The sequence below is a fragment of the Toxotes jaculatrix genome, chromosome 5 (assembly GCF_017976425.1).
Source record: "Toxotes jaculatrix isolate fToxJac2 chromosome 5, fToxJac2.pri, whole genome shotgun sequence".
Lineage (NCBI taxonomy): Eukaryota > Metazoa > Chordata > Actinopteri > Toxotidae > Toxotes > Toxotes jaculatrix.
This window is the reverse complement of record NC_054398.1, coordinates 10,170,180-10,241,563: the sequence shown is the minus strand read 5'-3', so window position 1 is coordinate 10,241,563 and position 71,384 is coordinate 10,170,180. Positions and strand designations below refer to the sequence as shown.

Below are 71,384 nucleotides of genomic sequence, written 5' to 3'. Positions count from 1 at the left end.
ACTTTTAGAATCACACACGTGATTCAGTCCGTTTCTTCTTGGTTAGAGGTGAAAGTTACGCAGTTTTCATAGTTTTTGTGGCTTAATGTTGGCGGACGTGTCTTTCAATTTTCTGAATGTATTATGAAACATTAGCAATAGACAGACCAGCATCAATCGGCCTCACTTCGTCCTAATTTTCCCCTCCCACTGAGAGCACCAGGTGAAATTAAACTCGTTATTTCTCGTTCTGCCTCGCTGAATTTGGCAACAGTTTTTTTTTTTTTTTTTTTTTACAATAGAAGATCTTCCATAATTCGCATAATGAGGCGCAAAGGCGCACACAATAGTGCTCACAATGGGGTGTTGTGCTCCCCATTTCGCTGGAGATAGGCTTTTTGATTGGGCTGTGTGCGCCATGAAAAACACAGTTGGGGATACAACTAGTCTACAACCCCAGGTTTTATTTAGATTGATCTCAATCGGGCAATAAGAATTTTGACCCGACTCATTGTCTTGTCTGACTTTCCCCGGGCCGTATTTCAAAGTGTCTATACCCTTTGAGTGGAGTGAATTGCCCCCCCTCCCTCCCTCCGCTCCAGGCCCTCTGGGCTATTGGGTAAAAGCAGAGTATGCAAAAGAAACAATGCAATGCATGAAACGTAATATTAATCTCCCCGTCCTGAATGCAGACAAAGCGCTGTAGAAGGTGCACGTCTATAATGGTTATTGAGTGCTCACCCAGCTGCGCAATTTTCCCCCGTGTGCCCAACCAAGTCGGGAAAAGGTCACGCGGGGGCTTTGAAAAGAAGAGAGGCTCCCTAGTTTGCTCAATTACCGCCGCCACTGACACACATCCCTCTCTCTCACACACACATACATACAAACACAAACACACATATCTGAGTATAATGCATGCTACATCAGCTGAAGAACCAAACCACTGCAAATGCATGTAATATAAATAGATTCATCTTTATTTATAAAACTTGTTTTACACAAAATATATCTGTTAAAATCAAGTATTTACACTTTAGGCTACTGGAAATGGAGAACAAGTGCATACATTAATAAAGGTCTCCTTACCACCTATTTCAAAAACAAAAACAACTACAATCTGTCACAGGTAGTAGCCTTGATATTGCTGTCCAGTCACACAACTCATACATGCCGACTCACTGCCTTTCTGACTGCTGGTTCTCAAAACACTGTCGATGGGGTGGGGGGGGGGGCGGGGAGGGGGTGGCAGTGAACGTTGTTCAAGAACATTGTTTGTTTGACTCAATGTACAAAAATATGTCTTCATGTTAAAACAATTCGTTGTATGATACAGTGTTGTTATGGGGGGGTGTACATCACAAAAAAAAAAGTCTGTTGATGCATCATCTTTGCCGTGTCTTCCAATAGACGTGGCAGCAGAGGAAGGCAGCCCTGCTCTGATGAAACTCTCATCAAACAAGTCCTCTGGAGCTCCGGCACTGTCTCTACGGAGCCTGCTGTTGTGTCGCGTATTAATTGCACTTATTCAAACATAACATCAACAGTTCTTTACTTCCAGTGAGTCCAACTCCCTCCTTCTAGTGGTGGGACTTCAGGGCGACTATTTATGCTCTATGCAACAAGAGGCTCCCTCTCTCTCTCTCTCTCTCTCTCTCTCTCTCTCTCTCTCTCTCTCTCTCTCTCTCTTTCTCACTATTGCTTTGCTCCAGCAGAAGCAGCCCGGGTGAGGGAGGGAGGCAACTGATCACTTCCAAGCACGGAGGGCAAGACTGATCTGATGCCTTCATCAAGTCTTTGTCAGCATCTCTGAAAGAAGTCAGCTGCTTTTACGCACAGACGCCGCTCTGTGAGTTTGACGCTGTCAGTCTCAGTACCTGTCGAACCAGGTTGTAAAGTCCAACAGCTCCTGTTCCTCGGAGCTCAGAGGCTCGTAGCCACCTTCATCCGATGAGTAAGTGGAGTGAGGCGACTCCGGGTCGGCTGAGTAGCTGTTGGAAAGTGTTGGAGATGGCAGCCCGCACTGGAAAGCAGCCGACACAGCGTCATGTTCGTCCAGGAGTTGCTGTAAAGCCCTGATGTACTCCACCGCAGACCTAAGGGTCTCGACTTTGCTCATCTTCTTGTTGGCGGCGCCATTGGGCACATGCTGACGCAGCGTCTGGAAGCCCATGTTGACCTGTTTGACCCGGTTCCTCTCCCGTTCGTTCCGCCGGGCTACGGCCACGGGCTGCTGCTGTGGGATGGAGTAGCCGAGACCGTTGAAGCTCAGGCGCCGCTTGCAGCGCAGGAGCTCCGGCGAGCTGGAGCGCTGTCTCTTCAGCACCTTGGTTTTGCTTTGGTAGCCAGCGGCGCTGGTGTTGGGGTGCACGGCGGGAGCGGCGCAGTCCTGGGCCGGGGCGTGCAGGCTGATGCTGGCGCGTCTTTCAGTAAGTCCAAAGGTGAATGCAGTCTGCGTAGTGGTGATGGTTGTAGTTTCCATCTCGCTCGACACTTGTTGTGAAAGTGATGGATGCGGGGGGGAGGGGGGCGAGTGCAAGGCCCAAACAGTGGGGACAAGAAGAGGAGGAAGAGCAGAAAGGGTTGGCAGTGTACAGCTCTCGTGTCCTTCGCGTGGGGGACCGTGTGGCTAACTCTAGTCCAAGTCTCTCTTCACCGCTTACTCCACGAGCCGATCTGACCCAAACTTTGGCAGCACTCCCCTTTTTCAACACGCGCCCCCAACACACACCCCACCCACCCCTTTTTGGAGACGCACGCTTCGTGGCGAGGCCCCGCCCCCGCTGTGTGATTCTTCTGCACGCCGACTCCCCCGGGCCAGGCGCGTGGCTCCGGGAGCTCAATAAACAATCCCGAGCTTTCACTGCGCCGGGAGCACGCGCTGGGCTCATTTACATTCCAATGTCTCTAACTTGAAGGCCTATTGGTCGATTCAAACGGCCTGCAACCATGCGAAAAGAAAGAAAGGAGAAAAAAAAGACGGAGAAAGAAGAAAAAAAAGAAGAGAGAATGAAAAAGCGAATGGTTTGGTTCTTTGAAATGCCTTTTGAATTTGACAATGTACCCCTGGCAAGTCTTCAAATTATCAGTCTTCCCCCCTCGGCCATCTTTCTCCTCTGGCTCTTTACAATCACAAATACCAAGGACGCTCTCTCCTGTATCCGGGCTACAGCTTTACAGAACTAAATAAATTGCAAGCGTGTCTCCGAACACAATAATTGGCAATTATAAAGCTCGCGTAGCGACGCGAGTCATTTAAAAGTAAACATCGTGTTTATGACGTGTAGGCGTCCGAAAGAGAGTGTTTCAGTTAAGCCTTCCTCTCACCAGCTCCGCGGGGCCACTTCGTTGGCCCTTGCTTGACGGTTTATCTCTGCAAAGTGTTATTCAATCCTAAAGGCTTTTAAATTCATATACAAGTTCTCTCTCTCGCTCTCTCTCTTTTTTTTTTTACCACCTTCATAAGCGCTACAGCGTGAAAGCCAAACCCATCTGTGCAGATGCAAGGGTTCAGCATTTCAGCACCACATCTGACCGGACAGTTATAAAAACAACAACATCCTCCGATTTATTTGTTGTTTTGTTTTTGTTTTTTTACAGATTTAAATCAGTATTTTGTTATTTTAAAATGTCTTTTCTAAACGTTTAACTATGGAAAAGTCTCCTTACCAACAAACTCTGGAAGAGAAATAGTGTGTTGAAACGAAATAGACAGTCGCCCATGTAATCAAAAAATGGGACACTTGCGACCTCTGGCGGGGGTGAAAAATAAAGTCATTACTTCCTGCAGCTCACGTTTTGCACTTTGTGATGATGTGTCTCATTCAGAGAGAGGGGGATTCCCTGGCAACGAATGCTTAAACATCTCTCGTCATAACTGTGCCGATGTGTGTTTACTAGACACCACAAATTCATATGAACAACAGTCCAAAAATAAAAAGTTTCATGATCAGGTCTTTAGATCTTTAGTGTCAGTAACAAACTTTATAAATTACTGATTTAGAAAAACAACTTTTACCGTATAAATCAGACTAAATACTAATTTGATAATCCATCTGACCGTTAAGACAAAGTTAGGAAATGTGTACAATCGCTCCAATTTGTGATCATCCAGTATATTAAAATATATTAGAGTGGGACTCACTTTCTAAGTTTCCCCAAAACACACAGCTCACACACTGTTTTGCTTCTGAATAGTTTAAATCTGCCCATCACGATGGCAAGAGAAAGAATACCATTTCTCAGATGTTCACCTAAAGAGCTTTGGCTTCCAGATAAGCACAATCCAGCATCTACATTCTGTTTCATCTATATTTACTATTCCCCTAATGTTGGCTTTGATAAGATGCTTTTAAACCATATTTCTTCTAACTTGAATAAAGGTTATAAGTTAGAAGTGTTAACATGCACTTAATGCACTTTATTTGTGAGCAGTTCTTCCCTCAGGGAAGATCTCTGTTCATTCACTTCATGTTTTTCTTTCTTCATATTTGAGGTGTGAATCATACATATTTTCAGACTGCCTCCTGTGTGTATGTTTTATAATTTGCCTGTACAGCAACAGAGAATTACATTAGCCTGTGTGCTTTTCATGCCTCTCGGAACGACAGCGCTTTGAGTGGCAATCCCCTCTTTAATCCTATTACATTTCCCCTTTCTCTCCACCTCTGCTTGGCCTTCCCCCGTCAACAGCAGAGGGTGCTGAGTGAAAACACTCGGTTACAAATCAGTTCAGTGTGCTGCTGTGTACTGAAACGGAATCCACCCTGATGTTACACACGTTACATCTAAGCCAGAATCTGATAAAGCAGTTAGTGTTGTGATATGTTTGATGATAATCTGGGCTGACAAGGAAGTCTTACAATGCTGCATTGTTGCGCTTTTGTGTCACAGTTATCCTGGAAAATGTTGAACCATTTGACTGACTTGGTTTATCTTATCCATCTAGGAATTTGATGACTGTGTCAAAGAAACTGTTTTCATTTTCATCTGAATATTAGTTGGAACTTGCAGTACATTAAGCGAAAGATTTGCTTCCTGACATAGTACTGATTAGAAATACATTTTGAAGTATCTTAGCAGACAGACTAAGGCATCTTGGAGCAAAAGTTCCTCAAAACCACAGAGAGATGTCTTTGGTTGTTTAAACAAACACTGAAAAGCTTGGTCCTATAAAATCAAAAATCAAAATCAAATAGATAAAGGTGATTGAGGAGGGAGAAAGTAGAGTCCAAACAGCTGACTACTGCGTTGATGTTGGTCCGTGTTCTGCCACAAAATATTCTGTATTACTATTTGCCTTCGCAGATGAGCTGAATACTAATGTTGCCTTGCGCATTGTGAATAGAAGTGTCAAATAGGACATGAACCTTTTGTGTGGTTTTTCAATGGCCAAGCTACATCCTTCCCTCTACAAGGACTGTCTGCGAGGACTCTGCAGCTCTTCCAGTGTTCAGGAAAAGGGAAGTGTTCCATTAGAAGCTGTATCACTTCTCTATTCCTGACACATGTGCTGGGCTGTATTTTTGAACAGTGGAAAACTAAAGCATATTTATCATAGTGCCTTAGTGTTCATCACTAACGCAGTCTGTGGTCAGGACATGGTCAGACTATAGAAAACTATTCTCCCCTAAGAGAGTTTCTGAACTTTCAGACTGTTATTGTCCACAAGGTCCTGGGGGGGGGGGGGGGGGGTTAATATTTCACAGCTGTGTTTTTTTTCGTGATATGAAATTATGAAACACTAATGATGGAAAGAGGAAGTAAAGCCTTGTTTGGGACACGCTATGCAGTATTTTTTAATATCGACTAAAATCTCTGTCGCTGAGATGAGGGAACCCCCCCACCCCCTACGCACACACACACCTACACACGCACAAGCACACACACACGCACAAGCACACACACTCTCTCACCCACTGTCTGGTTATAAATATTCTTGCTCATTCAAACACGACATAAGCACACACCTGCAGGATTCTGACTCTGAAAGTCCCACAAAACACGTGAACACCCCGCACTTTTATGACAAATGACCGTACAATCACTGGTGGATTCATTTGTCTAAATTCACTGGAACTTGGTGATTTTGTGGGACTTTATGAGCCATTTTAGTGAGCGATACCTCTCTCTAAATTTAAACAAGAGCAGGTTTGAGCCACCTCTCTTCAGTCAAATGTCTGCTGTCATCTGAAATTTAACTCTGGGCCTTAAATCTTTTAATCCTGTCGTTAACACGTGGGGTTTTTCAATATGAAAAGGCAATTGCATGTTGTTGACAAACCATAACATTATAAACCAACTTCTGACATTTGAAATGTTGAAACAGTGTAAGAAATATAAACTTTTCCTCACTGTACCACGATATGTGTTTCTACAGTCAGTTCCCAGTTTGTCAGGTCCACGCGGTTAAAACTAAACAGAGCTGCCACAAGTCCTGTTCATGAAGATTATCATGTTAAGTGTTTTGTTTAAACTATTTTAGAGAAGTGTTTCTTCAGCTGTCTGATTTGTTTGGTGGCTGTAGTTTGTGGTGCTCTTGAATTGTATTGCACTACGTTATTACTTGATAAACTTCCCAAAGGTGGTGGTACTTACTGCAGGATTGTTGTAGTTTCAGCTGCATTAGTTTAGTCAGGTAGGTGTACCTAATAAACTGACAAATGAGTGCGTAGCTGCTTGTCTCTTGCATCACATCACATGATGTATAAACTCAAATATCTGCTTGTTCCAGTACATTAAAAGTATATGGTGCATGTAATGTATGAAATATTAAAGTCCCCCCAAAAAATCTATGGATGCAGTATATCATTCTAAATACCAGCTACATCATTTCATAATTTATGCAATTATACAATTATGATATGTCATGATTCTGCATCACATATATAGTGAGTATGTATGTATGTATGTATGTATGTGTAGAAATCTTTGGGCCCTTGCCATACTGAATTAAAAATAAAAAAGAAGGAAAGAAAAGGGGAAAATGTAATACGTGGCAGAACTGTTGCTGTTCAGCTGGTTCAACTGGTTTGAAAAGATACGAGCATATAAAGTGGGCTTGCCCTCGCTTTCCGGGAAAAAAACCACAAGGTTAAGTTTAGAGACATCCGAAACCAATAAATGCATTTATAGAATTATATTATATGATGACAAGGGAGATATAACACCATCGTACAATAGCCCACATAAACGTCCCCTCTGAATCCCAGTTACTGATTTACCGTGATCGTACCGACACAAACCGATTAAGTTATTTGGCTTGTTGCGCAACCAGTGTTTTGAAAAAATAGAATATTTCGCTTGGATGATGAAATGAGGTGATGCAATTGAAACAAATTAAACACATCCGGTAAACTAGAAAAAAAAAGACGCAACTTTCAGTTTCTCTCTTCACAACCTCCCGGACGGAGAAATTCCACTTTCCACGGAGACCAACCTACCGAAACGCCCTCCTCCATTCCTGTCTGCAGAGGGTTACTTTTAATTTATCGACCTCGGGCATCTCAATCGCCCACTGAATGCTCTGTGTGAGAAAGTGACGTCCTGCATGTGGAAGAATCAAACTCACCCATTGGTGCGTCGAGGGAGCCACAGGCAGTCTTTCCCGCCCCCACCTTCCTTGTCACAGGCGTTGATATAAGTGCTGAGAGTGCGCTCCGGGGGCACCGACGATCAACGACTCTGTAAGGAATAATACTCGTGCTGAGACATGCAAAGGTACGGAGAAACACGTCCTCATCTTTTTTTATTATTATCACTATCATAATCATAATCATTATTATTATTATTATTCATTCACCATGCTGTCATTGTGTTTCTTTGTTTTGATTTATCGGGAGCGACGTACATTTATTTTTTAGTACGTTCCTGTTAAACTTGCTGTGTTTGTAGATTTAGTCATCTCCTTTTGTAACATGTACTGAATGAGTCTGGCAAGCGCGGCGTGGGTAGCGCGGCTTTCAACAGGGCACCGTGTCTTGTGAGCGTGTGTGTGTGTGTGTGTGTGGGGGGGGGGGTAGTTGAGATTTTTTTTTCCTTTTGCCTCTCTCTCTTCTTGTGAGACGTTTCGTGAAAAGAGCATCAATGATCTGTCATGTTTCCTCTCAGCCCTCCAAAACCCCAGTTTGCCAGCTGGCTCATAAAGCAGGTGGAGACGGGTCAGTACACGGGCCTGTGTTATGTGGGCCAAAACAAGTTCAGAGTCCCCTGGAAGCACAACTCCAGAAAGGACTGCAAAGAAGAGGACAGCAAAATATTCCGGGTAGGTTTAATGGCCTCTGTTGAACTCCTCATAGGCTGTCTTTGGTAGAAAATGTCAGTAAGAGCTCATTAGGGCTTCATTTCCTTGCTGTCAGAGCCTTGATGTTTGGCAGGTGGCAGCTGATGTCAGATGCAATTATAGCACTAATGGTGGCACTTCCACTTCTCTGAAGTTAAAATAGAAGCAAAGTAGCAATACCACATTGTTCATGTTTAACAAAGTAATGGAAGAAGCTGCAAGAATATGTTATCTTCTGCTATTAAAGCACTTATGAAGAATGGCCTCAGTGATTCAGTTTGAATATGTATTCCAACTAAATACTTTGAAACTGGAGGTGCTTTCCCAAATGTAATCAAAACTTTAACGATGCAATATCATGATTTGTCTTTGTCACAAATACCAGTACAGTGTCCTTGTGTTACATAGAAGGCCTTTTGTTGACACGTGGACTGCAGATTATCCTTTAAATGATGAATGTAGGTATTCACTATGTCTAATGTCTTAACTTCACTATCAAAATCCTAATATGTGATGTAATTAATAACTGTCAGCTGTTAGATAAATGGAGTGGAGTAAAAAAAAAAAAAAAAGTACTGTATTTCTGTCTGAAACGTAGCAAAGTAGAAATTTAAAGTCTCACAAAAGTAAAGTACAGGTACATAAATGTATTTATTTTCTGCCTCTGGCTAACACAGTGTCATTATTTGTACGATTCACAGGCATGGGCAGAAGCAAGTGGTAAAATCAACGAGTTCCCCAATGACAAGGCCAGGTGGAAAACCAACTTCCGCTGCGCTCTGAACAACCTCTCTGTGCGCTTCAAATTGATAAAGGATAACTCCAAAAATCCTGATGATCCTCATAAAATCTACGAGATCATCAACACTGAGTGTAAGACGATTGGGTATTCAGTCCAACTTCTAATCCACCGTGCAACCGCTTTGAGTTTGAATGCAAATTCACGTGGGTGTGTTTTCTTATTTTCTACAGACAACTATGAAGCTCTGCCAACACAAGACTCCCAGGAGGATTGTGTCATGACTCCAGATATCTACAGCTCTCCCACAGAGTACTTCCCCACAGGAAATGAGGTGCAGTATTGCTTAGAGCACACTTTCACTTCTCCCTCTGTGAATTGGTTAACTGGTGGTCATATTACTGCTAATGTTCAGTCTGTATTGTTTTGTAGATTTACTTCATGCTGTTTGCTGTATTTCAATACTTATATTTAAACATTATGCCTTTTTCCACCAAACAGTACAATTTGGTTAACAACTTCACGGCCTTGGAGCTTGGCAACCACCCAACAGGTACAGTCTGACTTACACAAAGGGAAATTCTATCATATAAGTTAAAATCCACATCATCGGTTTATGATTTGACATGATTTATGATGATTAAATGTAGTTAAATCAGATTTTTATTGTCTTTGATAGAGGAGCAACCGTGGGTAGAGAACCACTACCAGCCCAATGCTGCTGTCCTTGGAAGCTGTCCTGCTGCAGCAGAGAACCACCCACAGGTTTTACCAGATCAGCCAACTTACTACGAGTGTATGTTCATCCAAAATTTAAAATTTAAATTCAAAATGTTTCCAAGTGACAGCCTGGGAAAAACTTGATTTTTTTTTTATATGTTGTGTGTGTGTGTTTGTTTTTTTTTAACAGTGTATCCTCAGCCAGTCCTCACCTCACCTCTGCAGCCAAGTATTTATGACATGGAGATCTCCATCCACTACAGGAAAAGAGAGATGCTAAAGGCCACGTTGAACACTGCCCGTCTCCAGCTCCACTACGAGCAGGAGGCCCCTGAGCTCAATGCCCATCATCTCTGCTTCCCCTCCACTGAAGGCCTGCTTGATCACAAACAGGTACATGATCACATAAGCTGGACATTTTGTGTGACTTCATTAGAAAAAAAAAAATCCACCATAGACTACAAAAAAAAAACAGTTTTAAATGAAGCACCTGCTTATCTCACTTTCCCTGGCACGTTTTTAAAGTGTATTTTCTGCAGTTAACCTGTTAAAAAGAAAAAAAGAGTGCCTCCCAGAGGACCCATGGTAAGGATGGGGATTTTTAGTCTGTTAAGTATCTTGGCCTTAATGATGACCTTCAAAGTTTGTTATGTGGCTGTAAAGAAAGCAAAATGTACTGTGGATTTTGAGCTGCCAACAGTTTCTGGCTTCTGGCACTTACACTTAATTGCATGCGTGTTACCCAGAAAAATACATCTCTATCTTCACCTGAGGGTTAAAGAAAGGTGTAAAACTATTGGCTGGTATGCACAACACATCACTAGCGTGCATCCAAGGGGTACCTAGTCTAGCTCTTACACACACAGGTTATCGTGTGTAAGAGTTTGCTTAGAGACTCATCAAGCTTGTAGTATGGGACATAAAAAAAAAAGAAAAAGACAAAGAAATTTCATCAATAAAGACTTTTTCTAATAAAAACTTCTTCATATACCAGGTTGAGTACACCAACCGCATCCTTAAGAACATCCAGAAAGGTCTACTCCTGGAGGTACAGGACGGTGGTATCTATGCCTGGAGGCAGGACAGGTGCCACGTGTTTGCCAGCACCAGTGACCCCAGTGTGGCTCACCCAGATCCAAGAAAGCTGCCTCAGAACACCATGGTGGAGCTCCTCAGTTTTCAGAAGTATGTGAATGGTAAGTACAGATCTCTTGTTGCTCATTAAGTACTTTTTTTTTTAAACTATTATTGTTACTAACACATTTTTATTTGAAGCCTGCATTAAGTTTACACTGTGAAATAAATGGCTCTGGCGGTACCTGTTTCAGACCTGAAAAAGTTTAGGGAGAACAATGGTGGCTCTCCAGAATACACCATCAACATGTGCTTTGGAGAGAAGTTTCCTGATGGAAAACCTTTGGAGAAAAAACTTATCATAGTCAAGGTAACATTCTCTCCTCTCCTCAAAGACACACAGTATTTGAGTTCAACTCCCTTCAGTTTGCAGTTTTCAAATGCTGTAAAATCTCTCTCTCTCCCCCTTTTACCCCTGTAGTTGGTTCCTCTGATCTGTCGACACTTTCATGAGATGGCCCAGATGGAGGGAGCTTCGTCTCTTCACAGCTCCAACGTCAGCCTACAGATCTCACACAACAGCCTCTACGATCTCATAAACTCTGTCTTTGGTCTGCCAACAGCTGAAGAGCCACCGCGGGCTGCTGTTCCTTTCCTAAATCAGATGTGAAATTGTGTTTCTAATTTGCCTTTGATGGGAATTACTTAAGGGACCACATTATGAATCATGTGCTGCTCTCACCAGAAGCTTTGCTTAAAAAAACAAAAAAAACAAAAAAAACAATCCACTGACCTGTTGAATGTGCAACAGGTAGCTGAAACAAGAATGAATGAGTTATATTTGGTATTTTAGAACTGACTGATCATCCTTTGCTTTGCATTACCTCCTTCACATTAGGCATAAACTGTTGGCAAAAACTGACATTTTCATCACTACAAAGTACAAATAAACTCTTCCATTACCGAGACTTACTCAACTCAAAGGTTAAAGGTTTTACGTTTATGCTAAATGTTTATACGATTACTGTAATTATCAAAGTAACTGTTAACGAAATGGATGCTTCAATAGATCTATGTAGTAAAATGATATAATGTAAAATCCATTGTAACATGTACAGTTTATGATTCCTGATCATATATTTATGAGCTTGTAAGCTTTTTATGTGTCATACAGCCACTGACTGCAATATGTAATATGTATACATGTCTGTGGTGAATTGCGTTTTGCACTCCAAAATTTGTGAACTATTTTATACTCTGCAGATAAACATTCACTTTTCATACTAAATAAACTTAACTTGAATTATGTTAACTTTGAATAAACAGTTTAACCTTAAATGACGTCTCAGTTCATTACCACTGAGCTGCAACGTGTGGCTATGAGAAGGAATACGTGGTGAACTTATAATAGATCTGTATAATCTACGGCTTCCTTAAAGTTAAATCAAGTAGTAGCAGCAGTAGCTTCGAATCTAGAGCCCTTATTCCTGTAGCTTCAGGTTTGTCCACAATGACCCGAAAAGAAAAACCAAAGATTTTTTTTTTTCTTATTAAAAGAAAAAGTAAATGCAAATCACTATGGAGAGGCTGAAAAACAGCGACAGCCATCACTATTGATTCTCATATGTTGTGATGTTACCACTTCAAGCCCCAAATCCTCAAAAATAGAAATATGACAACAGGAGCGAATATGAGAAACTCAGACAAAACCCTATTTATCATCAGTGATTTATTATTGTGTTCCCTCCTAGAAACACCTGGTGTGTTTGATCAAGTAAATGCAGAAAAGAAAATACATTCAGATAAACATGAGCACCTGCTTTTTTTTTGTTGTTTGGATTTGTCTAGTCCCTGGGTTTATAAAGCCGAATTAAAGTCCAACCACCCACCTGTATAGACAAGCAAACTGTTGAACAAGCAGAAAAAAGTTTTTTATGAACGTTTTGTTAAAGAAATTAATTCAGACTAGCAAAGGATATCTACCAGAATGGGATTCAGACTAAAAACACACTGACAAAGCAGTCATAATGAGCCTGTACTCAAACACTGAAGACACTTAAATTATTTTAATGTTGCCTAATAAAGGTATATATTTACTTTACTCTGTCTACATTGGAAAATGTGGTGGTTTATAAGATGTTCTGTTATTTTTCTAATATACAGACTATCTATAAACGGATCTCACAAAACCATAAAATTATGCCAGTAAAATTAGCTTACTATGTATTAATAAACATTAAATCCAAAAAGAAAAAAAAAATCTTTGCAGTGAAAATGTTTGTTGACATGAGAGCACCTGGTTGGACAGTGACAAAATCTCAACACTAACATTTTTTGCAAGATAAAGGGGGTTGGTCGGCCATCTAGACATTAAATCTGAAGTATTCTAATCCTTTTCACTCCACAGTAAAATCTATATTACCAACTGTGATATTGTAGTCCCCCATTGTTAAAAAAACAGAATGCCCAAAGACAAATTAAATCGCACTTATTCAGCGAAAAGGTGCATTTTTTTATTATTATTATTATTTTTACTGGTTTGGCACAAAAACAAAATACTCCCTGGTTCTCTAAAGCCTGGTTTTCTACATTTCAGTCATGGGTTGAAAAAAAAGAATAATGATGAAACTCAAAGAATTTCTCAGAACATAAGAAATCAAGTGTGCCTTAAGAGAAGAGATGGTTATTTGAGAAGAGTGAGACTTATGAGTGTTCATTTCATCGTTCATTTCAAACTACTGAGCCACTATTCACCTGTAGCACACTGGACAAGATTTAGCTCATTAAACATGAATATTAGAGATGTGGAAGACAGATAACAGAGGCTTTTAAATACAAAACCAAAAAACAATCAATTCTATAAACAAGAACCATTTATGTCAGTGCTCCGCAACAAGAAACAAAGATGAAAGGAAGAAATAAGTGGATATATCAAATCTATATTATTTACAATCAAATCTAAAACTGTTTAATTACTCTACTGATAAATTTTCTACAAAAATTGCATAACAGTGTTTTTTTCTTAATGTGACGTTTTAAATATGCATTTTTAGCATACTTTTATACCACTTGTTAAACAAAATGTGTTTTGCCACTGATAAATACCCCCGCTGTCCCACAAAACAAAAAAAGCCATAGAAAACTCTAAGCCCACGCTGAACCTTCCCCCGTGATATGCCTGTGGAGAAAGCTACCTGATTTATCACTCCATGGGACGGTCTTCAAGATTTGCTTCTTTAAGACACAACCTCAGAGTCTCCCATTAAGTTTCTGAGCTGTACTACATGAAAAAGACCAGTTCTTGGCAGTGACAGTCCAAGCACAAGACACCAACAGGTGCTTTTCAAGTGATCAAAGACAAAAAAAACTTTTGTCCTCAAAAGTTCCATTAAGATGGAAAGCTCAACAGTGTAGAAAATATTTCATCTTGAGGTTGTGAGCAGATCTCAGTGAACGCTTTAGATTGGCTACTCAGAGAGTTGGAGATCACATCCAATGGTAGATCACAGACTAAGTCAAAGTTTAACATATGAATGATATATATTTGTGGTGGGTGTGGTTGTTCTTGCCTGTATTTCACAACTCCTCATGGGCTGTCAGAGGGTTTTCATGGCCTCGGTCTGTACATCCGGGGCCTTCCCTAAGTCCTCTCCTTTCTTGTGTTTCCTAGCATGTTTGTATTTGTCCACATACGCCTTGACCAGATTGCCCACCTTCACTGGGTTGATCTCACCGCTCTTGCTGTGGCACACCTGATGAGAAGGAATACAAACAAATTACAGACAGAAATCGTAGGCAAGGCTCATTCAACAAATTACCTAGTTTTGAGTAATGAGATTTTTTTTATTTTTTAACTCAAAATCTATATGTGCTTCAAGCTGCTGGTCTGTGACAAACCTTCCAGTACTTTGACAAAAAGTTTAACCCACCTTCTGGACAGCTTTGCGTAGAATCTCTTTGTATTCATCCTTGTTGATGTCTCTCCTCTGGTAGAAAGGTTTGATAGCTAGCTTCACTTCCTCTATTGCTCTCTCCTGCATGTGCAGCTTTTTCAAATACTGTTGGAAGAGCATCACTTGTGTTATGCTGTTCACAAATAGTGATCTCAAACAACAAAGGCAGTAGGCTGCTCGTCCTAATGGCTTCAGATGCAGGCATGTACACTGCAGTAGTGCTGGACCTAAACGCAGCCTGACCACAGTATTTGAACTGAAAGACTGAGGTGCTGGACGGGAACCTCTGGCACAGCTTAGAAGTGCTTTTCCTCTTTCAAGCAGAATTTGCTGTGTGTCTATCAATAACTATGTCTCTTCATACGCACAATGTATGGTGTGTCTCAGGGGTCATCTCTTAGCACATTAATATAATTTTATCTTGCATCACTGAATTGGTTTATTCTTTTTATATTTTATCTTAACAAATAAAGATGATCATTATTATTATTATTACTAGTCCTTCTCAAACCATTCAATTCAAAGCACAAAATTTTAGAAGCCATATTCACCTTGTCTTTCCTCGACAAATCCCCTTCCTCTGTCTCTCCTTGTCCAGTCTTTGATGTCCCATCTGGATGTAGGCCATCAGATCTAGAGTTAGTACTGAGCGGACCTTTCTTGGAGGAGTCGCTGACAGCTCCTGTGACGTCCTGTAAAAGTCAAGAGCAATTATGTGGATGAAAATGACTAGAATAAAAGATTACAGAGGGATAGAATTAAAGACGGATGAGTAATGTACAGCTACAACTGTCAATTATTTTCATCATCAATTAATCTGCCGATTATTTTCTTGAGCAATCGATTAATCATTTTGTCTCTTAAATGTCAACACAATTGCAAAACATACCCATTATAAGTTCCCACAGTAGATGACAAATATGTCAGATACATGATATACACAAATAACTTTATTCTGTATTTTATCTAGACTTCTGTATTTTATGTCTACAGGTCAGGGACTTAGTTTGGAGTGAGTGACTACACTGTAGCAGTTCATATTTCCACAGTGCAGCTTTCACTTTCATTTAGTCTGAAATTGCTGCAGTATCAGTTTTAGTTTCAACCATGTGACTTTGCCCAAACAATACATTTGCTTTTCCTATGCAAACACTGCCCCCCTCTTGTCATTATTCACATTACACGTTGCATTTGTTTAAAAAAAAAAATAAAAAATTATTTGATGCAAAAGAAATAAAAAATCCAAATTTAACTCTGCAGTGTCAGGTGGCTCAGTCCTACCTGGCTGGATATTGAAGAGGGTCGTCGAGCTCCTTCCTGCTTCAGCTTCAGCTTATACAGAGCCAGCTCTGTGTAAGAAAGAATTCAGATTTTTGCTGACAAAACAAAAAACGTTCAACTAAAGACATTTGTGAGAAGGACTTAGTGATGTAATGTGAACAGCAAATCAAAACATAAATGATCAAGAAGCAACACTTACTGCTTGAGGATTTTCCCGGTTGAGGTCCTTCAGGCTCCTGTATATTCCAGGTAACCCTCTTTACTGGAGTCTTGGATTTGGTGCCGGCTACAGCCAATACCTGCTCTCCTTCATCCTTCCCCTCCTCTACTTCCTTCTCCTGTTTGGCAGACGTGCCACTTTCCTCTGTGCACTCAGACTTAATATAGTCCAGGTGTTCATCAACACTCAAGTCCTCATCAGAGTCTGAGGGTTGCTGAACTTCCTGCTTTCCAGGGACAGTCAACCCTGCTGTGTTTGGTTGCTCTCCCGAGGCCATTAATGCTGTGTGAGACTGAGAGACCTCATCCTGGTGACTGTCTGCTTTAACAGGTGTTGTTAATGTAGGAAATGAGGTGAAAGGGGGTGAGTGGCACAGCTCTGGGGAACCTGGCTCTGATTTAACTGGCTCTGATTTAACTGTGGTGATTTCACAACTCTCAGTCTTGATTTCGCAAATTTCAGTCTTGATGCATTCTTGTTTAATTCCCTGATCACCTTTTACTTTAGTTTCCGTCAAACAAGGGTTGTCCATTTCTTCTTTCTTAACTGATTTAGTGACAGAAAAATCTTCAAACATATCAAGAGATGGTTTTTTTTCTTTCTTTATTTCTTTTACAACCTTCATCTCTTCTGTCATTTCTGTTGTTGTGACCTTGAGGTCTTTGCCTTCTGTTTTCACTTTAGAGGTGGAGGTACAGGAGGGCAACTCCTTTTTAATCCCTTTAGCAATCTTTTCCTCTTTGATGGAGCTTTTGATGGTATCCTTCTCTTTTTTCTTGTCCTGTAACTGCTTTGTGTCTTTAGAGGATGAAACACAGGACCCTGAAGTGTTCTGTGAACTCCTGGATGATGACCCTTCTTCTTTCCTCCTCTCTCTTGAGCTCGATCTAGACCTGTGTCTCCTCTTGACTTTTGATCCTGACCCGACATTGTCTCGGGAGGAGAGAGCTGGTTGCTGCAGACGTGTGTGATCTTTCCTCCTTTCCCTGGATCTGGACCGTGATTTTGATCGAGACCAACCATGTCTCTTGTCCTTTGACATGTGTCCTTTCTCACGGTCTCTCTCTCTGTCATCCATTTTCTCCTTGCTCTTTTGCTTATGCTTCTTCCTCCTTGAGCACTCTCTGCTGCTGGAGCTGGAATCCGACCTAAAACATCAGCAAATACAGACAAAACCTTTAAGTAAAGAAAACTAATTTGTCCAAAACAGAGTCAAACACATGGTCATAACATAGTTTAACATGACATTGGAAAAATTATTACATATCTACCTAGACAGTCTCTTTTCTTTGGATCGAGACCGTGATCGCTGTCTCTTTCTGGAAGTCCTATCAGGGGAATCGGACTGAGAGCTTTCTGAGGTTGAGCGTGCTCTCCTCCTCTCTCTGGACCTTGACTGCCTGGAACCCCTTTCTCCGTCCATCTCTCTCTCTTTCTGCCTGCCTCCCTGGCCAGAGGCATGATGGTCCCCTCTCCTGCCTCTGTCAGTCTCTGAACTGCTAGAACGCCTCTCCTTTGATGCTTTGGAGGTTTTCTTCTTGTGGCTCAAATCTCTAGATGGGGACTTGGATGTGGAATCTGATTTTGATTCTGCCTTTTGTTTCTTCTTGGTGGGAACAGAGCTAGATGCTGATGAATCGCTCTTACAGTTAGGGGGAGCACTGCTGGGAGTTCCCTCACTCTGTTCACTCACCTCCTCTTGAGACTCGTTCTCAGTCTTTAAAAAATCCAGGCTGTGGTGAGCTTGTGGTGCGGTGTCTGTCGTCTCTGACTTCAAATGCATTTTTACACTGTGTCCACACCTTTCAGCTTCATATAACCCAGGCTCTTTCTTAATTTTAGTGTCAAGTAAAAATGTTTGTGTCTCAACCTTAATGTCTACTAATCTTGATTCTTTTTCAACCTTGATACATTTTCGAGAGCTCCTGACCTCCTGTGATATGGTTTCCTGAGCACCAGCTCTCCTTGCTTCTTCCTGTGAGACCTCAGTCTCCTGTGTTTCAGTTTTCACACGAACCAGGTTGTGCTTGTTTTGCACTAAATCATCCTTGTTTCCTAAACTGGGAGCCCTCCCCTCATGTGTGGCACGTCGGGAGCTGATCTCCAGGCTTGAGCTCTCAGCTTCGCCATCTGAGCTGCTTGAGTCCGACAGAGTAGGATTAAAGGGATCATAGACATTATTACTGTCTTGTTCCTTATTCCGCGCTGCTAGCAGCATCTGTTTATCCCTGTGCATCTGTCTCTTTCTTGCTTCATCTTCCTTTTCTTTCCGGTGTTCCTGCGTGCCCCCTCCACTAGCAGAGGATGATGGGATGCTTAGCCGCCTCGATTGCCAGGAGTTCCCACTGGAGTTGATGCGGAAGCTCACTGAAGATAAAGACGAGGAAGATGAAGACGAAGAATAACGTGGCTGGCTAGCAGGTGAGCCAGAGGAGGAGGAGGAAGAGGAAAAAGAGTTGGAGAAGGCCGATGATGAGCCTGCTCCGTCAGGTCTATGCCTCTGGGCCTGACCGTCAGCCCTGCCCTTTTGCTGGTCTACGCTTTGCTGCCTGCTCTTGTCCCCAGCAAGGCTGTTCATGCCTGTTTCAGGCATGCTGTAACCATTACTACTGCTTCCCCTACTATTACTACTACTAATTCTATTAATGCCACCTTGACTCATGCTGTCAATTGTGTTACTGCTACTGTCCCTTTTTAATTTTGGTATCCGAGGAAGCACCGATACGTCTACCCACATGGGCTTTGTAGTTTGTGTTTTTTTAGGTTGTGACTGTGATGGAGCCATTCCCTTGCTCTTGGAGCTGGAATCTGGAGCAGGGTGGATGGATGAGGAGGTGGTTTCCCTAGAGACTCCAAGTCCATTGGTTGCCCGGTGACCAAGAGGGGGGGTGGGTCTGTTTAGACGAGATGGCTGCAAACTTGGATGACCTCTGGGTGGCAAGTCAGAATGTGGAGGTGGCTGGCTGTGGGTGGTTGAAGAGGGTGTAAAGGGAGGTAAGCGAGCAGAACTCTGGGGTAAAGGTCTGTTCGTGGAGCTATGGGAGGATCCTGGTAGGTCTCCGTTGTTGTGGATTGAAAGGCAACTGTCTCCTGGGATGGGCAACATCTGGGTGCTGGCATCTCCTGAGTTACTGCTTTTGCTGCTACTTGGCATCACTGCTAACACAAAAAATATACATATGATAAGGACATATAAAAAGTGAAATAAGCTGTTTTGCAGATTAGACTAATGTACACATTGTACATTGCTCACAGTAATTTTTCAGAGCAACACATCCAAGTTGTGGGGGAAAAAAAAAAACTATAAAAATGGGAACTGCTGACAGCAAACAGCCCCGTTAGTCAGAATCAGCTGAGATTGAGAGAGGAATAACTTACAAACCTCCTGTGTCAAAATTTGAAGATAGTTTAAAGTTTGTTATTCACCAACTAGATATGCATTTTACACAAAGAAGTCATTTTGAAGTTAATTTGAAGTTGTTTGACAGTCAACATCTGGACTTTCTGAATTTTATTTTCATGAAAAGTAAGATGAAGTCACATCTCCAACCACACGGGCACAACACAATTAAATCTCACTGTTTAGACCATTTTTTAAAAATGTGCCACACAGACTTACATGGCTTTGTAGCTTTAAGAGACCCATCCCGATTTATGACGACATCAGAGCTGTCCATCAAGAGCATGCTCTGCCCTGATAGGATACTGCCAAGCAGGTCAGGCACAGGAGCTGCCTCCACAACTCCCCCTGACTGAGGGACATCCATAGTCCTCCTGGTATAGCAAAGCAGACTAATTAGATTTCCAAAGTGTTTATCATGGCAGATACCATCCTGAGCACAAAGACAGAGGAGATATGACACTCCACAATTATGAGATATTAAATATACAAGCAATTATGATCTGATGCATACAATGCATATCAGTATCTGATTCTGAACTTGATCATTTTTTTTCAGTTCTTAGTGCCAGATTTTTACTTAGATTACAGATTTTATTTGACTAGGGAAAGAAAAAGTATGATATATCAAAAGAAAAAGAAAAACACTACAGATTTAGGCTACCATAGATGTCATTTGTCTTTTTGGAGCATTTACAATAGGACTGGGGAATCAAAAACCCTGCATCCTTAAATTGTGGTGCAGCAAATTCATGGTAATGTTAGAAATTTTTCTTACTTGCAAGAAACAATTTTTGAAACAATGATTTCACTATATCATTGATCATTGATCACTACACAAGTGTTGGTTCATGTATAACCTGTGACATAGCAGACAGTAAGACACTTTCATGGACTGATAAACAGAGTCAACAAGCCTGTTACTCAGTTGGCTCGGAATTCAGTTTAGAACCGTGTTCATTTTATAAACCCGTCTTAATGCCCAACCCTACACATCATGGTGAAGAGGTGATGTTACCTGGAAAGGCTTGCAGTGACTGGTCGAGCTACAGGCTGGTGAGAGCGAAGAGCAGAGCGAGAGATCCCTCGTCTCTTGGCCTCCAACAGCGACGTAACGTGGGCCTGCTGCTCGTCCTCCTCTCTGGTCAAAGGGATACCATAAATCACAATTTGCTTACTAATTTATACTGTATTTGCCTAACAACATCCAAACACAAACACATTGAGACATATATTAACACTATCCAGACATACTCTATACACTTACACAGATGATAATGATAACCAATGATTATGGTTAGACAGACCCAAAGTTTTAAATATTTGTTCATAAACTGGATTTAATTAATTTATTGGCTTTAGTTTTGTCTGGTTACAGGAAAATAATTTGCATTGCACATCTACATTGTGTAGCAAAGCACACAGTGGGCAGAAAGGGGTTCAGTGGACAGATATACTGTATGTTAAAGAAACCAGCAGAGCATTATACATTATCAGAAAAAAGCTCAGTACAAACTACTAGTTCACTAGTTAATGCACCAAAGAGTAGACCAGTATGTGAGTGGCACTAGTGATCATCTCTGTGCATTCCCTAAATATTATAAGACACAAACACCAACTGGAAAGATCATATTCACATCAGCCCTACAATATGAGCAAGTCCTCTTACCGATCCACAAATGGATCCAGGTCGAACGGATCTCCATAGATAGAGAGGGATGCAGCGCCTATGTCAGCACGCATACTACTTAGCGTGTGCTCTGAGGGTCGGTATACTGTAGGAAGCGATGAGCTCTTCTTGTTCTTTACAATTCCAAGATTGGTGGCAATGCGGCTCCGAGGACTGGCTGCCTTTTTCATAATCTGGTAGAAAAACATGGGCAGAGATTTTACATGAAAGAGTGAAATGCATCTTATAATTGCAAGAGAAATTAATAGTTCACTGTCCATATTTAGGGTCAGATCCGTCGAGTGAAACATTTAAAACAAAACCATTTAAATCACACAGAAGCTCACCAGCTTTTTTCTGGATTTAGTCTTCCTCACTTTCCGTTTCCTCCTCCTGACTCCTGTACTTCCAGATTTACTTGTTTTACTCTTAGCAGAGGATCTCTTCTTGCTTTTGACCTTTCTGCGCTTTCCTGTTCAGTCAATCATAAAAGTCATTCCTCACCACAAACCAATCACTATTATATCTGTTCAAATGTGTGCTTGAGTTCATGCCAACCCTGTTTTGGAATTTGTTATATATGTGTGCCTCCTTACCAGTCTTGCGCTTGCGTCTAGATGGGAAACGGGGTGTGTAGTCCCTTATATACACAGATGTGTTGAGACCAGCCACCACAGCATTGATGGTCTCATCCAACCATGTGGACTGTATCAGATATGTGGGAGCCAACTAGAAAAGAAAAGGTTTGTATTAGTCCACTGGTTCACTTCCACAAACTTCTGCTGTCAAAAACCAACCAACCCAAACACATGCACTACTTTTTAACTCAAACATTTCAATCACCAGTCAAATAAGACAGTGAAAAACACATTCCATTATTTCTGTTGTTTGTAGCAGTGAAGTACATCACATTGAATCATATCCATTAACAGTAAATCTAACCTGCACAACAACAAACTCCAAGACATTTCAGCAAGATCCAGCCTTGTGCTGCATATGCTGTGAAAGTGAGTTAGAAAATAAGCCAAGACCGAAGCGTCACGCCTCATGCCAAACCTGTGACGAGCGTGCCTGTGTGATGCGATGTCGGTTGACATTAGCCCGAACCCTCTCACTCTGCTGAGTTCGGGCGATTGCTCTGGTAGGACCTGTGGAACGAGGCTGGGGCCGGCTGGTGGCAGGACGGGCAGTAGAAGGCAGGCTTTCTGCATAACTAAGCTCCTCGGCTGAACCCCCTGAGCCAGAAGATTTACATGACTTACTTTGAAAGGATGCTTATGAGCACAGACAATGCCATGAGTCGGCAAGTTAAATTTATTAAAAGCAATTCCACAAAGACAAATTTTTCCTGTCTGTAAAGGACTAATAATCTGAGCTAATATGAGTTTAAGAAGGAGAATAGATTAAAGATTTACTTGAGTGACGATTGTTGGCTTGACATTCAGGGCAGAACCACTCTTCTACAGGAACAGAGTCAAGAGGTGGTGTGAGACATTCCATGTGATACCTATGGAACAAAAAGGCTTAAGAAAATGCCTTGACCATACAAACTCTGACAACTGGTTTCTTAAGAACATGAAACAGGCAACAACTGGATTTCGACACACAGAGAAACAGTTATTTATAACAATGTCAACTATCTCACCCAGAATCACAGCCATCGCAGAGTAAGAGGCGGTCCTCACGGTCACTGCCCCCACAAACCTCACAACTGGTCTGTTCCAGGTCCAAATCTACGGTTTCCTCTTGACCTTCCTTCACAGGCTTTTGTACTGTGATCTGAATGTCACAAAAATCACACATAAGCAATTAGTCCACACAACACAAATATACCATTGGGTCCAAAAGTCAGATCCCACTGACAATCTCTACTATTTTCACATAAACCTGGAAATAATCAGAAAGTTTGAGAATGTTTAAAAACACAAAATGTTATGTCATCTAAAATGAAGAGGAAATATTTAAGATTCCTCACTAGGTCTAGTTCTGTGATCAAATTTAAGAAACTCTGGGGAATTGAACAGATGTCCCTGGGTTGTATCCCCTCCACTCAGGCATGCCTTCAGATGGCACTCAGGTGGATTTGATCTACTCATCAGAGGCTCGCAGAAGAAACTTAATTTGCAACCAGTGTTCACCTGTTACAATTAAGGCTGTACCTCAGGTTTCTTGCAGATGATCGCTCACTAAGTAGCTTTGTGACAGAGGGAAAAATGGCAGAAACTTGATCAGATGTATCCAAAGCACAATCAAGAAGACCAAAAGCATCATCAGAAGATTGATACATGAAGCTTAGTTCCATCACAGATATAGAATTTATTAAATAAAAAAAACCAATTTGCAAAAGTACTGTCAAATGAAAGCTGACTTGCAGTGGTTTCAGAGGAAAAGCAGCAGGTCCTAAACCACTTTTAAGGCAGAGACAAGTCCAAATGTACTTAGGGTGGGCTAAGAAATACCAGCATGAATCCAAGTTTGAGATTTACAGCTGTAACAGAAGTGTGTATGTAAGGAGACATACACCCTACACCAGGGGTGGGCAAACTGTTCCACAAAGGGCTGGTGTGGCTGCAGGTTTTTGTTCCAACCAATGAAGAGCACACAGTTTGACCAATCAACTGTCTGAAAACTGAGATCAGTTGATTAACACCGGCCCTTTGTGGAACAGTTTGCCCACCCCTGCCCTACACTGTTGGTGTATCACATCAACAGTAAAACATGGTGGGGGGAAATTTTCAAGTCTGAGGGTGTTTTGCCTCCTCTGAAGCTGGACACCTGCACCGAACTGACTCCACCCAGATCAAGGAAGACTACCACTCCATTCTTCAGAGACATACGAAATTCTACAATATTCTGAAATTCATGTACATTTTTCAAAAATTCAACTTTTCACTCACATTGTTAAGCTGATATTATCATTTGTAATGAAAAAAATATTGAGTTTGAAACAGTCTTTCTTATCTATCTTGATCAGTGGTCTCAGACATTTGGACCCTAGTGTATATACAGTTAACTGGGGTCATAAATGTTCCAGAAGTTATGCTAGCGAAGACTGCACACACTCACCATTTTCTTCACTTTGCCTCCATAACATTTCCTTAGATATATGTTGTTGAAGGCAATTCGGTCCACAGGACATGAGTTTGCATTCTAAATAGAGGAGAACAAAAACACCAGAAATGAGTCATTCAGCTTCCTCTACCATGGATGATTTTTAAATAAGGGGAATATGCTGATGATCAAAAGATGTAAAGCACTCTGTAACAGGGAGCTTCCCCCTTCGGCTAGCAACATTATGTCAGACCCACCTTGGCCCATTCAAGGATGCAGTCGAGACAGAAGTAGTGCTCACAGTTCTCTGGTGTTGCAACAGGCTGGATGTTGAATGAGTTAAGGCAGATGGGACACTTCTCTGAGTCCTCATCCGAGCTCATCCCTGCAAGGTCGGCAGAGGTCCCCCCGAAAGCACCAACCTCAGGTTTAGTATCCTCCTCGTCTTCCTCATCTGATAAAAGAGGGTAGAAATCTATTGTGTAAACACTGTATGAGCTATAATTATTGAGAATATTGCAGCATACCACAGAGTGGTGGGGAAATAATCATGTACTTATTTCACGCCATAAGCGTGTAGTGTATCACAGAAGTCAATTTTTCCTTATTCAGATAAGGAAAACCAATTCTTGTTACGTTACAAAAATCCCAGTATTGTGTAAGTTGAATCAGAGCAGCTAAAAATGAGAGAATACAGTGTATTGTCTAATTACTTAAAGCTCAATCATATAATTTAGTAAACAAAAAGGAGACCACCAACACCATCTCTGACAACAATATTAATTTCAGAGTTACTCCTACCATCATCTTCATTCCCTTCTTCCTCCTCCTCCTCCTCCTCATCATCATCTCCATCTACGTGATCCTCCTCTTCTTCCTCACCACTGTCAGACTGTCCCTCCTCAGACTCCTCTTCAACATCGTCTGAGTCATCTAGGAGGAAAAATAAAATGCATGAGGCCTTACAAGCTCTTGTGTATGTTTGGTACTTTATTCAAATGGAAGTGAATGCAGTTTGGTGCAAACATTTAACTCACTGTTGCACAAACTACCTGAGATTGCCCACAACGCAGCCCTTTTTCCTTTGCTGTGGGACGCACTGCGGTTGATCAGCTCATCTTGGCTGTCATCTTCATCCATGGCTGATCATCGAAAGTACTGCTGAACAATTTCTCTGACAAGTTTTCTCTAAAATAAGCCTTAGTAAATAGAGCAGAAATGCAGACAGTGTTTAAACAGCAGGCAATGGCTAGATTTTGCTCGTATACAAACTTGAGGGATTAAATCTGACTAGCCGACTAATTAGGAATAAAGCGTAATGGTATTTTAGAAGCTAGTCTATTCACTGTTTAAAGGACAGACGAAGGAAAGATTTTGAATGAACTTAACGGACGAACAAAGTGATTTTATTTTTTGCTAAAGTCTTTGAGCTGTGAAGGTAAAATTACCATCAATTATCGTGTGATTTATGCGATGTAGTTATAACAGTGAACAAACGAAGAAAGTCAAGAGAGATTTTCTTCCCAACCACGAGTCACATTTGAGAGTTGGTGGGTAGTTAAGAATGTATAAAGCAGCAGTTTTAACGGACCGCATTTTGTAACTCTGCATTACTCTGGCATCAAAAAGGAAAACGTTACTTAACATTAGCTAGCTAACTTACAGAATATGCTAACGCTACATTTGTAAACAAAGAAGAGAACCCGGCACCAAACAGGGTGCTTCGTTCATGTCTCTTATGAAATTTACGTGAAGCATAAATGTACCTTTCCAACTTGCAGATATACAAACTGAAAAGAGTATGAGACTAACCCTTAACGCTGCTCTTACTGGACAAATGACGCTAGCTAGTAACATTAGCTTCAGTTAAAGCGTGTTAGCTAGCCTCAGCCTCAGAATAGCTAAATTTAGCAAACGTCAACTACAAGCTCGTTCGGGCTCTGTACTAAAAACACTCAGCGCCGGTTAGTTGGGGGGCAGTCACACAAATTTTCAAAGCAACACCCATAACTGCAATATCCTGTTCGAGCATTTACTAGTATTTTCAGACCTACCCTATTCAGCAGTGTGAGGTATGTTTTGAGTGATTTGAAGTCTCCACGGTTGTTGAGTGACACCGCCGGCTGGTCGGACGGAAATGGCCGAGTGCACTCAGACGAATGTGACTCTTAAAGAGACAGTATCCGTTTATTCAAGATCAGTCAGAGACAGGAACACGTGAATGTACAGTAATTGGCTATTAGTGTGGCTATTAGTGTGTACGAGGTGCTGTTAGAGTGAGATATAAAACACAGGGTATCCCATCAAAACGCAAGACAAAACCTTGCAATTACTCCCATTAAAATTTGAATGAAAGGTCTTGTCCTGCATAAACTGTAACTAGACAATTAAAACTAGACACTTTTATTCAAATATAAAACACACACACACTGAATAAGAAACACCATACTAATAGTGGCCTGCCTCCCTTTGTTCTCAAGACAGCCTCAGTTCTTCCTTGCATCACATCATTTCTGCAGTTTTGCCAGCTGTACATTCATCTCCCATTGTACAACACACCAAAGGTGTTCTCTTGGATTCAGATCTTATGACTGCAGAGACCACTGATGTACAATGAACACAGACATGTTCATGAAAATAGTTTAAGACAGCTTTTCCTTTGTGACATGTTACATAATCATGCTGGAAAGAGCTATTAGAAGACAGGTAAATAGCTGCACATGTTTGGTAATAATACACAGATGGCATTCAACCTATGACTGACTGGTATAGCAAGAGGCCCAAAGTGTGCCAAGAAAACATTCCCCACACTATTACAGAGTCACCACCAGCCTGGGCTGTTGCGACAAGGCTGAGTAGGTCCATGGTTTCAAACTGTTGATGCCAAATTCTGACAAACATCTGCATGTCTCAACAGAAATTGAGATATATAAGACCTGGTAAGTTTTTCCAGTCTTCAGCTGTGCAGTTCTGATGACCCTGTGCCCACTGCAGCCTAAGATTTCTGCTCTTGGCGGACTGGAACAGAACCCAATGTGGTCTTCTGCTGTTTTAGCTGATCTGCCTCAAGGCTGTGCTTGTGTTGTGCATTCTCAAGTTTTCTGCTCACCACAGTTGTAAGGAGTGGTTGCCTGCCTTACCGTAGCCTTTCCGTCAGCTCCAATCAGTCTGGCTATTGTCTTTTGCACCATTCTGAGAAAATTCTAGAAAACGTTGTGTGTGAAAATCCCAGGAGATTAGCAGTTTCAGAAATACTCAAACATTAACTGAGGCTCCTTTGCCTGTATCTGCATGATTTTATACACTGCACTGCCTCCATGTGATCGGCTGATCGGACAATTGCATGAATATGGTGGTGTACAGGTGTTCCTAATGAAGTTCTAGGTGAGTGTATACTTATACTTCATAAATTATGACTTGTTGCCAGGATTATACTTTACATTCAGTACTTCACCGTTACTCTACAAGAATCAAACATTTCTTTTAAAAAAAAAGTCTCATAAATCTCATTGAATTAGTATAATGATTCATTAACAGTACAACAGTGATTTCCTGTGTGTCAGGACCTTCACAAACCACAAACAGTGCAGAAAACAAGTACCACTGTCGCCCCCTAGTGGCAATTTTCCACTATCAAAATCAGCTGTTACATAATACAGTGTAAGCCTGATTTGTCACTTTATGTCATGGGGTTATGTGTATCCTGGCTGTGAATAATCCGACAGGGCTTTGACAGTCAAAAAATGGTCAGAGGAATACAGGCCTAACCAAAACGAGCTGTTTGTTAACATCCAAGAAAACAAAGAGAAAACACCATGTTCCAGTAGAAAAGTTGAAAATGGGGTCAGTTAATTGGAGCGACTTTAAAAAAACAAAACAAAAAAAACAAAACAAAAAAAAAACGTGTGTTTTCTTATAATTAATGCGAAACTGGAAAATTGTTATTTGCTATAATGGGATTACTGCTCTTTAAGTGAGTAACGGAGATGTTATGTAGAAGTTCCACACGCGCCTAACTTTTCTTTTTTCATGTGATATGTTAAAGTGGCTGAACAGATTCTGATTTTAATACAAACTGATGTGATACAATTTGTTTACGATGATGTCGGGGGGAGTTTTCAACTCTCTCACTCCGTAAATAATTGAGTGTTCATCCTCGCCCCCACCCCTCCCCCTCCTCCTCCTCCTCCTGGTCGTCATCATCAGATCAGACTGTCATGCTGCATCCTTGGTACGTGCACAGCCACACTCCGCTCATGGCAACACTGTACACAAGTAAGCCGAGTTCAACCACTTCACACTGTAGGGGTAGGGGCGTCCTTTGTCAAAGCTGCTTCAAGCGCTCTTCTCCCACCTCCAATGGCAGCTGTCGCATCACACGGCGTTTATTTAAGGGTAAAGAAACCTGTGTCGCGTTGATGTTCGCAATAAATAATCTGTCAGGACAGGAAACTGTTAACAAGAGAATGGTTCATTCCTAATGTACGACGTGCAAAACTGAACGCGCCGCACCCCAACTATAACTCTAATAACCAACCGAACATGCTGGCCTGAAGAATCCCGCCCTCCAAAGGTTTTCATTTGCCAATTGTCTCCGATGGGCGGGTCGTTCAACTCCAGCGCGGTGGCCCATTGGCTGTGCGCGATGCCACTTTCTTCCGCAATTTGCATAACCAGGTCGGGTTGCAGATGCAGGGGAGTGGGCAGGGAAGGGGTAGTGCAAGTGAACTGAACTTCTGCGTCGGTGTGTGTTATACTGTATTCTTAAATGCACCTAACTTTAATCATACAGTGCGGTTGCTTTTATAGAAAAAAAAAAATCAATTTGGATGCTTGGACAGCTGGCACACAGGGTCCTTTAAGCGGAAATGAAAGATTTCTTTTCTTTAAAAATTATTCGAAAAGAAAACTTGGGACTGGTAAGTAGCTCCTATTATCTGCCACTATTCTTTATTCTGTCTTTATGGTGGGGCTGAATAGGCCACATACAATATATTACTAGATGTAATTTTTCTATACGTTTATTTACAGTTGTCAATGATTTATTTTAAAAAAAAAACTTTCTCGTGACAATTGAAATGGAAAGTATTTTTGATTTATTTCGACAGTGAAATCGTGGACTGAAAGCCAGCTGTAATTTCTAATTCTGTATTACACTTTGTCACACTGATGGGACAATAGAGGGGTTAATATATTTGTCAGTTTAATTAAACTGTTATGTAATTTTGTGTTGTGTAGATTATTTGAAATAATGCTATATTTTCTAGGTACTGGTGATGTGAATAGGATATACCACCATACCTCTCACCACTCTTTATGTTGACTCTGTCTGATTTGTTATTGTTTTATTACACAGCCTTTGGCTGTCTGTGTGTTCCTCCACAGATTTGTGTGCGCTTCGGGGCTGTCAGTATAATGTTTGACATCTAAAAGCAGGTAAGCCACTGACTAACGCACATTGTGCCAGTTGCCAGTTCCACTGTGCGTGTGACAGCGGCTAACCTGGTTTTGGGAGTACCTCTCATTTTTGGCTCGTCCAAGACCAGCCAGAGCCGGACCAGACAGACACATGTCTACAAGCAGTCCTTGATCATGTCCCATGCACGTTGCTGGGATAGGCCTGCTCAACATGACTGCCCTCCCAGTGGTCTCCATGTGTACTGTAGCTGTATCCTACTTCCTTCTATGTTCACATACTGTACCTTATTTAGGGCCGGTAGCTTTTTGCATTGTCTCCTAAGGAGTCGACCTCTCTAATGCCACCTACTGTCAAGACTATTGGTGAGTGTTTTGTTTCAGTTTCAGTTTCATCAGTGCGGTTTAGACAAGATAATCATTCTCATAACGACTGGGTTTCAGTTTGAGGTCAGGGGCCCTCCGGGGGTTCTTGAAGAGGTTCCAGCTGTCGCTCCAGCAAAAAAAAAAAAAAAAGAGCATTACTATTAAGACACTGAACTTGGTTTTAGGCCAAAATGGATAGAAATAATAATATAGCAATGTTTCCACCCCTTTGCTTTAATAGAGGCAGTTTTCTAGTTATTTACTAAGCCATATAGTAGCACTAATGTGCACTGTAAGTAAGAAAATCCAAATCAGTTGTATCAATTGTTTATGTTTGTAAAAAGTATCCATAATGTGAAAAGTAAAGTTTCTACTCCAGTCAATTGTGGCATCATGTATCTTACTTTGTTTTACAGTGCAATGCATTTTTATTCCCTTCGGTTCTTAGTGAGTCATAGTGACACAGAGGAATAGATAAGTGCAGTATGTCAGACTCATTAACTTGTGGCCCCATTCATCATCATGAAGTAGTAAATGTGGACGTGCAGATGCTCACTCTCGTCCACACTGAGGAGGTTCTTTCCCAGACACATGCTGCCTGTTAGAAACACATATTGATCAGATTCCATCTCAAAGTGGTCAAACGTCCCAACCTTCGTCATCCGAAACTATCCGAAGTAGTTTCAGATGGGGTTTGTGTGGAGTGCTGCTGTATGAGCAAAACTAATTCCTCCAGCATTGTTTTCCTGGCACATCATCATAATCTGTTAATGTCCCGTTTGTGAGATTGGAGTTCTCTGGGTTTAGATATGAAGTGGGCGAGGTTGGATAGTTTGCATGTGGGATAACTGCAACTGGATCATCTGAAAATAAAACATTTATTGCGACGGGTCCTCATGTAGTGCAGTGATTTTCAGAAATTGAATGCAGCAATTCATGCGGACTTGCAGAGAGAAAGACTGTGTTTTTATTTTAAGTGTGTGTGTAGTATTCATCATGTCCACAGGCAGGCGTCATTGTCGCACCAGGGCCCGGGCTTGTCCAGACACTGGGAACTAAACAAGGATTTGAAGCTTATCTATCTCCTGCCAAGCCAGACAGCACTAAATCTTCTCAGTATAATCCAATTCTACATAATTAATCATAATATCTAAACTGGCCGTCTCATGTACTTCTCCGTAATTCCAAACACATGGTCAGAAGTTAACAACATTGGCACAAAGTGGAAGTGATCGATTAACTAAAAAATCAATATTTTCAATGCTTTGAAAGTGTTTTTGATATCCATTCATGTGTACTGTATGTTGACATGGAAAGAAAATATGTGCTTTGCTTGGAATTTTACCTGGCAAATGTCAGCAGATGAGAGTATTTATAGAAATCCACAGGGTTTCAGTCCAGGCTTAGCCAGAGCACTAGGGAAACTCACGTCACTCAGTGTGTGACAGCCAGCATGTTTACTCTCCAGAGTAAACAAACAGGAAAGGGGTGGAGGACAGAACTGTTGTGCAGAAGCTTGCACTTGAAAGTTGTGGGTTTAATCCCATATACAAATAGATTTTTTTTTTTATCACAAATGACAGAATACAACAAAACAATGAGTAGTTTTGTTGTCAAATAGAGAAATAAAACACACTTCAGCTCCAGGGGGGTAAAGTCCACAGTGTTCTGCAATCAAATGTCCTTTAGTAAGAAAAAGAGAGGCAACTCATTACATGACGACAGAGCGAACATTCAAGAACTTTAACATACATTTTATAGCTAAATAGATTGCTAGTCAGGTTTCTCGAATCCTCACAAGTTTACAGCGCCCTTGCGTCTTTACTGACCTACATCACCCATAACAGCACATTTCCCTCAGCATCCAAAGAAGAATCACTTGGTGAACTATCGATCAGCCATCTGTGAATATCAGCTTGAAAAATGCCCAGAGACAATTGTGTGGCATCACAGGACGCATTCTACCACAAGCAATGAGGAAAGCATGCATATTCCAGCACATATAATATATTCATAATGCATTTCACATAGGAGCTTCATGGCACTGTAATTTTTAGAAAGTGTACACTGGTGTGTTAATTATTTACTACAGCTTACTGCAGATGAGCTGCACCTCCACTTATGGTTACTGTGTCGTTTAAACAAGGATGATTAGAATTAAATGTGATTCCACAAAGAGGTTACTTAAAAAAAGAAAAAGAAAAATCACTCCACGAAAGATTATCTAAAACACAATACACATTTTTATTATATTTAAATACATAGTAATAGTAATAATTTCTCTAGGTAAAAGGCTTCTAAATTATTTTACATTTCATACAGATACATTGCAGTGTTTAGAGTAGCAAAACTCTGTAAATATATTTGTCTTATATATGTACAGTATGTATATCATGGTAGATCGAATAATGACAAGAGTTACAAAGAAAGGTTTCAAATAAGAGTTGACGGTGACAGAACAGTGAACAAGTTTCCCTTGGCCCTGCGGTCCATATTTATCTCCATGACGACTCTCGGGATGTCAGGACTGCAAGACACACAAAAATAAGTGGGGATGATGATCCCTTTGTTTGGAAAACACTTTTCTGCTAAGACACAGCAGGAGAGAAACCTGGCTCAGTTAAGATATGCACACATGTCTATGAGAAACACACGCTGACACAAGACCAGTTATTGGGTCCTGTACCCGTAGAGGTTGTGGACTGTGACTGAAGTCTTGTAGTTAAGAATAACAAGGAGCGGCTGTATAATCCCACAAAGAAAACACCACACTGCGGACGATAAGGAAAAAGTGCACACGCAAACACACGTCACTTTGACCTGTCAGCGTAATTATAAAGACGTATAATGAAAGTGCTATGATACAGTAAATATTGATTTAGGTGGTTTGGATGGTCAATTGTGAATAGCAGTATAGAAGACGGTCGAAGCACTGAAAACAACAGCTTGTTTGTTATTAGGACTTAGGTTAAATAAGGTCACCCTAAATCTACGGTACACTGAGGCACAATGCAAGTTATGACAGGTCAAATGTTAGGTGTGATGATAGAAAAACCATCAGATGCATCCATCCCAAAGAAGGAAAAGAAAAATACTGTAACAAGCCATGGTCCTGCGGCTCTACTTTTGAAATGTATCCCTTTCTTTTAACAGGAGCTCGACAAAAATAGACTGGCAAAAAGCTATAAGCTCCTAAAATAAGTTGCACTGTCTTCAGGCAGAGCAGGAGGAGAGCAGAAAGATACATTTCTCAGTAGGCAAACAAGGGTCAAGGCGTCACACAGGAAGAGAATGGGACAGTGCAATACATTTTTTGCAGAGCCCTCCGTGAAAGGCTCTTGCTCTTTGGAAGTCAAGCGTCACCAAAGTACAAGGCATTGTATAGATACACCCCCACCACACACACACGTATAAATCGTATCCATACATAAAAGGCAAACGGAAATGACATTGGTCTCATATCTTTCCATGTCACAGTATAAAAACAGCGCTACAATCAGAATGTCTGTTACAGTCATTCCCAGGGCGATCAATGTGTTACACGGAGATACAGTGAAAAGCAGCAGTCAGCGGACGATTTGTTGACTTGAGGGAGGGAAGACCACTCTGTATTACAGAGCGGCCGATTAGGAGCAAGTTCCCAGATGCTTTAAAGTATCACAAAAGCAGCTACTGTTAGTCCAGAAGCAAACAGTGAGAGAGGAGGAGGAGGGCAGGGAGTAGAGGCAACGTGAAAGGACAGGTAGACCCAGAGCATTAAAGAATGCAGGAATATGTTAGAAGATGGAAAGAGGAGTGTGGAGGATTTAATCGACTGTAGGAAAACAAATCAGCAGAAGACTGAGAGTTAGGTGCTGAAGGGAAGTCTTTCACCCTTTAAAGGCAGAGCACAGGGAAGCAGCTGAGAAGTAGCGGGGAACCCTCCACTACCCAACATCAAAAACCGTAGCATTAGCTTTAAACTCAATCAAGCCTGGGTAGAGAGTATAAAGGGGGGGGGGCAGAGCAGGATGGACTTGGGAAGCAGCAGGGTCTCACACATACACACCCTCAGGGTTGAGACTGGACACTAGAGGGTTTTGCAGGTTGCGTGGATGTCCCAGGAACTGTTTGGCAGTGGGGCGAGGCGGGGATTCCACTGGAGTTACACTACGGCCTGAGGAAAACATAGAAATATGTTTAGAGGGCAAGCCACCACTCTGTAAGAGCCTAGTAACACAATACTGAGCAAAAACATTAACATATATTGTGGTTTGTTTCCATACTTCCGTTCTTGTATCCCTCTTGCAGGAGATGTGCGAGTTCTAACTGTTCTAGTTGCTCCTGAAGCTCTGTGCGTGAGTTGGTGTGCGCTGGCAGGACACCTGTCTGCTGAATAAACTGCTGCAGGTTACACTGCCTCAGCTCCTTATTCAGCTCCTCCAGCTCCTCCTGTTTGGCCTGGGATGGAAAAAACAACAAGGATCAGTGAGGACAACAAAGGATAACCGAGAGCTCGGATCAGTCACCTCTGACTCACTGAGCACTAACTACCTTGTTTGCCTGTGAACAGAAGTGAGATATTAATATAACTCTGCTCTGCCAGATTTGAATGAAAATATATTCATGTATTTAAAACAGCAGAACTACTTTATCTTGTCTTTAGGTCACATTAGCATTCATGTAACTGCCAAGTGTCCTTTCGCCACAGGGGGGCAGCAGAGTCTACAAGTCTACTCCCAAAGTACTTGCATCCATGAATCATCCAAGTTGCACAACTACCATCAGCAGTTTTCAGATTCCATCAGATTCAAGCAGCCTGAGGCATAACTTACAGATGGATACATAACAATGCTCATTTGTCTGCTGCATTTCAAAGACGGTTCCACTGACCACACGCCACGGGGACAGATATTCATCAGCTCCAATTATTGAAATGGAGGAGTTCAGAGATGCTCCATCGAGACAGTGGCATCACCTTTGCGCCCACAAATTAAACTCTGATGTACACAAACAGGCCAGTCTTTCCGTCTTAATCGACTCTCCATTTGTGTTTAAATCAATGTGACTGCACACAGATCAGGAAGCAGCGGCAGCATGCTATGGTCCCTATCCCCAGAGCCTGTGTGTATGTGTGCGTGCATGTGTGTGAGTGTGTGTGTGTGTATACGTGTTGGACTGAGGCAGTCTGCTGAGGCAGTTCACACCTGCAGGTCTGCCTCCATTAGCCTAATGACAGGAATGCTGTGCTCACCACCACCTACATTTCAACCCTCGGCTGGCAGCCTCCACCGATCAACTCACTGATGACTGACACTGCCAAACATCAACCTCTTTCCTGCACTGTGGATTGAGCTTCATTATGCTGTATCATTTTACCGGTGGTAACATGCTATTTACAGAAATCAAAGTATCTTGTTTCCTTTTCCAGACAATCTCTGCCTGGGTGGCAAACTGCCTCTGTGGTTACTTTTGGATTATAAACACCTCCGGGGGTGGGTTACATGCTATGACAAAGTGGTAAATATTATACTGGTGTCTATAAAAAAAAACCCTACTACCTCTGTTCTGTAGCAGGTTTTTTCTATATAATGGGGAAATTGGCAGTCCCTCTCTGTCCCATCAACCAAGCACTAAATCTGTTGGGTTCACCAAGAGAGCCAGCCACAAACCCCGAAGAGGATGACGAGCAAATGAGCTTATCATTATGTTTTAATCTGTTTTGCAGCCAGTTTGCTATTATCTGGAGTCTAGTGGACTGATAATGGGACACACGGGTCTCCCAGTCCAGATAGTCTTTTCTTATGAAGACACCGAAACACTGGACTGCAAAGGTTTTCACAGTGCTCTGTGACTAAACATTCAAAACTCCTACACTTTCTGCTACCATGCTACAATTAAAGAGGCGTTTAATTTCCTTCAGTCTCCTGGCTGGAACTAGTCTGCATCAGATCCATGAAGTTGATACCCCGAGTATCAGGTTTCATTTGGAATTTGAGGAAACTCATAAAAGTTTCACTTCAAACTGGGTTAGGCTTTTATTGATACAACTGCATCTATGACAACCACCAAAATGTAAACAAACAGTCACACCACAAACTATGATAAGTTAAGGCTGTGTAGATCCAATAAAAGGGGCTTGTCTTCTACCAATGAATCCTCTTTAATCTTTTTTTTTCCATACAAAGGGTACAAGAATAAGAATATATATATATATATATATATATATATGCCAGTGTAATATAAACACCATTAGCAACCATGTGTTCAGAACATGCAACAAGATGACACCTGCCAAACCAGTTCAGCTGGACTGTAAATAGCTTGTCAGATAATAAAACATTTTCATACAAGGCAGGATATGAGTACACAGCATTCAATTGTTATTTCTTTAATAATAATAATTCTCATGTCAAAATACCACAATGAAACATGCTTCCTTTTTACTCAGTAATCCTTTTCCTTTTTCTGAGTGTCTCTGCACTGTTGTGTGTCTGCTGCAGTGTGCAGGTAGGAGAGGGGATACAGTTATACAGTGTGGAGTCTGTCCAACACCCCTAAAATGGCAACACATGGGCTGCTGTGGATTTACAGCTCTCTCTCCAGAACCGTGACCTCTCTCCTTACCTGCAGCAGAGACTCTGCCTTCCCCAGAGCCTTGTCAGTCTCAGATAGCTGGTCCTCCAGCTCTGTCCCCTGCTTCTCCTGGTTCTGGAGCTCTGCCTTCACAGCATCGAGGGACTCCTCAGGCCCATTGGCTCTTCCTTCCACCTGGCTTTCCCGCTGGATCTCTTGCTCCAGCTGAGTGGAGCGGACCGAGAACTCGTGGAGCCGCCGTCCGCAGTCATCTAGCTTTGCATGGAGCTCTCCCAGCTTCCTCCTCATCCCCCGCTCTTTCTCCACCTCTGCTTGAAGCTCGTCCTCCCAGTACTGCTCGTGGGCAAGCTCGGCCTGGTTCCTCCGCATCAACTGCTCCAGAGTATCCATCTCCTCCTGCAAACGGCTGTCAGAGACTGGTGAGGGACAGGGAGATGGGTTGGGACGACCCCAGGTATGTGAGTCCCTCTCTAGGGCTTCTAGCTGAGCCTCGATGGTCCTTAGTCTCTCCTGTTGCTGAAGAACTTTCCTAAAGACCTCATCTTTGGACAGGCCGATAGGTGGTGAAGGAGAGGGAGATGGCACATGCGGGGATAAAGGGCAGGGAGAAGGGGAGGGAGAGGCTCTCTGTTCTGGAGAGTCCCGAGGAGACCTCTTAAACTGTTTGGCTTTGGTTCTAGGAGAGGTGGATGGCCCCAGGTTAAAGGTGAGTGCTTTCTTAGGTTGGCTACGTTTCGAAGGCTCTGGCTCAGGGTGCTTGGGAAGTGGAAGGGGAGTTGGTCTGTCTTGTTTGGAGCCAGGTCCGTCACTGCTACTAGGGCCAGTGCGCCGGAGAAAGAACTGAACTTCACTGCCGTGCTGGCCTAACTTAGCCAAAGACTCCAGAGGCCTCTCTGTGGCCAACAGCTGCCTCTCTGTATCCCTAAGACGCTGGATCAGAACGTAACGGCCTGTCTGACCTGGGAACAGAGACAGAGAGAGACAAAGAATGAGTGCAAGTGAACCAATGTACCACAAAACATAAAGTATTAAGTTTTAGAAGCTGCATGACACTGCTGCTTTTTCTGAAAGATCATATTACTTATATTAGTGAAATCTGTTGGGTTACTTGTGAAAGACCTTTTCCTCCTTCAATGTAATTAAAGCAGTGGGTTTGACTCCTCCCACTCGTTCTACGCAAGTAGTGCTATGTGAACAAATGACATCAGACACATTATGATGATGCTGATACCTCTAAATCTCTGCCTCAGAGGATCGGAATAAAAGGCTGCTGCGTAAGACTCGCACAACATGCAAAAATGTTCAAATAAATTGAAGTTTCCACAAGGACCTTGAAATTAGGACAAACCCTCCCTAATGACTTGGCAGGCAGCTCACTCATAGAGGCAGGAGAGTGCTAAATCTGGAGTTATGTTGTTCAATGCTGCTGTATCATATGGCTTGAATAAAGCCGGAGGACACAGGGACAGAAAGCCAGCTCAAATTCAAACCGACCCCCTGGCAAACCAGCAGAGCACATGATTTGGGTCTGCGGAGAAAGAAAAGGTGAGTCCAGAACGGGATTGCCGCAACCTTGTTACAGTGTTAAAGTCCTCTCCTTTTGTCTGCATCAAATTCTCATCGCCATGCTGTTATCTAATCATCTAAGACCTCTAGATAAACTGTTAAGCAGACAAAAGAGGTGCCAAGTAACAACAGCTTGAATGCTGGTATCACAAAAATGATGATACAGTGATTTCAGAGTTTGAGACACTCACCAATGGCCTGTGCCAGAGCAATGACCACATCCTGGCAGGACGTCTCCTCGGATAAGCCGCATACCACCCGCACCACTCCGTCCACCCACACTTTGAGCTCCATCTGGGACCGGGCAGGGCGGGGTGTATGGTAAGATGGTCTTCAAAACAGATCACTTCAGCTTGGCTTGATTCAGGTCAACGCTGCATGGCACTTGCTCTGTAAGAGATGAAAAGCAGAGATAAAGAGCTCAGAGGTGTGTTGATGTGATTGATGATTAATCCAGAAAATTCACCTCCTGGTTGGAAGAAAGGACTTTTTGCGGATGAAGAAGCACCGGCAAGTTCCTCTGAGTAAAATATGGCTAGAAAACAATCAGCCTCCAAAAACATCAAGGTCACGACACCAATTGTGATCTCACTGAGTTGTAGATCGTGATGTAACCTTACACCAACATATGACACAACTTGTTGCCAACCTAAACAAAATGCACTGGGAGCCGTCATGTACAGTACACAGCACCCTGACTTGTTAGTCACTGTGTTGAAATACCAGTTTCAACCCAGAAACAGTGCTGACGTCAAAAACGTGCTGTGCTAAGTGAGAGAATTCATTGAATTGTAAATTTCAACACTAGCAGCCGACGGGTAGAGCAGTGTAGCATTTTGTAAAGTTCCTAGTGGTTAGTTAAGAGCCGCGGCAGTATCTTGTGGACCTGGAAGCATAAATGCCAATCTGTAACCCAATTAAACGCTCTGCTGCCCTCCTTCAAAGCCGTTATGATAGCTTACTGCCGAGGGGAACGGACAGGGAAAGTGGAGCAACTCAAGTGTGTCTATGTTTGGGAGAGCGTGTTTGTGTGTGGAGAAATACATAGAAACATAGCAGGAGAGATAGAACTAGTGTGTGTGTGTGTGTGTGTGCGTGTGTGTGCGTGCGTGCGTTTTGTGTCCCCCCTCAGTTTGATCTGCCTTAGCAGAGCCAGAACTGGGTCTCATCAGACTTCAGAGAGCAGATCAGCAGGTAGCCTAACACACGTCTGGGCAGCAGGTTTAACCTAAATGAATATCATTACATTCAGCCCTCTCTACCTGTCTGTACTTTTACAGCCAAGCTTCAAAACAAGGTAATAAAACACCGCAGTGCTCATAAAAAGTGAAATGCCTCGGGTGGTGTTAGGATTATCTGTAGAACTTGGCACAGCGAATGAAAGTTTGTAGCCTAGGTGGGTAAAAGACAACTCTTCACCCACAGTCAGACAGATGGTGTTCTCTTTCTGTCGGTCTCTCTGGTTCTCAATGGGAGGTGTTTAAAACTGAGCCCCACCATTATCTTGCCCCTCATTCAGTGCCTGGCTCTGCTCCACTGGCTGCCTATAGGGAAGCTGCTTTGGAGGAATGCACTGACTTCATCTGCAGGGCCGGAAGAATTCCTGCTCTTCTTAACAAAGCCCTCACCCCGCCCCCTCCCCTGCTGCTGACCTGGCTGCCCGGCACCACCATCGCTTCATTGCTGTTTGGACGCCAAACACAAGCTCTGCTGGGGAGCAACAGCCTATCTGATGTGGCAACAGCATCACACAGAAAGAGCTCAACATGACACCGCATACAGAGGGAATGACGGCACAGCCCAGAGATTGAACCTGCAGAACGAGATCACAGGAAACAAACGGGAGATAGGGATGGATGATCACATGTGGTAGGAATTCTTTTGAGCGAGGTGATTTCATCTGGAAAGAAACTGGATATGAGAAGGGAGTGTTCATCAAAATCAAACACCAGATATTTCAACACAGCCACACACATCAACTTTTTTTTTTTTTTTTACATTCAGAGGGCACAAAGTGTTCTGTGATGCAATACATAATTAAGCCTAACTGGTTGAATCATAGAGTAAGTAGAGAATCATTTACTTCAGCTGTGAGCACACACAGCGGTAAACAGGATAAAACGTTTTAAAATATTTACGCCTGCATTGGAATGCTACCTTACAGGCATGAACCAAACTTGCCTCTATGCAAAAGCATCCTCATGCCTGGGAGAAACATGTAACAAAACTGTTTACAGAGGTCAAACAGAGGTTGAAGTCTTGATACTTTGGTCAAACACATGACTGCATGTATTGCGAAATTAGGTTCTACCTATTTGGAGCTGACGGTATTGCCATGCAAACAAAGTTGCAGACAGTTCCTAACCGGAAGGGTTTTTTTTTTTTTTTAAATATCTGTCCAAGTTTTGTATGTACCGTAACAATCACATTAAATGAGAACACAAAAGCATCTCCCAGCTAAGACTGTCACTCTCCCATGATGCTAATTCTTGTCCCTCATGGCTGATGAAATGTGATAATCTGCACTAACAGGAAACAAACAGGCCTGTCAGTCTCAGGTTGCTGTCTATTCTCTCCGTCGCAGGCGCAACAGCACAGAGGACCAGACATCCGCCTGACCCTGCTCCCTTTCTCAGTACAGCTCCGGAGTCCTGTGTCAGTTCTCACAGACATACAGACACAGGAGAGGCGCCTTTGCATTGTTTGCAAAAGGTAGTCTCACAACCAGGAAGCATGCAATTTACGTAAACATGCAATGAAATAGGTAATGCTCAAAATGGTGCAGAAGCCAAACAGTCCGTCGATCAACACGTTCGCTATGCAGAAAAGGAGGACGAGTCTACTACTGCAGGATGTTTGGTTTCAGAGTAAATATGCAAATGAAGTGGACAAGCACACGCTGCAGACTGCTTTGAGACTATGTTCAGGGTCACTACATACACACATCCATTCTAATCCAAACCAAACCAAACCACTAAGGTTATCCAAAACTCTTTTATTTTACCCACATGTCAACAAAACTTCAGACCTCCAAACCACATCCCTTAAACCTCAGGTCGCCCCCAGGAAAAGGAAAAACAAAACAAAACAAAACAAAAAACCAAACCCCAACTCTCACCTCTACTTTCACCCATGCCCACACCACCCAAACAACACGGGCCACAGTATCAGTAGAAACTCGTTGAGCTCTGGCCTGTAACATGTTTTCTCAAAGGAAGAAATCAAGTAATTGTACAATCACTTTGGAGGTAATCAGCCAGCTGAAGCAATCAAAAGTCTCCCAGTCCAAGCAACGACACGAGCACATCTATATCCACAGGAAAAAAAAGGCCACTTGAAGGGCTTGTCTGCTGAATTGAATAAAGAAAACAGACTAGCCGTACTGTATGATGAAAGGGGGAGAAAGAGAGACAGTGAGGAAGACAGACAGTGAGCAAATGAGACTACAGGAGAGAAAATGTGGGGGGAAAAAAAAGCTGGCAGATAGACAGATAAGGAGGGAGAAAGGGTCGTAGAGAACAGAGCAGTGATTGGAGCCATGTGCCATTCCCTCTCTCTCCCTCTCTCATCATCACTCACCCATCCAGCTCACCCGCTCTGCGTCTTTCATCACCCTGTCTGTCCCTCTGTCTGTCTCTCTTCAATAACAGTCTCCAAGCTCCTCTGTGATTTCGACTCAAGGCAGAAGTGTTTAGCATCACAGCCCTGCAGACACTCGGGGCATGATTCGGCTCGTCTGTGTGCCACTCTGTGTGAGCAACAGCGTCGGGCTGTGAATTGATGGACCTTTTTTTTTTTGGACAAGCTGGGCACAGTGAAGCTTTCTTATGCCAAAAACTGCCACCATCTACTAGAAATAAATGACAGAGCACGAGGCTCGAAAATACAACATCTGTGGAATTGGATGATTTTTTTTTTCTATTGGAGGTCGACTTTCTGATATGACAACGGCTTAAAAACAAACACATGACATTTGGCTCAGACAAGAATCTTATTGGAGACATGTGAAACACGTACTTTCCCACTTACGTCTGTGTTCCTTACACGTGAGAATCCAAAAATGCCCTCAATGCATGCACAGGCAGAGCAAAACAAAACAAAACGAAAAAAAAAACAAAACATATACCCACAAGCACAAACGCACAAGAATCCACGCAGGTATACAGACACACCTTAACCTAGAACTTCCTTGGCAAAGGTGTGAACAGTTAATTTTTGTTAGTCATGATCAGTGTTGGGAAATATGCAGGAAAGAATGAAGCTGATCAGAAAAATTCCAAGCAAGTTTATTATATGTACTGTAGCTTCTCAACACCTGAGCCCTTAGGCTACATGAAGCGTGTGCTTACTGAGTGTGTAATGTGTGAGTATGTGGCGAGTGCGCGGGCAGTACACAATACCGTGTCAGTTCGGTGGTCAAGGGTTGGGTGTGCATGTGTGCATGTGTTCATGTACAAGCTTGTATGTGCAAGTGTGCTTGCAAGCAGACATACCATTCAGGCCTATCTTTACGAGAGGTTGCTCCAACTCACAGCGATTACTGTCTTACTATCTCTGCAGCAGAAGTCTAAGGAACAATGGCAGGAGTAAAGGGCAGAGTGTATACATCACACACCGCCTCAGATCTGAACCACAGATGGATACACAAATACACAAAGTGTAAACAAACAGCAATCCTTGTCAGTATCAGCAGAGAACAGAAGATCCTGGCCCAGGCTGGTTAAAGTGTATATAATAAGCTAGACATCGCTGTTACAGGACAATGAACAATGCCGGGAGAAGCTGTGCCCTCTGTGCCACTCTGCTCCAGGTTGGCAGGGACACGCAAACACTCAAAGAGCCAGTAACATGCTGGCACAGAGCAGCCTGGTCTCATCTGTACTGCAGAGACACTATTGTTGTTCTGGTTCCACACTCAGCAGACAGTGTTGACTCTTTTGTGGCCTCTGGCATCACTGGGTCATCTGCCGCGCCACGCCAGCTTTTACTGCCATTCTGCTGTGTCCACATGTTGCCACTGATAAAACTAATAAAAAAGCAAAACAGACACTTTCTTTTGTCCTCGCTTGCCTCTTGTTTTGCATTCTTTATACCTCCCCCTCCTTGTTCGTCATCCAGTGTTGCACTCTACCAAGTGAGTGCAGTTTATGTGCTCAAAGACCAATGAGACCAAAAACACACAGGAAAAAAAAAAGTCCACAGCCTGTTGTTGGGAGCAACACAATAATTATTCATAATGGTAGAAAATGATCCTTTTGCTTCAGCAATTAGAACTAGCTCTCTGTGGAAATCTTGTGATGAATCACATGGGTATTCTCAAGTCACTTCTTCATTACGCAGCAAGGAAAATTCACACACTTGCATGCACACACACGCAGCTGGAAATATACTGTACCTCTTTCAGGGTTTTAACCGTTGAGGCTGTTAAAATTTCAAAATGCCTATGCAAAAGCTTAAATTTGGACAAAAGTATCCAGGTGCTGCTGGAAGAAATGGAGTGAGTCAAAAAGCCATTATTAACACTGAGCAAGCTTTTGCAGTTACAGCCTAAGGGCTTTGAAAAGCTTCCCAGCAAAGCTTTGTTAGTCACTTTTTTTGATTCTCTGTTCTTGCACCTGCTTTGGTTTTCATTTCAGTTAGCAACACAGTTGCTTGTTTTGTTTGTTTCTTTTAAGAAATTCTCCAAATATTTTTACAAGCATTGCTAAACTCAATTACATGTCATTTTTAAAAAAAAGTCTTTCTACAAGTAAAAGTTGCCTCAAGGATTGAACTGTGCTGATCTCTGTACAAAACATCTGAGCAAGCTGGTACCAACTTAGTCCTTCGGCATATTCAGACACTACATGGGGAGGCACTTTACATTACATAGTAGCACAGACAGTCCTAGCCCAGCTTCATGTCTTTATCTATTTATGAATGTGTCTCAGACAGACAGAACTTCCAGATCTACAGCTAAAAAAAAAAAAAAGAGATGGTTTCTAAATTCTCCAAGAGTCACTGGCAGCTCCCACAACACCATAATGCCCATGAAGAAGTCATTATCAGCCCAGCTCAAGTGCCTGCGGTCAGACAGCAGGGAGTGGTCCACTGGGCACGTGAGGAAGCTAGATCTAAGCTCTGAGGTCTTCTATTGGGTGATATTAAAACTTAATAACAGTCCAATGTAGACACACCTCTCACACACAAGATAATTTGCTTTTATGGTATCTGACAAAGCAGTAAAACCTAGGAAAAATAAAAGTCACAGCTGGATGATTTATTTTGTCTGGGAGGTGTTAACAAAACACCAGCACTTTGTGGTATGTGTAACTTCTGTAGCTTTGCTTTTGAAAAGAAAGCTGGGATATGAAAGGGTTTTTTGTGCTGGCAAAACAACACTGAACTTGCATGTGAGCATTAGCGTTTTACACATTACTTAAGTGTAAAACTGTGTATTTACTATGATAGTGACTGTGATGAGTGTTCTTTACAGTAGAGGGCCAGGCTGCAGCGGGCTCTCCAGACACACTGCTTGTTAATTAGACTGAACGGTTGCCTGGTTTCCTGCTAACGGAGCTTCACTGAAGCTTCAGCACACCTGATGAATAATGCATTTTTTCACAGCACATTAATTTGGCAAATATTTCCCAGGAACAAAGTCCAAATGCTTGTGACCGACTAGCTCTTTGAAAATGGATGTGTCTCTACTCTATTGACATGCTAATGACTCAGCGCAGAGGAATCAGCAAACAGCACTAATAAGCTTTTGTCGTCATACTTGCATACAGGGATCTGTGGCTGCAGCCTTCAGCCTTCTCCATTATAATGACTGGCTCGTCCAAGTGTGAAATCTCAATGAGAGTGGATCAGTGGTTCATTAATACAGGGGACACCTTTGCCTCTCAAATCAAGGGCAAATATGGGCAGCGTTACCTAGTATTTACAAAAGCAGACTCTTCACTACAAGGTTGCGAGCTCAAATCTCTGATTAGCTGCAAAAAAATGTTGTTATTCTACTATTCACTGATCTCAAAAACAGACACTACACTACATCCCCATGCATGTAACTGATGACTGATGGGGGCTTGAAGGTTAAAGTCAATCACTCCACTTGATCTGAAGCAGGCCTCGACATGGCCATTCAGCATCTGGCCATCACCTGTGGCCGTCACTACCACTGCAGTCACACTGTGTAAAACAGGACTTAGCGTGAAATCCCAGTCATCATGAATCACGAGCAGGACTGACACAGACAGATGGTAACCTGGCCTGAACCAAAAGAGAGGATAAAAGAGAGAAGGTGTGAGGAAGAGAAACTTTATTTTATCTCAATTCTTTAAAAAAAAGCTTAAATAAGTTTTGTTTTTTATCATTCTGCTTTGAAAATATAAAGAAGCCCCAGAACACTTTACTAAATTTCACTGAAAGGCAATAAGGTGTACTTCCATGAGCATGAGGCCACAATAGTTTACACAACCCAAACACCACTACATTATTCATCTCACCGAGTGAAAGACTTACTCATACCTGGTTTGGCGCTAGTCCTGCACTTGTTTGCTTCAACCCCGGAAATTGAGCGGAGGCGAGCACATTAGAGACGAGGAATTTGTTTGCACTGACTCATGGATCCGCCCACAGAGCCAGCAGCTAATGATAAGAATGATAATGCAGGGCTGCACATAGCCCGTGGAAGGCCGGGTGAAGCTGGCCTCCACCGAGAGCTGGATGAGTGGTTTGGCTGCCTGCAGGCTGAGCCCTGCGAGCACAGGAGTTTGTATTGTTGGGTGAGCCAGGAGAGAGGGTTCTCAGACTGCTGATGGGCACCCGTGTGTAATCATATACTCCCGACCTGACTCAGCAAGGCTTGCCAGGGAAGGAGGACACTGCTCTGTTCCCAGCCAAACTCATACACACCACACATGTTAGACAACACACACATTCATATAGGTTGAGCAGCGAGTTCATGCGGACATACACGCACTGGGCACTTTGTTAGGAACACCTGTACAACTGCTTATTCATGCGGTTATCCAATCAGCCAATCATGGGGCAACAGTGCAATGCATTAACACATATACAGATACAGGTCAGGAGCTTCAGTTCACTTTAGTACAGACAGACATAAAGATATATTCAGTTATCCCATTACCAAAATAATATGTTACATATCTGAAGCATAGACGGCAGACAGACTGGCTCAAACTAAATGACGATGCTTAATTTTGGACTAAAGAAACATGTAACTGTAAAAGTGAACCCATTAATTTAAAAGGATGCAACTTACACAGTACATGAGTGGAAATTAGTAACCTTAAATTTACAAACGCCCACTATTTATAGTTTAAGTTTGTTGCAGGTACATGCGTGGGTGCTTGATTCTTACTTCCTGCGTGCGTGCATGCGTGTGTCATTGAGGAGTCAGGAATACCACGGCCTCCAGTGTCACAGGTTTGAAGCTAAACTCATTAGTAATTTAACGGTCGCTTCCATGTCTGCTCATATCAATTATTCACTCCTATTTTTTTGTTTTGCTTTCTTTCATTCTTAAAGCAAAAGCCAAAAATAAGAACTCAAATTATATCCAAGAAAAGGCTTATTTCGGCTGAAACTATGCAATTTTAATAAATCAGATCATTCAATCCTACATAGAAAGGTAGAAACTTTAAAAACATTTGTTAATAATCCAATATAAGTAACTGAATGTAATTTAATTCACACAGTGTAACACATCTGAAACTGCTTCGGCTGTGGAGGTGTTGAAGGAGGGCTACTTTGTCAGTGACTGAGACTGGTGTTAGTCTTTCCTCATACTTTAATATCATGCAATCCCTGATGCAATATACACTTGCCAGTCCTCATCTGAGCTGAAGGGAATACTGCCATTAGCATGCCCAAGGAAAAGAAAATCAATGTGTTGCAGCAAAGAAAAATGGCATAGAAGAGAACTCAAAGCCAAACACAGCTCAGTCTGTCACACCATGCGCTACAGTGAAAGACAAGAGACTTAAGTTCGGTCTTCGTCAAGGCAAGGTTATCAATCCACGACAGGGCAGGTGCACATTCTTCAGCAGGGTTGTAATGCTATTATTACTACAAAAATATAGGTCTTCAAAAAAAAAGAAAACACAGACCTGTCCGCTGAATGTTTTCACAGATGAAAGTGAAGAATTCTTCCCAGGAAATCAATCTGAGGTCACGAACATTACGCAGGGCAGTTCACAAACTACTACTATGGCTAATCCAATCCATTCACCGCTGGATTCCATTATTATGACTTTGAAGGAGTTCCTGACTGCGACATTCTTTGAACAACTGCCAGGACGTCTGAGAGAGAGCCACAGGCTGTACAGATTCACATGTTATTCCATTGCTAAGGTCAGCCTGCTATGCAAACCCTCCCAATATTTACCAAGGGAGTTCCAACATACCTTGGCCCTTGGAGAAAGAAAGGGATACAGGTAAACACAGCCATGGAGCCAGAGCGATTGAGAATTGCCACGCGTGTGTGCGAATGTAGACTTTCAGGTAATCTAACGACTGTGTAAAATCCGGACAGATAAGATGTTATCTTTTCAACGATTCATTCCACAAAAATCCTATTGTGTATGATGAGATAGGGTTTGAACAAACAAGCACTGTGGAATGTACATGAATCATGGAAGTATGAAAATTGTTATGACTTTGTGAACACAATTACCACCTTTTCAACTTAAGGTGCTTCCCTGTAGGTAAGACATTCTCATTGTTGCCAGTATTTGGATCGACGTTAGTAACTATCTGCTCAAAAAACGAGTAAACCAGGTTATAAAACTGACCAAACATTTAATGCCAACTTTTGCTAACTGACATTTTTTGATACATTACGTGACAAATTCCAGTTAGTACCGAATATCAAGTTTTGACACCCAGCCCCTAAATGTACCCATGTTAAATACACCAAAAGTAAAAAGGGTGGAATCTATTTGTGTTGACTGTGGATCTCAAGGCTTAGGGTGGGCCTCTCAATAGGCCTGATTTATAGTTTGATGGGGAGGTGTCACACACAACTCTCTCCCTGTCATTACTCTGAGGAGGAGTAACGATCACGCCTGTCAGAGCAGTGTGGGGGGAGGATGTGAGGGCAGCCGAGATGAGTAAGGTAAAAGGCAGGTGGGCAGGGTGCAGATTTATAGCCCGATTCCCAGTATCCTAGGAGCACCTTTGGGACTAAGATGGTATATCTGCCTAAGGCGCCCCTTCCCTTCCAGAAAGCTGCCTTTCAGCACTCTCGACTCGAGATTACCGGGGTGATCTTTGGCATGGATACACATGCATATACACACAGCTTCATACTGACAAGGCTGCTGCTGCTGAGTTTACATAGGAGAGATAAGTTGGCTAACCCATGGGAACGGCAAAAAGTAGGGAGGGGGGAGGGAGTGATGGAGGAGAGGCTGGACAAAGACAAGTGTTTGTTATGGGGGGGGGGGGGTATTCACCAGCAGGCAGACTGACAGACACAACAAGTCTGAGGTATGTTAAAATGAAACTGATCAAACAACTACTATGGTTGGTGTTACAGAGAAAACTGAGGCCTTTTATAAAGGAACTGTTTTATGAAGCAGGTTTACCATATTATCTGGACGATGTAAAACTTGGAGCAGTCCATGATCCACATTTGAGGGAGTTTCAGGTTTTACATTGGGAAACTGTAAATCTGTATCTTGGAACGGGGCCCAGGTCTGAGTCAAACATTTCATCTTAAACCACAAAAATGAGGGTAACTTGACACTGACAAAACATCTTATCTGTTTATCTCCACGGATGAAAAAAGTGTCTACTTTGGTCTCTTTGTCACAGGGTTATGGGAGGCATGGTGGGTTTAGATTATATACTCAAGTGCACATTAAGTGGCAACGATTCACCTGTGAAAGACTGAAACATGTCACCTAACATAAAAAAAACTATAAACTCCCATCTTTCATGCCGTGAAGTTCATGTTTCCACCTAATCTACATTTGTTCTATCATTTAACATGATAATAACTAATCTTTACCACTTGTGTTTCAAATATCTAATTTTTGCCCAGCTCTTATGTGCACTTCTGCTTGTCAGTGTGCGTTTGTGCGCCTGTAGCTGCCATCTGCATGTTCTTGTTTTGCTCCTAACGTGCTTGATCAAACACATCTCCATTCAATGACAGGTCTAACATCAAGCCTCTCAGCGTGAGGGATGAGTCTGTCAAATCCACCTGCCTGTCTCCTCTGCTGTCTGTTGATTTAGCAGCTCCAAGTCCTGAGGCAGACATTTTCTCTTTCTTGCTTGGCGTCTTGACCCCCCTCCTGGACCCGTCCGGGGCCCTTGGCAGAGGCACCGTGTTATTTACTGCCCAGAGAGCTCTGTGAGCAGAGAGTCAACACGGCATGGCTGGTTGAACAACGGAGCAACCTGCTCCTCACTCTCGCACAAACACACGTCCATGGTTGCACACAAACACACACTCAGTCACATGATTGTCTCAGGGGGATTGGCAGAGATGTTTACCGCTCTACAATCACTAGACAAACAGACAGAGACGTTCATAACCCCAGCAACTAACCTGCCAGTAGTTTCAAGCAGCTGCAACAGAACAGGAAATGTGAAGCTATGGGTTTGGTGGCACGAGAGAGCAAACACCCATAAAGGCTATAGGAAGTTCACCCTTACAGGACGCGACAGCATTCGCTCAGGTGAACTTTATGGTCAGCTGGACTCACTTGCGAACATGCCCATAGGTGTGCTAAGCTCCGAAAGTACGTCTGACCTGCACAAGTTGGATGAATAAAGAGAGATTGAGGCTAAGGACCTGTTAGTGCCGCTTAGTGGCCTAAACCTTTTCAAACGATTTCACCAACATTTCCTAAAAAGGCTGACTGAAGACAAAAACAAGTACAAAGCCTAACAGTTGGCAAAAAAAAAAAAAAAAGCGCACCCCAAAGGGTAATGTTTCAGAAACCGCCAGCTGGAATCAAAAGACATTCACTTGTTTCTGTTTGGTCCAAACATTTCTGCACCGTTTTACAACACAAAAATGTGTTTTCAAGTGCTCCTAAAACCTATGTGTCTTAAGATCTAAAAGCAGAACCGCAGTGAAATTCCTTCTCCAAATCCCCTCCTTCCTCTCAGTAATTATAGCCTCCCAGCTGACAAACTACAGGTCTGCTGTGCTTGTCTTTGCCTCCTCAGATACAACAGGTGAAGTAAGGCCTGTGTGTGCTGGGCTGAATGCCAGTTTCTTACTGGTTCTGCTAGTCAAGTGCGTATTACCCTTCCTGGTACAAAAAAAAAAAAACACCTGGGGAAGGAAGGAGGGAAAGTCCTAATTTTTTAAAAATGTATTGCCCAGAAAATTTCATTGGAAGGAAGATATTTTCTGTGCATCACTGAGAACTGAGTACAGCATGCTACACAAGAAAAACAGAGTGTTCCCCTTTATGAAATCCTGTGAGGAAAAAGTTTGCCATAACTTGGTGAGGATGATTTATTTAGAGGAGTAGAGATGATTTGATAAATTGAAAACTGGGTTGACTTTGGATTGGAAATAGGGGTGTGAGGCAGGACGAGGGAGCAGGGTGTGAGGGATGCGAATGTGATGCAAGGAAGACTGGATCAATCTTTTATCACTGCAGTGTGCTTTCATCCCTAATGGATCCGACATGAGCAGAGCACAGCACTACCTTCCGTCACATTGCACAGGCAGGGGAAGGACGCACACGAGGAACACGGGAGAGCGAGAGAGGTAGACAAGAGCAACACATGGGGAAGAGAGACGGCTTCAGCGAGCGAGGGAGAGAGAGGAGAAAGTGGTTCGAACCACCTTCCCAAAAATAATCACAACCCCAAACATGCAAACATATTATTTCACCGACATGCTGTTATGCCATTTCCAATTACCTCTGGCCCTGAGTGCATCTGCAGGAGTTAGGAAACACTCCTGATAAGGACGGCGAGAAATTAAGTCATCACAGCATGAAGAATGACTTTGAAAATTCCCATCAAGAATCCCAAGAGATATCTCGCTGTGCATGGGTGGACTTGCTTTCCTTGCCATGCGAGCTGAGTGACAGACAGACACACTGACAGAGACGCAGACGGACGGACGGACAGACAGACAGACAGACAGACAGATGATTCTAGAAGAGGAGGGGAGTCCATCTGTGTATTCGAGCAGTGAAAGAGCAGTAAAAATAACATTGCAGAGAACAAGGCACGATGACTCTCAGAGGACACTCTGCTCTCTCCATGCTAAACAGGCTCATTCATGTGATAGAAAATAAGAAATATCTAGGCAGCGAGGGAGACACAAAGCGAAGGAGAGAGAAGTGCTAACTAAACAAGCTGTGAAGAAAGTTGAAAGTTTTATAATGCGTTCCAACTACTGGCAACCACCTCATTATCCTGCTGTCTGGATTCGGTTTTAGACAGAAAAGCCAGAGTATTTAAAAGAGAAGGGACATTTAGCAGTACATCTTATCATCACAGCTCTGTTCATCAAAGAACTGAACCAAACATAGTCGCCTTCCTACATTTTCCTGTCTGAAGGTAAAAAAAATATACTGCACTTAGGATAACTTCTCGAGGAGCTTGTGGTATGCAGAGTCAGTATCGGCGCCTGATACAGTTAAATGAGGAAAGGTCAACTAGGACAAATACATGTTGAACCAGGTTACCAAGCACAGGTACAAATGACTGAAAAAGAAAAAGAAACTGGTAAAATATTAAATCAGACCAAAAATAAATACATTAATTTACCAAGTTAGAGCTATGACGTATGCTTGAGTCAAAGTTGTCCATTTAGTTCCTTCCCTTACAACCATCCATTATGCTGACATTATCTCTGTGGAACCAAGTTCACTGTGTGCAACACTCAAACAGAGATAACACATGAGGTATAACTGTGCAACTCCCACAGTCCGGAGAAAAAATAATCACCTCCCGTGGGGGTAGTATGGACTGGGGGGGGGGGGGGGGGGGGGGGGTTACCAATCGATAGCCCTGATTGGATAACAAATACAGCCTGCTAATGAGCTCCGAGTTCCACTATCTGACACATACCATGCTGGGAAATGTTAAATAAGGTGCTAGCCATGCATAATGATGAGTCAGTGTTTAAATAGGCTTAGAGTGGTGCATTAGACTTGCACAGTGTCGGCATTTGAGATGTGTAGCACGTTAACAGTTAAACGCAGTAGGAACACGCAACGACTGAGCTGAACTCTGCCCGTGCCCTCCATAAATTAATCTTTAATCCTAAAGTGGTAGAAAGGAGCAGCCGGTGTGACAGGAGACCTGTGTAAGAGAGAGCCTGCACTTGTCTCATAGTTCTATAAACGCAAATGTTTCCACACACACACACACACACACACACACACACACACACACACACACACACACACACACACACACACACACACACACACACACACACACACACACACACACACACACACACAAAAAAAAAAAATTCACATGTAGGCCCAGCTCTGAGTCACACAGGGAGTACTCGAAACATAAACACACACACGCACAAAATAAAGAAGCAAAAAAAGAAAAAAAAATATGAGTGCACAAAGAGTGAAGTTTCACCCAAACAGGTTTGAGACCTTTTGTCTCATGCACGAATACTTGGGTGGCGGGTCTAGTGTCAACAGGTACATGCAAAGACACAGCTGAGCTCACCTACCCCACAGGCATAACACAAGATTGCCTTTGTTTCTCTAAGACTCACAAAAATATACAAACACAAGCTCACACTTATTAGTAATACTAGCTCTCTTTACATGCGTGCTGCAGCATACAGCAAAGCATTTGACAGATCGTCTGACTTCAGAGAAACTTCCCCACACTGACATTCAAACAGGCAGGGACACATTCAAACAGTCTCTGAAAGAAGCCCTTACACTCACCGAGTGAGAGGATCCTTTCCTTCTCTTCAGTGTCTTTAATTTCCTCTGTCTTTTTTTTTTTCTTCCGTCTCTCTTCCTCACTCGGGGAAATCCTTTACTTCTGAGAGAGCAGCAGAGCCGGTTGTGCGACCGGTTTGCGAGGCAGCGAGTGAGAGTCTGTGTGTATGTGTGTGTGAAGAGTGTGTGGAGCCCGGCGGAGGTCAGAGGCAGTCAGATGTGGTTACGGGAGGAGACTTTAAGGATGTCGCGACTTCTCCTCTGCTCTATCTTGCTGCCTTCTCCTCTTCTTGCTGCCTCAGGAATGCGCTTCTCCTGGGTGTCCTCACCACAGCCAAGATCTGAGAGACTGCTCGAGTTCTCTCTCTCTCTCGTTCTGTCTACACCCCTCCTCCTCTCTCTCTCTGTCTCTCACCCACACAGAAACACACCCTCCCAGTCACTCCTCTCTCTCTCTCTCTCTCCCCACCCTTTCTCGCTGTGCTGACAGATCTGGTACCTCCCCCTTTTCAGGTAGCTGAAAGCGTGTTTTCAGCTTTGTCATTCTCCCTCCGTATCAATTTTCTCACTTATTCTCTCTGAATTCCACATTCTCCAATGACAAAAATGTCTGTAAGAAAACTCAGAGATAAGAGAAAAATAAACTCCAAACTCTTTGCATGCATGTGTATTTACATATGAGTGTCTGCTGTTTGAATGATCTATAACCTGAGGCATCAGACATCCTCCCTCTGGCCTGCAGTCACATGAACAGCTGATTACACAAATGAGGCCGTCAGGTGATATTCTCTTCCTTTTCCTGGAATGAGGTCATAGTCCAGCAGACCAGGTGCAATTGCAGTGTGTGTGTGTGTGTGTGTGTTTGGTGAGTGTGTGCGCGTCTATGTTTGTCTGTGTTGCCCTGTGGGGAAATGAGAGAACGGAGCAAACTAAATCTGACCACTCTGGACTAGAGAACAACACATGTACAAAACAAAAGCCCAATCAATTATAGAAACTACTCAGCATTTCATTTACGAAACAGTCCCACAATCCTGAACGGTGTTCCCATCTCCACAGCCACCTCCCACACGCAAACATTGAGCCAAGACATGCGTGACCAATGGGTCAGGCAGAACATGTGGGAGCCCCTCAGCATGAGCCAGACCCTTCTCTCTTATCTTCACATCTCTCTCAAACTTAAATTTGAACCATTAGCATTAGCTCTTTTTCATTCCCCCCCTAAAACCTGAAACTAAAGACTGGACATCATACCAAGCAGACTACTACTAAATGTAAATAAAGTCAGACTGTACTGTCCCTCGTGACATCCTAGAAAACAGAATCATTTAGATCTAGACACATTATAGAGTACACATTCTCCTGATATATCAGTGGATATTTATGTTTTACATAAACACATCATATATACACCAATACTGATATATCTGTGATAAGCTAATAGCAGCTACCATAACATTTGACATGTTTTTCTTATTTTACACCTCTGAATAAATCAATATGTGTTTTCTCATTTTCCTTGTCTGAGCCAAGGACATTAGATAATAAATACTGAAACAAAAGTTTGACACAAAATGTGTCGGTCATACAAAAGCCAAAAGAAAACAAGATTTCGACGGCTGCTTCACAAAATTTTCAGAAAAAAAAGGAACATTTTACTTCCTACTACATAAAACCACTGTAGTCATGGAACTCAGATGCTATGATTCAGCAGCAGCAGCAGCCCATTTACAATACCTACTTCATCCATGTGTTTACTTTGCTTTTATCTAACAGCAGACTGTATTCTGAACAGACTAATGAGGACACGCAGTCACAGCGCCTAATAACCAGTGAGCACATTGTATAAAGCAGATCTTCCAAAAATAGATGTCTTGGATTAATTGCATTAATTTGATGAATTAAATCATGCAAACAAAAGACCACAGTGAAGAATGCTGTAGCTTTTAGCCAGCTGAGTCACAAAGGCCCGCAGAGAGCCCGTTCACATCTATGTGAACTGTTTCACTGTTCTGTCTATAAAGTAAAGCTTTTGGCACATCTAAGAGCTGTGTTGTCTGACAAATCACTTAAAGCACACTCTAGAATAAAAGTGAGGGGAGGGGAGGGGAGGGAGGGCCTCCTGAGGTATTGCTTAGGTACCAGGGGCCACAGTGAGAAAAGGCTGAGGTGGCAAAGAGGAGTGACATTTTAAAAGCAGCAGAGAAGTAAGTACACGTTATGGATCCTGACAAGCTACACTTCAGTGGAATCATGTGCGTGTCCATTGTCAGACCCACACCAAGTTCATTTAAGGCCATTATTTTGTAAGACATGTCTAGGGAAAGGTTAACAGGCAGTGAGTCCTCCTTATTGGCTTGAGAGTCTGAAGACAGAAAGACAACAGGGCTGAAATCAGAGTGGTGGGTGAGGGTGTTGTAATGTGATGTGGAGGATTATCAGCCCAAAGCCTCCCAGACCTCGCTGACACCTTCCAGGCATTCCTCAGGGCACCTCCCACCGCTGTGCCTCCCTCATCCCACCCTCCCCTGTCAAACCCCACATATCATCCTTCTTTTTCTGCGTGACTCAAACATTCTTGCAACCCCCTTCCCTCCACCTCCAGCCCTCCCTCTCCATTCAGCAAAGAAGCTGAGGAAAACAAAGACGAGGCCTAAAACGCTTTAAAACCCTGCTCTTTCAGAAGAAATCCTTCCCCATTCTGTACTTATTTAGCAATTATGCTCATTGCACAAAAGCTGAAAATGCACTCAGCTCCACAGACTACAAAGCTATTTGACTGCTTTCAATCATCGCCTACTACCAAGTTAATACTCAACAAGTGATAGTAGCTATAAATCTGTCCAAAGTGTACACAGCCAGCCATAACTCAGCTGAGGGGAGACAGGAAGGTGGCTCTCAGGCTGAGAAATAGACTGGTTGGGCCTGGCAGCAGTTCAATAGGTTCTGTGGAGGGGAGCAGAGAGCGGGGAATACATGCTGATAGTGTCTTTGTTGGCCATTATTCACCGAGAATGAATAGCATTAAGTTGCTGCTACGGCTCGCCCCTTCACATCTTCCCCGTTGAAACCCCCCACCCCCTTTTTCTCTCCTTGTTTATTCAGCCTTTCACTAAAAACAGCCTTCAACAGGTGGACAACAGGTCGGTCAAGACTAAAGCCTAAAGGCGGTGAGTGGAATGAGAGCAGACTAGGATAGCTCTATTTTCAGAGGCCAAAACAAGTTTCAAAATCCTGAACTTTTGTTGACATCGGTTTTCAGACTCATAGCGGGGGAAACGTAAGGTAGTAATACTCTGTTTGTGCCAAACACGCCTAAGTATAGCGTTGCTGTCTCATTATGGTCAGGCCAATGCTGTTGCTCCAGTAGTGCAGCTATGCCTTGTGTATCATTATGACAGGCGAGATGGCTTTCGCCAGCGAAGGTAATTGCACTGTTGAGACATAAATATAGCACATCCCACACCAAGAACAGACAAAGACTTTTGTTTTCTTCCCAGAAAACGTGGCTCAGAAGATGATTCATGTTTTGGAAGCAAATGCATGTCACTATATCATCTCTTTACAAATAACAACAGCTGTATTGAAAATACATTTCCAAGGTGAAGCTGAGGACAAACAGATGACTGGGGGAGTACAAAGTGAAAAAGACAGGAAGAGAGGATCAATTGGATCAACATATACACTGCTGGTAAACAAACTTTGTATTTCTACAAACACGGGATAGAAAAGAAGCCAGAAAAAATAAAAACATACAGCCTTATTTTTTTTCCACCCCCTCTGAACACGCCTTTCAGGTCGGACTAACGAAGCACATAAAAGAATCTCGGCTGGTTTTTTAGCAGCTTCCAAGTTGTCAGCACTTTGGCCGCACTCCGGCACCCTTTCTCCATCGTCTCTTTATCTCCCTCTTTATTCAGAACCAGTCCAGACTGGCTCAGGACTAAGTTACCACCATTCAAAAAAAAAAAGAAAAAAAAGAAAACACGCTGCTACCTCTAACCTTGTGTTGCTTTTTTTAGGAGCTATATGAACAGCTATTTTTAGAAGTGAAAGAAAATTTGGACCTAGATCATAAGCTGCAGCATCATCCTTCATTGCTTTCAAGTGGTCCTGTTGGACGTAGCTAACCAGTGCCTCAGATTGTCTCCTTCGTCCCCTCTAGCTAAGCCAGTTTGTTCCATCCTGCCTCTAGATATACAGTCGCTCTCTGTCTCTTGAGATAAAGCTGTACCATTAGTGTCACACTGTGCTGCTCTGTGCAGTTCCTATCAGTAAATGGAAATAGGCTAGAGCCAGCCTTACTGGTACGGGGCGAAAGCTGTGTCTGTGGAGAAGCTCTCAACTTTTCCTCGTGCACTCAAGTTGTACGGGATGCTGACGGTGAACCTGGCTTCCAATTTCAACTCATCATTCCACTCTGTTTCTCTCCCATGCAGGGAGTTCAAGTGATTGGGGGAACATAAGAAAGGCAAAGTTAAATCAACAAGATGTTCTTGCCAGAGACCCCACTCTGTATATGCCGCAGGATTTCTCAGGACAGAGTGAAGACCCAACCCAGAGGATACAGCCCTGGTCAGTGCACACCATGTGCTCTAAGAGAGCAAGAAAACAAAGACAAAGAGAGAGTGAGGCAAGACAAAATATTGTCCTGCACAGGGGGTGGAACTGCTGATTTAACGATGATCTCAGTAATAACAAAAGCCAGTCAGGGGGAGGTGGGGGCGCTCGATGGACAGGAAATGCGGGCTGGTGACAGGGGAGCTATCAGGTGGGTGCAGGTCAGGGGTCGAAGGTGAACAAAAGCTTTGTAAGCCCCACACAGAGCGAGGGAGAGGCTCCCCCGCACGCACTCACTGACGCCCAGTCTGTCTGTCTACACCTTTCACATGCTTCAGGCTGTATAATTTGTTTGTCTAACAATGTTTTCTCACATCTGTTTGTCAAGTCTAAATGCTTCTACATATAGACTAAGACGTCAACCTCACTTTTCTGTCCATTTATTCAAAACACTGTTTACAATGCTGGTCTATTCTACCGAGTGTTTGGCGCGGGGGGGGGGGGGGCACCTGCAGGAACAACAGCATTTAAAAGCTTTCACTGCACCAGGCCTGTCATCTCTTTGCTTCTGTGGCTTTGCCGGATCAAAGGAAAGCTGTAGCCGTGTTACAGTAAGAAAATCTTTTGTAGCTACAATCATGCTCTGAAAGTACACACACAAACAAAAATATATGCACGCATGCGTGCGCATTCAAAGGCATGATGAGATCGGTGCATAATGGAGCTGGATCTCTCTAATCAAACCATTCTAACAACAGACATTTTAGTTTGAAGAAGTGAACATATGCAAAACTGATTCACCAGAACTTCAAGTACAGACACTTAAAGACCTGTTGAATTTTAAAAAGGCCGGTGAGACTGCCATCACCATCTTTATCTGGGTGGTAGAGGGTTTGAGAGTGTGCTGGAGTGGGCATGTACGTGACACTGAATTAATGACATTATGTGTGTGTGTGTGTGTGTGTGTGTGTGTGTGTGGGTGTGTGGGTGGATATGCCAGATTACTAATCAGCGCTTAGACAAAGGCCATATGTGTGCACGTCTGTGCATCTCGCCCACATATCTCCCACATATTCTCCTCCACTTCTGGATAAAACCCTATCAGCAGGAATGTTAGGATTGTCGGGTCAGCAGTGGTGACATCATGGCAGGCCGTCAGAAGCAACAACAAGGCCCCAGCGCCAGTTTCCTCTTGGTTGCATCAGCTACGCGATACCAGGCTGTGGATCAATGACACCCACTCCAGCCCTGCTTCCAGCTTCACTTTATGATTTTTCAAACACTAAATACAGGCAAGCGATTGATATGTCTAAAACATCGTATTCATGAAAAAGTGTGGTTCAATTTGCAAAATCAAATGTGTTAGCTTTGTCATTTTAACATGAATGATCTGATACAACACTCAGACTTTCTCAAAGACTCCAGACTCTTCACCTGCTTGAGGTGGTCTGAGGTCAACAGCCAGACATAAATTGATTGTTGGCTTGATTGTCTACAAAGAGACAAGAATGCAGCCTGAGGGGAGGCTAACCTGGAGAGGAAAGGTATACAGAGGGACTACTTAAGTCAGCGCTTTTCTCATTATTTACATTCTACTCTATAAGCAACAAATGTCAGTGAACCAAACCAGCCTGACATGTATAACTACATCACTCTCACGAAAATCAATCCCTTCAGCCTCTGGCAAACTATTCTTTCATCTGACCCTACGTGAGGGGTCAAGTGTCACCAAACAGATGCTAGTGTGTGTTTGTGTATGTGCGCAGGATCCTCCAGGTCATCAGATAAAGTGCACCTGAGGGAGGGGCAGGGAGCCAGTTTTCAGCGTTGCCAAGGTAACCAAACACAGAAGCGACCACCTGGTTGGTGGAGCCCAAGAAGGGGAGCTCAGAGGCCACCACTTCAGGACGGTAACAGTGCCAGAAAATCCTCACAAAGTGGCCCGCTTCCCCCAAACACAACCCATATTGTGTTGTCTTGCCATGACGAGCCAAGCGGAGCGGAGAGCACGCACAGCTGTTGAATCTTTCATGGAACATAAAAAAGAACTAAGCCTACTGTACAGCTCTCATTACAGCAGAGAAATAACTTTGGCCCATCTTGACTGTGTTATCTCCACATGGTTTTAGTCATCGTTCATCTTGTTGGACATTTAAAAGCCGTGCCCAGTCAACCATGGTTGTTTCAGTTCAGTACCGTACCATAGCAAATGTACAAAATATGTCCTCGACACACACACTTAAGTTAGCAGGCATCACAGGCAACACGATCATGCTGCTGACAAAAAATTTTCTGAATGATTCATCGTCAGTCAATATCACTTAATCTTATAACATACTGTCAAAGTGTAAAACAAGTATTTTCCGAAACTTGTCAAATGATGTTCCCATGGTGACTAATAGAACTAATATGAGCATTTTTCAAATAAACTATGACTAAGTTGTGTTTAACTTTTAAATGATTAGTCATTGTTTAATTAGCCATTTGCTTCACTCACCTCTTGCAGCCTAATCGTCTCTGTGACTGCCTGACTGATGAAAAAGGAGAAGAGGGAGAGGAGGAAGAGCGAGACAACCCTGTCACTGTGTGTCGTGCTCACGGGCTACCTGATCCACCACAGCCTGTGGAAGAGACAGAGAGACTGAGAGAGACCGGCTCAGTGCAGTGCTACAGGGGAGGGCGGGGAGAGTGAGGGAGGTGGGGTGGAGGGGGCAGCTGCAGAGGAAAGTGAAGTGGTGCCGCCATTCCCCGTCACCCGGGAAACCAACGCTCTTTCAAAGAAAATCGGCCAATGGCAAACACCGGCAATTGTGTTCAGACAAAAAGTCACATGACTGCCCAAAAACCACTCCCTATGCTCAGAGTGAGAGGGGAAGAGAGGGAAAAAAAGTATAGTGTTGGGGGGGGGGGGGGGGGTGGAGGGTGATAAAGAAGGAGAAAATAAAGAGGAGAGAACAGTAAGAAAAAGAAAAGCAGGGAAAAAGAAGTAAAGCAGACAGTGGTTGGGAATTTGAGTTGAGCTAGAGAGGCAGAAAACAGCTCCCCAGGCTGAACTCCATCCCATCTCCACACCGGCTTCCCACCAAACAGGTTGGCTGCAGCCCATTTCTGTTTGCTCAGAGTGACAATGCTGAGCAGCACAGTGTGAAGCTAATGGTACAGCTCTATCTCAGGATGGCTCACTCAAACAGCACCTGTCCACCTCTAAATTTGGCCATTTATCTAGAGTATGTGCAAACTATTTAGAGTTCCTTCTTACACCGTGTTCAACTCATATAGTACTGATCATCAATGCATAACTAAAAGCACTTTTAAGAGTTGCCTCCTCACCTTCGTGGCAATTTCCTTTTCATCACTGTAGTGGATCTATTAGGTGAGATCACTAAGGAATCACCTGCACACCCTAAAGTTTTGTCAGTCAAATGCAGTGTCGTCTCCGGTTTGATCTAGAACTGGCAGACGTCCTATCACCGTCTCCTTCATGCTGCTCTGTAATCATTCAGAGAGGGCTGCTGTAAGCCAATATTAAGACTCAATGAATCATCATATTTACTTCTGGGCTTTTCTTTCTTTTGTCCAACCTGTGCATTTGTTCTTTTGGTTTTCTTTCCCTTATTTGGAAACAGCATGCATTATTATCAGAATCCTGCTGTCAGTGCACAAATACAAAGGCCTGTGCAGTGTGGTCAAACCAGGGAACATCCAAGCATACTTGCTATATCTATTCATGTTTTCTTTCAACAAACTAATGTAAATGGCTAAAAGTGCAGCGCAGATACAGCTTCTCCATGTCAGCAAAATAGTAGTATTGTCCAGGAGGTTGTGAGTGACTGCTAATTAAAGGCCCCACCTTAAAATGTCTTGATAAAGGAACCAAAGACGCCTAAACTCCCTCATTGAAGGAATGAGTTGTATACAACCCAAAGGGGTCAATCCAGTGTTTTCTAAAAGGCTAGTGCAGTTTAAGATTAAAAGATGCTGGTCCTCATCCCAAAATGCTTTATACTGGCCTACAAACAACCCCAGTGCACGTCGGAGATCAGAGCCCAATGAAGCCAGCAGAGCTACATCATCTGTAAAAAGCAGCAGTGCAGAAATCCCTTTTCAGGTTGATTAATTTGATTCAGTATCAGCAGACCACTGAAGAGAGACCTGGAAATGCTTTTGCATTGTAAGCTATTTTTGCCACCTATCCCATATTAATCTTGCCACCCTAAAATCATCATGCGACCCTCGGGCTAGAGCTCCTCAGTTTGAGAAATACAACTCTGAAGGTTAGAGTTATGTTACAGCATAAAGCGGCAAACGTTCTGTAATATAAATTCATTGAGTCGCTTTACCCTGCATCCTGAACGGGACAAAAGCATTTATTTCAATTTATTTATTTTGTACGTTTCTATTTTAGTCTACTACACTAAACATAGACTTCAAAATCAAAATCTCTGAGTGTGAAGTGCATCATGTTTTTACTATGCACACTGGCATCTGTCCAGGGTAGTAAACTAAATTACAGTGAGGCTCTCCCACGTAAATTCCCAACAAGACACACAGAGACAATGCAGTCTGCAAATGTTAGGCAGCCAGTTTATTACTCAGACTGAAATCACACATCTATCACTTTCTAAGCAATGCGCTGTACACTCGAACACAATCATCTGCCTTGTAATACATCGCCTCAGCGCCAGAAAATTACCCTACTTCAGCGGTGGCAGACAGGTCTCGTTCTCAGAGAAGCATTTACCAAGTAAAAAGGGCCCCAATTACCTCTCTACAGTGTGAATGTGACAGGATAGCTGATGAGCCACGGCGAGGGAAGGTGACAAAGCCGACAGTATCCACAGCACGGACAGCAATGACAAGTCTAAGACTCTGCAATTGATTTTTAAAAAAAAGGAAATGGAGAGGACTACCTGAGGATTAACAATCCTGTATCAGCTTGTCAATAGATAACAGGCACATTCTGGCTCCAGGCTTACTGCAGACTCTTGCGATATTTTTGTGGATTGAACATGCAACACAGAAATTAGAACTAATAAGAAAATGTCACCAAAAGCAGTTATTTTTTATAGTTGTTTTTTTTTTTTAGAACAATAATTTACAGTTTGCCAGCTGCTCTGTTTTGTTTAATAAACTGCACTTTCCTATTCATACTACTTAACACAATCTATAATGTTGTGAAAAAAATCAAAACAGAGCCTGTAAGGTCATATTTACACTTATAAAACATATAAAACAATATAAAACAACTATGTGATTCGGTACTTGGTAACATATTAGAAGACACCAATATAGGTTTCCTTCTACCACAGTCTACACCAGATGATGGTGAATACATTTGCATGAGATGTGAGAATCATATATTCCATAAGCCGGTCTGACGGCTACATTATATAAGGCACTATCCCATCCTATTCATGCTAGTTGAATCTATAGTGAATATAAACTATCTCTGTCTCCCTGAAAGTCGATACATTAGTTGAAGGTGGTGAGAAGGGGGTTGGTGCTGCAATGACTTAGTGTCTGCGAGATGACGACTGGGTATGGGGGTGTGTGTGTGTGTGTGTGTGTGATTCTCAGCTGGTAGTCGAGCCTTTTTGCTCTCTGGTGTTGAGCAGCTGAACAGATGAGTCACCACGTATTGACTGCATAGTGTGGAGGGTACAAAGAGGTCAAGCAACTAAACACTCAACTTTTTGTCCCTCTTTTCATTTTATTGCAGAATTATGAACAGAGTGAGCTGCAAATTTATTATGGGGAAAACACTGGAGGAAAATACTAAAACTAATTTTGACTGCAGCACAAAGCATAAATCCATTCACAGAATCTGAAATATTGGGCTTTTTAAAAAGGAAGTGTGCCTCGATATATCATCTTCTGAGAGTTCTGCATTAATGATCAGACTGAATGGACAGACAGAGAATTTGTTGAAGACTGCCAAACCAAAAATAATGCATCTCAAGTTCCTCCTGCAAACATTAACTGATAAAATCCATCAAGGATTACTCCAGAAACTAATCAGACAGGGAAGACCACACGCTAATTGCAAAAAACCTTACGGTTTCCATTTTTCAAAACATACATAAAATATGCATGAAATGGTTCAGGCGAAGAAATGGAAGAGGTCACGACAACCATTTACACAGCTGAGCTTCACTTCTGGTCAATCAGTGAAGTGTGAAAGATAAAGAAAAAGGAAGAAAACAACACTGTATGAAAATACAGGGAAGTAAGAGAGAAAAGGTACAAAGGGGCAGATGAGAAGAGGAGGAAGTACAAGAAACAAGATTAGGAAGAGCTAGGCAGATAGGTAAACAAGGACGGTAAACAAACTGATAAACATAAAGCCTAACAGTATATGTGCAATCTGGACGTGCAGTATACAGATTACTACACCTCATGTATGTTTTTGAGCAGAGCAGTAAATCTTCAGGTTAGTTTTTGTTCATACTGTATATTAAGAAAAGGGGGACTTGAATGGGTATGAGAACACAGCTCGATCAATTAAGAAAGAATCAGCAATCACGCATCTGTCATTTCAATCATTTCTCAAGCAAACCTACCTCTCTGACTCTGGATCAATTAATCGATTAATTAAAAAAGCAATTGGCAGATTAATCACTAATGAAAATAATGGTTCTTTGTGGTCCTCAATATGTTAATAACATGAAGAAGAAGAACAAAGTTGCTGTCACATTATTTTAAGTCATTCAACTGGAAAGTTCCTCAGTACATTAATCCATCTACTCATCTAGAACTACAAAGGTTTTCCTCCATCTATTAAATTACCAGTGAGCTAATTTGATTGAGAATGCAAATATGCTCACACAATCACAGAAGCAGATGCTGACGATGAAAATACCGATGATAGTGATAATTAGTATTTGTGATGTTGTGGTTGTTGCTGTGATGGAGCATTGCTGCTTCATTTAACTGTTTCATTTAGCGTAACTAAGTTTGATATTGGTGTCAACAACAACGTCAACTGAACAGACAAATTAGTAAACACTTCTTGAAAAAAAAAAATACTGCCAGCAAAACTAGTACATTATAGAAACCAAACCGAATAAACTCACTGTCAGCAAGTTCGTCCATAACCTTTAGAGAAACTTATGTAAGTTACACAACGAAGTCAGTGAGAAAAGTTTTGTCCCAGTTCATCGACATCACCCTGCAGGTGCACCGCTCTGAGCTCACGTTCCAGCACTTGTTGCATCCTTTGTTACATTTTCAAAAACATTTTATTTTCACTTTTTTTCTGGCAGAAAATAAAAGACGGTAGAAGAAGGTAAAAACAACTTACAAGGGATTTGTTGTGGTTGATCTTGCTACGACGGACGACCGAGTACTAGTCCCCGTCAAAAGTCCCCCTGGTGTCAATCCATCCAGGAAGTAGAAACAATAAGTGTCCGGTCAGAAGTTTCAAAATAAAGGCGTTAATAACAACAACAACTGGGGACTGTTATTTCAAACAAGATGCTGCAACAACACAGAGGATACTATCTTCAAAATATACATGTTATAGCAATGTCTTTAAAAGTCCTTAATAAAAGGTTACGCTGTTTCCTAAACAAAAATGAAGGGAAATCATCCATCAGGCAGCTATCAATGATCTCAACAAGGGCTTAATAAAAACTTGTAATGCACATTTTTGATGCCAAACCAAGGATGTGGATGTGCATGAATAAAAGTGTTTTATTAGTATACAATGTTCTAAATTACTAATGCCAAAATCTAGTGTATGAAAAGATTGGGGTTTTTTAAAAAAAATCAGATTTTACCTCCAGATAAATTAAAGAATGCAATATTCTGCTCTAAATGAATGCCACTGCAAACATTTCACTTTCAAGTTTCTGGGCCAAACGACTAAGTCTTACTGGTGGCATGATATGTGCTTTGCCAACACATGCAAAACTAAAATAAATTTTGTATTTGTCCCACAAATTACAATCACTGCTCTAAAACAACAATGTCTGAGGAGAAAACAACAGGAAAGGAATCACAAAGCAGAAAACTACAACAGCTGTTTGTGGCTTTCTTCTGCCGGAATAGATTATTAAACACACACTCATTATTAAGCCCTGAACTTCTTCTAAAAGCATTCCAAGATACTGTAATTTAAAATTGATGAGTGCAATATTAGTAGGCCAGAAAACCGGCTTCTGTTCTAGTCCCTTTGCATTTCGTCTCTTCCTATTGGTAACAACAGGTAATCCCCAGAACCTTTCGCTGCTCATTGAGAATAAGGGTACACCCTTATGCCAAAAAGGGTGATTTATGACCCTAATTTTTGTGCCGACCGCCCGTCGGTCTAAAAACTGTCTGAGACTCCGCCGTGTTAAGCGTCAACATCAGTGGCTCCGACACATGCGCGGTAGCTCATGAGGCAGTTGTATTGAACCACTGTATCGACGTGGCTTGGTCACTGATGTTTGAAGCGTTCGAAGCAGGTGAGTGCTTCAGACATCATAGGAATCACCTGATTGGTTCGGTTCGTCATGTGAATCACGTGGTGGGATCGAGTGTGCTCAGAGATAGGATAGCTCTGTATAGTGGCGGTCATTTGAATTTTTCTTTGCAGAGTATGTCTGTTTGTTGCGTTTGTTAGGTGTTTTGAGAGTTAGTTGTGTTGATAGTGTATTTTTGGAGAATCAGAATATATAGAGCAATAAATATATAATATATAAATTAGATATAGATAAAGAGTTATATAGATAGGTATATAGATATATAATCCTAAAAAACATTAGATATAGATAAGACATATAGATTCATTACATATAAATACACACACCCCAGCCTCATCTGTGCCTTCTGAAGAGGTTTTTTCCAAGGCTGGGGAAATAGTTTGTAAAAGAAGAAACCGATTGAGTCCAAAAACTGTAGAAAAACTGTTGTTTCTTAATAAAAACTCAGTTACAAATAGCACAGTTACACAAGCACAGTCACTACCCTGTTCTTCAAGCACACCCTCTTTACCCACGTACACATGAACCTCTTTACCAACGAAGCCCAAAACATACCATGATATAATCTATATTTGCACCAGTACCATGTGAAAATGACATCAGTCTGTATTTGCACATCTCATGAATGTACCAGCACCATTTCAGTGTTTCACAACACAAAATATAAGTGAAGATTATGTAGGGTTACAATCAGCCAAGAAAAATAACAAGCATGGCCTTCCATTATTATTGTTGTTGTTGGTCCAGTTTATCATCTGGTGCAGTCAAACAGAAAAGTACTATTTATCTAGCTCCATGACAGTCAGACTCCCCATCTCCCAGCATATGCATGTATAGACGGCACCCTAACTCAGGGTGGTGTCTGGCTTTATGGAGAGTGTGGGAGCCGTCCCCATCTCCCAGCATGCCCCAGCAGCATATGCATGTATAAATGGCACCCTGACTGACATGAGAGTGCACAGGCTCTCGGGCCTGCTCGGGGGACATTGCACAGCCCAAAAAAAGAGCATTAGAGTGCCCGGAGAATATGTGTTGTCAACCAGAGTACTCATTATTGCATCACCTATTAACCTTGTCCATAATTGTTGGCTGTGTGCATTGTTCTGTTTGAGTGTCAACCACCATGGGGAAGTTGTTTCAGTCCCCTGAGTGAAGCTGCAGCTCATCAATAGATCTATCAAGCATGCTGTCCTCCTCAGAAATTCCAACTGTTAAATGAGAATAAATGCAGTTAAAGCACAGAAACTATCAGGATTTCAATGATTTGTTTTGGGTTTTCTTTGAAAGCAAACTTACTTTTCTTGTTATCTGTGAAACGAATCTGCTGGCCAGTGGGATGATCATCATATGACTCCTCCTTGACAAAGATGAGATCAGGTTCCCCCCTCTATCTATCTATCTATCTATCTATCTATCTATATCTATATCTATATATAATCCCCAGGGCACTAAAATCCGTTATATGTTGTTGTTTTTTTTTTTTTAATTGAACGGATGTCATCAACAGTTACAAAAAAATTTCAACAGCTCACAATGTAACGAATATATACAATCACAAACAGGCCACTTGGTTTCCTCTGTGGCAGTGTCCATAGCAACCACATAACAATGGCTTGGTTTGTTTGTTATCGTAATAACAAACAAAGATAATTTACAAGAACTGAATGAGTATTGTGAAATTTTAATGTATATTTCTCACTAGAACTATCATCAAAAGGCTTTTTTATGTCCAAACAATCTTGAAATAATGCATTTTACACTGAGAATGAAAGGAATGCTTTTATTTTGAGAAGACCTGCAATCAGTCATATGACCCGTCGGCAGGCCAATAGAAAAGAATGGGACAAAAAAAGTGACAATTTCACACTTTTCAGGCCCTAATTGTGAGACTGATACGTTTTGTACTGCGGACAAACGTAGCTATTTCACATTTTGATGACTTGTCTGACAGGCTGGCCGATTGGCGTGAGCTCCTGTCTAAGTGTAGAAATTGAGTTGCAAATAAACACAACAGTTTTTCTACAGTTTTTGGACCCAGTCGGTTTCTTCTTTTACAGACTATTTCCCCAGCCTTGGAAAAAACCCATTCAGACGGCACAGATGAGGCTGGGGTGTGTGTGTGTGTGTATGTGTGTGTGTGTATTTATATGTTATGACTCTGTATGTCTTATCTATATCTAATGTTTTTAGGATTATATATCTATATACCTATCTATATAACTCTTTGTCTATATCTAATTTATATATTATACATCTATTGCTCTATATATTCTGATTCTCCAAAAATACACTATCAACACAACTAACTCTCAAAACACCTAAAAAACGCAACAAACCAACCTACTCTGCAAAGAAAAATTCAAATGACCGCCACTACACAGAGCTATCCTATCTCTGAACGCACTCGATCCTGCCAGGTGATTCACATAACAAACCGAACCAATCAGGCGATTCGTATGACGTCTGAAGCACTCACCTGCTTCAAACGTCACTCAAGTGCTTCAAACGTCAGTGACCAAACCACACGTCGGAACAGTGGTTCAATACAACTGCCTCATGCGCTTCCGCGCATGTGTCGGAGCCTCGAGTGTTAGAGGACCATCTCTAGGGAGGACTCCCACACTCTTCCAACCTAACCACCACCTTGAGTCAGGGTGCCGTTTCTACATGCATATGCTGGTGGTGCATGCCGGGAGATGGGGACGGTGCGAATTGGCCAATTTCCCAGACAGTAATATGATAGATAATAGAAAACAGCTTAGCGGCGCAGATGATTTTCTTTTCACGTGGTTGTGCCGCCCCCCATGTGATGCCGCCCCGGGCGGCTGTCCGGTTCACCCGTACCAAAAACCGCCACTGATGTTGATGCTTAACACGGCGGAATCTCAGACGGTTTTTAGACCGACGGACGGTTGGCACAAAATCTTCGTCCCCGCTGTCTCGTCCTCACACTCCGACAGACGTATCCGAGCTCCCAAAACACCGCTCAGCGCGCTCTACTAAATCTGTAAGTATTTATAGTGAGTGACCTGCATACAACGCTTTGTTGTCAACAGCTGTTTTTTGTGATTCAGATACTCTCTTACTGTAGTCTGACTGCGTTAAGTTGAGGCCTTCCACTTTTAACAAGAGAAACCCTCGTTAAATAATTTTAAAAACAAGACGTTTAAATGAATAGTTCTGAGGAGACTGGTAAACAAGTTTTCGCGCGGAGGAGAGTGTAAATTAGGGACATAAATCACCCTTTTTGGCATAAGGGTGTACCCTTATTCTCTCTCATAATTACTGAACACATGACCTTGAAACAGAATTAGCCGTGAATGAAGGATTAGCTCTCGTATAACAATCCAGCACTGCAAACAATGAGTGAGAGGACTTTAGATCTTTATTTGTTATCTGTTATTGTTTTCTTAAAAAAAAAAAAAAAAAAAAAAAGCACAGAGGCACATTTAACAAAATGGTGGTTTTAGTTAAATATGACAAAAACAATTCTCTGACGGGTTTGACCATGTGGAAGGAAAACCAACATTGCCATCAGAACTCAGGAATGTATATTAACAAAATGACAATTACTTTACCAGTGCACATTAAATGTGTTACCTTGCCTTGCAAATGAATCACGTCCGTGTCACAAAGAAGACTAAACGTCAGTCCGAAAGCTGTAAAAATGAAGGAGTAATTGTGAATAATTTGTATACCGTTAGAGACTGCATGTCTGCGTTTGCTTGTTAAGGTGTCAACAAAAAAAAAGAGTTATGCAGCCTAAATATCTCGCAGTGAATGGAATGTTCCTTCCAGCAGGATCTTGTGGTCGTGCATGTATTGTACAAACAGCTTCTGCTGGGCCTGTCTGAACTCATACTGTAGATATTTTCAGTTACAACGCCTGATAGGAAAAGGTGACCTGCCTCAAGCCAATTATCTTATTATTAACTGATAATGAAATGAAAACACACTCCCTTTACATGGTAATGTGACATGTTGGTGTGTGGTTTGGCACTAAGTGCAAGTTGTGGTCACAACATGAAGGTAGAGCAGTACTGCATGTACTGCATGTTGTGAGATTATTCTACAAACCTCCTGTTTCCGATAGCTTTGATGGGAATCTTTGGGGGAGTGTAACTACAACCTACCTGACATGATCACGAATTTAATGAAACCATTTCAACCACATAAGCCATTTTTAAAATGATACTCACAGCTTGTGTTGACACACTCTTCTCCACTTCAGCGTATCAGAAATGTCTATTTGTTTACCCTTGTGTGTGTGTGTATGGTATGTACTCTATTACATTTACCTTCATAATATTATCCATCTTGTTTTTAAAATCATTCTAAGGGAAAAGGCTCAACAAAGCAAATTTATGATGCAGTTGCACTACAGTGCAACAATTGTTTTCTGATTTTATTTGATTTTTGGTGTAAAAGAGCATTTCCATGGACCCTGACTTTTTTATTAGATAAAAAAAACTATAGATGCATGCTTTTCAGAAGAAAGCATTTCTTCTCTTGACAATACGGGTCATTCAAAATGGTATAAAGAAAATAAATCATCCCAGAAAAAGCATTACTGTACTGAAACCGTTGTTTCACTACATATAACATATTAGAGGAAATTGTTGTTCTTTGAAATCCAATTTTCAGCTTTTCAGCTCACAATATTTGCTATCTCAAATCAGTAGATAAACCCCAGGCCCTTCTGGTTTGTTACATCAAATGGTAATAACTGGAGAGTGGAAGGAGGCTTCTCACTGGCCAGATCAGGTCCCCAGTCCTGACCAGATGTGAGAATGATCCCTTTCAGAGAAATTACAAGACTATTCAGAGAGAGTAGGTGGACACTATCCCACCTTCCCACCATAAAAGGCCTCACTTTTCATTCCATTCTCCTCCATTTGTCTCTTGAGACGTAATGGCACCAGTGAGATGGGAGTGTGGCTGAAAACACCTGACAGGGAGCGAGGGAGAAAAACTATTCCTCAAAAAATGAAGCAGACGTGTGAGAAAGATGATCAAAGGTGGTACAGTTGCGTGATGGAAAGAGTAAGTAGAAGAGAAGAAATACAGTAACACGTTACATAAGAGCTGTCCTATGGTTGAGTGGCAATGCAAGCTTACATGTGTACACACATCATACATTCCTTTGCCTGCCATGTTTACTCCTCTTAA

The 71,384-nt window shown here is 42.3% G+C and overlaps 4 protein-coding genes across 7 annotated transcripts; 1 reads left to right on the top strand and 3 right to left on the bottom strand.

Moving 5' to 3' along the window:
* Positions 1-948: 948 nt before the first annotated feature.
* ascl1b (achaete-scute family bHLH transcription factor 1b) lies at positions 949-2,632 on the bottom strand. The gene has a single exon (XM_041038672.1). It carries the CDS (start codon positions 2,456-2,458, stop codon positions 1,847-1,849), a length of 612 nt encoding a protein of 203 aa, XP_040894606.1. The 5' UTR covers positions 2,459-2,632; the 3' UTR covers positions 949-1,846.
* A 4,885-nt stretch (positions 2,633-7,517) lies between these two features.
* On the top strand, positions 7,518-11,602 carry irf7 (interferon regulatory factor 7). Its single transcript, XM_041039196.1, has 10 exons — positions 7,518-7,695; positions 8,086-8,239; positions 8,959-9,130; positions 9,230-9,330; positions 9,498-9,549; positions 9,676-9,792; positions 9,907-10,109; positions 10,711-10,912; positions 11,045-11,160; positions 11,272-11,602. The coding sequence occupies exons 1-10, from the start codon at positions 7,688-7,690 to the stop codon at positions 11,458-11,460; spliced, it is 1,314 nt and encodes a 437-aa protein (XP_040895130.1). The 5' UTR covers positions 7,518-7,687; the 3' UTR covers positions 11,461-11,602.
* Positions 11,603-12,500: 898 nt separating this feature from the next.
* Positions 12,501-26,490, bottom strand: phrf1 (PHD and ring finger domains 1). Of its 2 annotated transcripts, none has more exons than XM_041038468.1 (19): positions 26,419-26,490; positions 25,417-25,563; positions 25,166-25,297; positions 24,622-24,818; positions 24,380-24,463; positions 22,959-23,092; positions 22,729-22,820; positions 22,370-22,548; positions 21,910-22,042; positions 21,661-21,785; positions 21,314-21,507; positions 20,663-20,785; positions 19,864-20,018; positions 17,516-19,403; positions 16,224-17,392; positions 16,025-16,092; positions 15,295-15,435; positions 14,720-14,848; positions 12,501-14,542 (listed from the first exon to the last, which is right to left on the bottom strand). In XM_041038468.1, exons 2-19 carry the CDS (start codon positions 25,502-25,504, stop codon positions 14,387-14,389), a joined length of 5,187 nt encoding a protein of 1,728 aa, XP_040894402.1. In that variant the 5' UTR covers positions 25,505-25,563; positions 26,419-26,490; the 3' UTR covers positions 12,501-14,386. The 2 variants fall into 2 exon arrangements, with proteins under 2 accessions (XP_040894402.1, XP_040894403.1); XM_041038469.1 differs by having other exon boundaries at positions 17,516-19,400.
* Positions 26,491-31,783: 5,293 nt separating this feature from the next.
* On the bottom strand, positions 31,784-65,116 carry rassf7a (Ras association domain family member 7a). 3 transcript variants are annotated; one of them, XM_041039031.1, is made up of 7 exons: positions 65,051-65,116; positions 60,248-60,371; positions 38,479-38,677; positions 36,752-37,680; positions 34,411-34,585; positions 34,194-34,301; positions 31,784-32,672 (listed from the first exon to the last, which is right to left on the bottom strand). In XM_041039031.1, the coding sequence occupies exons 3-7, from the start codon at positions 38,579-38,581 to the stop codon at positions 32,641-32,643; spliced, it is 1,347 nt and encodes a 448-aa protein (XP_040894965.1). In that variant the 5' UTR covers positions 38,582-38,677; positions 60,248-60,371; positions 65,051-65,116; the 3' UTR covers positions 31,784-32,640. The 3 variants fall into 3 exon arrangements, with proteins under 3 accessions (XP_040894965.1, XP_040894966.1, XP_040894964.1); XM_041039032.1 differs by lacking the exon at positions 60,248-60,371 and having other exon boundaries at positions 65,051-65,090; XM_041039030.1 differs by lacking the exons at positions 60,248-60,371; positions 65,051-65,116 and adding an exon at positions 53,194-53,583.
* Between the last annotated feature and the right edge of the window lie 6,268 nt (positions 65,117-71,384).

Bases quoted from the DNA above. Each gene is read 5' to 3' on its own strand.
- ascl1b (XM_041038672.1), bottom strand. From the start codon at position 2,458: ATGGAAACTACAACCATCACCACTACGCAGACTGCATTCACCTTTGGA.
- irf7 (XM_041039196.1), top strand. The intron at 8,240-8,958 runs GTAGGTTTAATG...TACGATTCACAG, and splicing joins AGGACAGCAAAATATTCCGG to GCATGGGCAGAAGCAAGTGG. The intron at 9,793-9,906 runs GTATGTTCATCC...TTTTTTTAACAG, and splicing joins TCAGCCAACTTACTACGAGT to TGTATCCTCAGCCAGTCCTC.
- phrf1 (XM_041038468.1), bottom strand. From the start codon at position 25,504: ATGGATGAAGATGACAGCCAAGATGAGCTGATCAACCGCAGTGCGTCC. The intron at 22,043-22,369 runs GTTTGGCATGAG...TTTCTTTTCTAG, and splicing joins CACAGGCACGCTCGTCACAG to TTGGCTCCCACATATCTGAT. The intron at 16,093-16,223 runs GTAAGTGTTGCT...TTTCTTACACAG, and splicing joins ACCGGGAAAATCCTCAAGCA to AGCTGGCTCTGTATAAGCTG.
- rassf7a (XM_041039031.1), bottom strand. From the start codon at position 38,581: ATGGAGCTCAAAGTGTGGGTGGACGGAGTGGTGCGGGTGGTATGCGGC. The intron at 37,681-38,478 runs GTGAGTGTCTCA...CTCTGTTCCCAG, and splicing joins TGCTCTGGCACAGGCCATTG to GTCAGACAGGCCGTTACGTT. The intron at 34,302-34,410 runs GTATGGAAACAA...TGTTTTCCTCAG, and splicing joins AGAGGGATACAAGAACGGAA to GCCGTAGTGTAACTCCAGTG.